The 72089-nt window shown below is 39.3% G+C and overlaps 3 protein-coding genes across 3 annotated transcripts in view; 1 reads left to right on the top strand and 2 right to left on the bottom strand.

Annotated features, from left to right (window-relative positions):
• The window catches only part of LOC309411147 (uncharacterized protein C3orf38 homolog), a gene marked incomplete at both ends in the record, with an annotated part of 7697 nt that extends 1299 nt beyond the window's left edge, over positions 1–6398 (bottom strand). Inside the window, 2 exons of the mRNA XM_082007699.1 lie at positions 3932–4152; positions 6266–6398. Coding sequence (XP_081863825.1) covers positions 3932–4152; positions 6266–6398 — 354 coding nt within the window. The remainder of the gene's footprint in view (positions 1–3931; positions 4153–6265) is intronic.
• Positions 6399–16817: 10419 nt separating this feature from the next.
• On the bottom strand, positions 16818–49261 carry ZNF654 (zinc finger protein 654; the record flags this gene model as incomplete). Its single annotated transcript, XM_082007581.1, has 8 exons — positions 49103–49261; positions 37452–37597; positions 32761–32842; positions 30705–30840; positions 26747–26949; positions 25841–25980; positions 20872–21013; positions 16818–19145 (listed from the first exon to the last, which is right to left on the bottom strand). Exons 1-8 carry the CDS (start codon positions 49232–49234, stop codon positions 16818–16820), a joined length of 3309 nt encoding a protein of 1102 aa, XP_081863707.1. The 5' UTR covers positions 49235–49261.
• Positions 49262–51650: 2389 nt separating this feature from the next.
• Positions 51651–53124, top strand: CGGBP1 (CGG triplet repeat binding protein 1; the record flags this gene model as incomplete). Its single annotated transcript, XM_081997954.1, has 1 exon — positions 51651–53124. Exon 1 carries the CDS (start codon positions 52621–52623, stop codon positions 53122–53124), a length of 504 nt encoding a protein of 167 aa, XP_081854080.1. The 5' UTR covers positions 51651–52620.
• Between the last annotated feature and the right edge of the window lie 18965 nt (positions 53125–72089).

The following is a 72089-nucleotide window of genomic DNA, read 5'->3' as shown; positions in this document are numbered from 1 at the left end:
TTTATGAGTGATGTTTGTAGTCTTCACCATATTTCTAATAGGAAAAGAGCCCAAATCAAAGAAAACCATAACTTATATTACCTTTGCTCCTCCAAAATAGGCAAAAGTCTTGATGAATCCCAGTTACTTTTCTAATTAAGTGATGCAACTGATCACTTAAAAGAGGCTGAGACAAGAAGACATTGGGATAGAATGGCTGCACGGATTTTCACATAGCAGCATCGGCTTACTGCGTGAATAAAGGCAACTCCATTCAGCTTGTCTTAAAATCCTTCCTTCAGACTGTCAAAAAATCCCTTGTTCAACACTGAATCTGCTGAGAAAGTATTTTTAAGTAGTGAAACAAAGTAAACATTGCTAGCAGACAGCCATTTCTTCAAAGAATAACTTGAAAAGGCTTAGTCAAAGATTCTTGTCTTGTCTAGAAGTCTTAGGGAAGAATGGGTCATTGAAAGAAACATGAAACGATTCAAAACACATCTTCCACTAGTTCCCCGTAGCTTATGGACAAGCCACCTGTGCTCTTTTTCCCTTGTTTTACAGAAAGTGACACACAGACAGTGCTAAAATACATCTAAGATGCAGGGGGATAAGAAATATTTCCAAATAATATTTACGTTTAATGATGGGTTGCTGAAACTGACAACAGAGTGCTGGGTATAAAGTTTTAAGGCCAAATTCACAGTACACAGCAAAAGCAAGTACTGGTGAGGAACCAACAGTCATATTATTAAAACCGTATCAGAAGAAGGTGACAAACCACTCCCAGTGTTGTATCACTAAACATGTACTGCAACAAAGTAAGCAGTAAGATTTTTTTTTTTAGACACTATCATGGATCAAGCTAAGAAAAAAAAAAAAAACTATTCCCTGAATATTGAATTCTTGGTATGCCTACAACTATGGGTAAAAGAATAGCAAAATTTAAGCACAAACATTTAGGAAACAAGTTGCTTGGCAATTAAGATATTTAAGGACAGGTTTTTAAGCCGATTACAAAAACCCATTTGGTTTAGAGGACACTTCTTTCTAAAGGAAGCATCACTGTAAAAGGCAACAATTGGATGCTCAAGTCACAGTCCTGTGATCGTATTTATTTAGTACATACGCAGTTTGGTTAGACTCTGCTTTCTCTTAGACTAGGCAAGGTATTTTTACTTAAGAAAAATCATCCAAACTTTCCAGCGTAAAGATACATGACCCCCAACTGTAAGGTGATGTGTTTTTTGAACAAGAACTAAATGTACAGTTATTTTGTAGGTCTTCTCAGTATTTGCAACTTGACAGCAAGACTTTTAAAAGTAAATCAAATGTCAAGTTTGCTAACATAGGAGTCTAGTAAGTATTAAATTAAGTATATTTTAAGTAAGTATTAAGTAATTAAGTATGAAAAGCTTGGAGACTTCTATATAGAGATGCTGTACTTGTTTCACAATAAGCTGTAATTAATTCCTAGTTCTGTTACATAGGTTCATGTTACCTATTTCTTCAAGGTTGTGAGGTCCACAAGAATTAATAGAAAACAAAGGCAAAGAAGGATGTACGCGATAAATAACCAGCTGAACGTCTCATTCTTTGTGAATGTGTTTTAAGTACTTTGGAGAATTTAATTTACTTACCTTCAATGATAAAACTTCACTATGGGGTAATATTTGGGGAGTGTTCTTGCAAGAGCAGCATTTTTTTTTTCCCCAAAGTAGGCACACAAAAAAATTTTTTTTTAAAACAATTCTCAGCTAAAACATAATTCTCATCAATTAATCCCTGAGAGAAAGCTCAATGCAATAGGTTATCAACAGCTACAGAGCTCTAACAGTCCAGCTGGTGGGGCTGTTGCCCATTAGGTCTCAGAAGTACAACACTTGAAAGAGCAAGGTGGCTATTTAGAACTACATGGTAAGGATCCAAGACTAATAAAACACGAAAGTTCATTACACCACAAGGATTTGCTACATGTCAAAATTTTGAACTTCAAAATAACCTGTAATTGCCAAAACACATTTAGTTACACTGTATTGAGTGTTACTAATATCAAGGGAAAAAGAAATAACACAGACCTGGCACTGCTACAAACTTTACATTTCAACAACATAAAAATTCGCTCAAATCCATTCTGCACTCTAACTGAAAGAGGTAAAAAGGAAAACACCTTACAGACAGTGCTACTCTGATTGCACTGTCTCTAGAAGTAGATCAAGGCCACTTACAAAAAGCCAGTTTTCTCTCCTTTCTCTCCCTCCCCCCGCAACATTGTCTAAAGACCACACTCCAAGAGACACTTTCGCTCTGCCATCGATCTACTACCAACAGCATCTCTTTGCTCTGTGCTGGGATTTGCCCTACTGTGGAATAATTGCTGAGGGACAATTCAGCAATTTACACTCTTAAGAAGAGCATTGAGACAGGGTGAAAGGTAGCTAATGTACGACGAGTCTGTACGATGACAATTCCCTAAGCAAACCTAGATGTTGGCAACATCAGGGGAACTTGGTGAACTTCGAACTGCATGGAGGGTTGAGCGGAGTGGAGATGTTGTGGTCACGCTCTGTGAACAAGGGAATTTAAAGGTACACAGTGTGTACATTAATAAGCTGCACATTCGATGCCCTGGGTCAGCGACCTGTCAGTCAGTCAACTTTTGATGAAATGCTGTACTCTGAGTGAACTTTGCTTATTATAGTATCATTATATAGTTATATATCATTATATATATAGTATTATAGTATCATTATAACACCAAAACGTACAACCCTCTCAAAAGTTACCCACCTCCCAAGGTGCAACCACCCCTCAACGAGCGTGCGCACTGAATTTTTCAATGCTCAAGCTCCACCTGCAAAGTAAAACACTATAAAATAATTTGAAAAGAGCTGGATGTCAGGGAAGATACCATCACTCCTGACCTTTAGAATCTGCCGAAAGGCTGGCCCTCTCTTCCGCCGCATTGGGACGCCTTTGGGTAAGATGTAAACGCTCGGCTACCCAGAGTGAACCCCCGGGAACTTTAGGAATCTCTATAGAGTTGCTTTATTACCCTATGCGTGTGTAACCCAGCCATATTTAACTTATTGCACGTGCTTTACAGACAGTGAATTTATCACCGGCAATCCAAAGAACTTGTGCATCTGTTGCTTCAATAAATCGCACTATTGATTGGCTCAGCTGAGTGTGTTGTCCCTGAATGTGACCGTACCTGAGTGCGGCCGTGTGAGTTCAGGAGGTGTCCAGCTGAGCAGGTAGTGTGATGTTAGTAGTGCATCCGGACCCGTGATAGTCCAACGAAGGCGCTGGGTGCGACCCGACTGCTAACGCTGACTTTGGGCATCACTTAGAACCTAAGCCCAGCCGCCCCCAGTCCCTCTGATATCTGAGGAACGCAAGGGGGTTTAGTTTCTGCCAAATTGCTCTGCCTCTTAACGCAACACCTACCAATGGTATCGTTAGTGCCTGGTGTGGCTGAAGGATGACTGGAAATCCCAGATCTATACCAAAAGTTTAAGAAGATCCACCACATTAAAAAATGACAAGAGGCTATGCAGGATTTCTGTACCATTAACACTGTTTTCAGTTGTCCCTGAATCCACAGAATTATTTGTGAATACCCTCTGGTTTAGCTTACAGTACAACTTAAAAATTAAAAACACAGAGAAGACCCCACATATTACAGTACAAATGCACTAATATACTTTGCAAGACAGAGCAGAAGACTGCTCTGCAAGGGATATGTTGGCACAGACACCTTTAAATGACATAATTAAAAAAAAAACAAACAAAAAACCAAGCCCAAACAAACCAAGAGTTAAAGAGTTTCAGCAGCTTCCTAAACACAGGTGAAGAGCCACATTTTGGATGTACATTAGAACATTTACACTGGTTATCCTGCCAAAAGCAATGCTAAGGATCGTCAGGTCTTTCAGAAAACAGCACTCACCTCTATGTGTGGTTTTCTCTCCCCTGACTCTGAGGCATGTGTTCTGAGCTGCCCACTCCAGTACTGCTTTACACGATCAATGAGTAGCTGTTTCTCAGAGGAAGGAGGCACTGGAATTTTTTGTGCTGCCAAATACTTAAAAATTATTTCTCGACAGACTTTTCTGCGTTTCAGAAGTTCTTCTACACTTTGGCTGTAAACCAAAATGGCATGAATGGCTTCTGCAAGTAAAGAAATTTAAGTTAGCAGCTAATTCTCTCATGATTAAAACCCAAACCTATGCCATTTCTTAAAACTCCTGACCAGCACCTCCAAACACAGTACAGAACAAGCCTAAATGAAATGCAAAGACTTAAAAGTTTGTTTGCAAACTTAAATCTGACCTAATACCATATTAGACACAGAAGATATCCAAAGACTCACAAACATGTTTAAAAAACAGTGCTGTTTTTACTGAAGACCTTGCTACATTGTAATCCCTAATTCCAGTATGGATGACTGCTTGGAACTTATTATGTATTGTTTGAGCTTGATAAAAAGGATGCAACCTTTTCTTCCAAATGAATTACTAATATTCTTCAAGTATTTTCAAGCTATTTAGAAACTCCAAGTGCTTCAAGAAATATAAAGATTCTTGCACACAATGCATTTCACCTATACTTCCTGAGATGCAGCTAGCCTTAACTTCAAATTAAGTTCATTCAGGGCTTCCTCCTTCGTGTCACTGTACAGCACCTTCAGTTCACAAAAGCTGAGCTTAGTTTCACTCTCTGTTTGAAAAGCTCTGGGGTATTTCAAAATAAGCCATCCACCTGTCTTCTTGGAAGCAAGATTACACAGAGAAAGAAAAATCAGACAAATCTTGTACGGTTCTTCTGAATATGGAACGTCAATTTTAATTTCTACATCAAATGGGTAGTGCACATGATTCGGTCAGAGAAGACATTGTTATGTTGAAGAATACGCAAGTTTTCAAACATTTCCCCCACAAACAGAAAATTGGCAGAAATGCAGACAGGGAGATAACTAAGGTAATGTCCAATACTTCATGTGCTGAACAAGAATTCTAGTACCAGAAGTTTGCAGTTTTTCAGACAACAAAGAGTAGTTTGTGAAAGTCAGGTTCAATCTGGGTTCCTGAAGACTCACAGAAATGGAATTAAATCAGTTTTATTTCCATGCTAACAAAATTACTACTTCTAGGTTCATAAGAAAACACCATGCATCGTAGCACAATGACGGTGCATTGAAATGTAACACTAAAAAAAAAAAAAAAAAAATCAGCTACAGGGCTCTGTCGCAAAGTTAGGAAACACGACAAACTGAAATTCAGTTTTAAAGTAGCTGTGGTAGCCAGTTCTCAGCTGAACTAAGACTGGGTACTTAACATGTTACCTATCAAAACTGTAGCTTTAAACAAGATACTAGTAGCCGAAGTGAGAAAAAATTAACATCTTTTAATTTAACCTACAACCACTGTAAAAAAGTAGATTAAAAAAGCAAGAAGAAAAGCTACAGGTATAAGACCTTTTTAAGCAGTGTTTTTGGCAAATCTTACAGGTCTGAGTTTTATCACATGAAACATATTCAAGGTTTTTGGATGAGTATATTTCAGGGCAACATGCTGAGTGGCCTCAGGTAACTCAAGGACAATATTAAGTTTTATGAGACAAATCTCAACATCTACAAAGTGATGGAGGATGGTCTGTGCTCTGGTCTACAATGAAGTAAGTTCAATATTTGATTTGTGGTTTACCTTTTCAAAACCTGAAAGCAAATGTCATTAACACAAACAGCAAGAGACACACGGGTTTTAAATACGTTTTTAAACACTAACGTGGCACAGCAGTGCAGGAAGCTCACCGGTGGGTGTCTAAAAGAGGAAAATAAGTGCTCGAGATCTGAAAGTCTATTACAAGCCACTAGCACCCACAAGTTCCTTGGCCCAAGCAAGCCGCAAATTCCCGGTAGCCGGACCCCGGCGCTGTTCGGGTGCGGGCAGGCCCACCGCAGGAAAAGGCTCCCAACAGCTACACCCGAACCACACGCACCCGCACATTTCGCGCACAGCCCTGCGCCGGGGCAGGGCGCTGCGAAAGCCCCCGAGCAGCTCCAACACACCGGCCTACCTCGCCTCCCCGCCAACCCGCCGCCGGGAGCCGGCCCGGACCGAAGCCGGCTGCGGCGCAGGGATGCGGCCGCAACCCCCGGCCCCGCCTCCACGTCCGGCTCCTGCGCTGCCTCCAGGAGCACAGGGGCAGGTTCCAGCGCCCCGGCCCCGGGGCCGGGAAGGCCGCCGCAGGAGTCAGCGCTCCCGCCGCGGGCCCCGCGCACCTTGGCGGCTCTCCGGGTGCACCAGGCGGTTGGTGACGGTGTCCGTCAGCGCCATCAGCTCCCCAGTCTCAAGAAACTCCAGGAGCTCCCGGCACCCGGCTTGTTCCCGCTCGCTCAGCCCCAGCGACGCCATCGCCTGGCGCTGCCGCTTCCCTAACCGGAGCCCTAGCAATGGCAGCTTCCTGTGCGGCGCGCTCAACAACCGCCGCGCAGCGGCCCGCAGGCGTCGGGTGGAAAGAGCGGCTGGCGGTGAGGTTCCGCCCGGGAGCCGTCGCCGCCGGCCTCCTCTCGGCGGCCGCAAGACACTTCCCCCGGTTTGCAGGCCCAGGCCCGGGCCCCGACCCGCAGCTACGGCCTGGCTACAGCCTGGCCCCCGGGTAGAGGAAAGCCACAAGAAAATGTACTTAAATGTATACATTATACAAATATATGAAGATTTTATAATTAAGTACCAACCTTCCAGCAGACCGTGAAGTTGTCATGCCAACTGTCTTCCCCCAGCCCTTAAGCCAGCACACTATTTGCTACAAAGCTCTCCCACCCCATCTGCCTCTCCACCCCCAGGCACACACAACTTGCTCCTCCTGGTCACTCGCCCACCCAGCGCAGGAGAACAGACAGCAAACCTCCGCAACTCTTTAATTTTAACGATGTTTTTTCATCATTGACGCAGAGCGAACGCATCCAGTCTCACTATTTCCAAGCAGCTACTCTCCAGGGCCACATCCTGCCCGGAGATGGAGGCCTCAGGCAAACAAGGCTGCCAGCAGCATCCAGCTGTGCACAACAGCCACCATCGGATCCTCCGGAACACCTCCGTGCTCCTGCTGAGGTCAGGCAGACACGCTGGGCCTGAGCAGCCTTTGGAAGTCTATTGATAGGCCTTAGGCTGTGGTAACATCTACAGCGGTCCCTTCAGCTGAACTGACTGACTTTGGATACCTGAGATGCAGCCATGGTGGTATTAAGTACGTCTTCCGCTGGTAACTGAGGGAGCTGTTGGGCACCTTGGGCACTATCAGCAACTTACATGTGTCTGCAAGAGAGGGGAGGCTGACAGCACAAGCAGCTGCCTAAGGAAATAAAGCTCTATAAGCCAAAGCTGCTTTTCTGCTACGTGTGAGGCTTCAACCATGTGCTGCTCCTCCACTGGGCAGAGTTTTCTCTGTCAGGGGCAGAATAACCAGTGATGGCCACTTTATTAGTTAGGGAGAGAAAAGAAAAAGGAGGAAAGAGGAACAAAAAAGGAAAAAGATGACAGCAGAAACTTCAGTTGAGCTAAGGACCATAAGCTACATGAGAGCTGGTACTGACAAAAATACAGGTTCAAGGAGTCCGTGACCTCACTGTGGCAGAAAAAGTAGGTGCGCTCATCAAACACATGCTCTAATATGAGTAGCATAAGGAGGCCACCCTTTGGTGCTAAAGTTGCCTGTGGCTTCAAAACCAGGAAGACCTACATTCTGTAAGGATAGACAGACTGTTGCTTGAAGACTGGAGTTAAAATTACTGGTGGTGCTTTTGTGCTAAGAGGTGACAAAACAACCGAACGCATCTCTATGGTAGGCTCTGTTCAGATGTGTAGTAACAAATGCCTGCCCTTACAACCTCATAAACCTAAGACAGAACATCTACATGGACACAGAACGCATTCCAACCCTCCATGTCACAAATACATTTGTTTTAGATGATTGTTTCCTCTTTGAGGTCTAAAACACTGTCCATGCAGATAGAATCATAGAATCATTAGGGTTGGAAAAGACCTTTAAGATCATGAAGTCCAACCATCAACTCAACACCACCATGCCCACTAAACCACGTCCTGAAGTGCCACACCTACACTTTTTGGAACACTTCCAGTGATGGTGACTCCACCACCTCCATGGGCAGCCTGTTCCAATGCTTGACCACTCTTCAGTAAAGAAATTTTTCCTAACATCTAGTCTAAACCTCTCCTAGAGTGACTTGAGGTCATTTCCTCTCGCTAGTTACCTGGCAGAAGAGACCAACACCCACCCCACTACAACCCCCTTTCAGGTTGTAGAGAGCGATAAGGTCTCCCCTCAGCCTCAATCAGACCAGATCTCCCAGGTTCATCAAAAAGAAAACCAACACACATTCAGCTAGAGAAACAGCTATTCTTTTGAACTATAGCAATGAATGCAAAATAAACAGGAGAAAGCTAAACCAATTTTGCTCAGGAATTTTGAGTCTAACTTTCAGATAAAAATTCAGTCCTATAGCATCTGGAATGATTCAACATAATAATGCTTACTGTCTGCTGTGCCAAATTTCCCCTCACATGTACATTGATTTAATACTCTACGCAGTTAGAGCAGCATGTAACAGCTTCTACTGACAAGACCAGCCTCACGGATAATATACGTGGCCTTGCCATACAGCTGTAACACATTCTTTAAGATCAGTTACTTGCACGCTCTTCATGTAAAAGGGCCTGCGACCACAATATGCAGTGCAGAATTCTGCATAACCATATTAGAGTTCACAAAGCAATACTGGTTCATCAAAAATAGGACAACCTACATGCCACCAAGGTAATTTTGCTGCTGAAATCTTCAATTTCTTAAAATTAATCCTGCACGCTTAAAATTACAAAATGCATCCGAGAAATATAAATAACCTTTCCTTCATTTTGCTTATGTTTCAATAAACCTATTTAGATTTGCAGGCTTCAGTGGAATAATATTTAACTGAATATTCTAGAATTCAGGAAAATAAAACCAAGATGCCATTTAAAAATTAAATTATTTTGAGATGTTTTCTGTGTTTTCAGTGAGTATTTTTTTTTTTAGGTTGCCTTCGAATGATCAGGAGTTTCTCGTCCTTCAGCTGAAACCTGGAAGTGTTTGCCTGCAGATCTCTCACACTCCCATTAATCCTGAGAGAAGTGCACTGTCATTACAAAGATTGGAGAGTTGCTTTAATGCTCAGAACTGATTCCCCCCCACCCCCTTTCTTATTTTAAACAAAGACCAGCACTTTTAGTAGGATTATACCTATACCTTGTAAGTGCTTCCCCTTTGGAGGTGGTGGTGGGGAAAGAGGAAAATCTCATATTCTGCCCAGGGAGGTGATTCTGCCCAGGGAGGTGGGGGAGTCACCATCTTTGGAAGTGTTCAAAACACATGCAGATGTGTCACTTCAGGACATGGTTTAGTGGGCATGGTGGTGTTGGGTTGACAGTTGGACTTGATGATCTTAAAGGTCCTTTCCAGCCTTAATGATTCTGTGATCTGTGAACTCAGAATTCCCTAGAGAGTTTCTACTCAAACTTTCAAATTTGAGTTTGATCACTGACCAGGAATGTAAACTGGCATTCCTAAAGTGGAAGAAACAGGAAAATTATTAGCCTACATAAACAAAAGGTGAATAGAACTCTTGTAACATTAAACTACAGTCATAATTCAAGCAGACCCTACAGTGATCCTCTCCCCCTGTCCTGCCACCCTATACAGAATTTTATTTACTGCAAATTATATCCCTAAAAAGTCAACCACTCTCTGATTTCTACGAGCACAGTGCAGAAGTCGGGCACTGAGACGGAAAATACCGGACTTAGTGATACTGATACATAAGAATATACCTTCAGGCAGTGCTAGATGCTGCTCCAAGTCACATAGGCACTGCTCTGACACCAGCAAGACAGGACAAAATACATCCGAGGTTATCTGGATTGGCAGGAACTGAACTTAACTGAAATACCAGTTACAGACTTTACTTTCCCTTCCACTCAAAGCTAAGCAAAATAAATGAGAAATTACCATCTACAACACAAGTAAACATAGATGTAAATTTTACAGTCATCTGTAGAAGTATCTGTTTTATAGGTGGGTACAGTCATAAACTGTAACAACTTAAGGATATTTACATACATACTTAAATGATGCTGGCCATTGCATGAACTCATTTTACCACTAAGTTTTCCAACAAGTTAGCTTATATAATGTCGATTGTGCTGATAGATGAAGATGACGTGTACAGCCTGAAAGAATATATTAAGATGGACAACAGTAGCTAGTTACCATATAAAGCATACTCAGTTTAACTGTATCTCCCATTCAATTTTATTTCATAACTTTGAATTGATATTTTATACCTCCTACCTGCCGTAATTGGCATTAATTTTTTTCTTACATGTTAAAAATCAGAAAAAAAATCGCTCCCAATATGACCTTTTCAACTTTCAACATACAAAACGCAAGTACTTCATCTGTGCACCAAACCACCTCAAAGCTGGCATTTGTCTTAAACTTACGTAGACTATTTCAAGCACTCTTGAGCACCTCCTTTGGGCTGCTCCAGCCGCTTCTAATTATTAGGTGCTTTATTTGTCCAGGCACCCCAACCTCCCCATGGGGTCAAAGCTTCATATTTACTCCTCACAGTCCAGCTGTTTAACACTGGAGACCAAACTTTTCCTGCCCTGTTTACCAGCCACACTAACCTGTTGTGAAGTGGGCCACCGATGAGAAAACTTACAATGCTGCATCAGGCTACCAACTTAGGGTACAGTTCCACTGAGAAATTGTTACTTCTGCCTAAAATGTTAGCACGTGAAAGGAATTAAAACAGTATCCAAGACATAGAAGTTTACATTTGGTATGTCAATATATTTTGCAATTAATTTATCAAATGGCTTCTGTACACATTGCAGTTTTGATATTTTGCCCGCAATGCGCATATGCCACAGAGATTTGAGAACCCTTACCCTTATGCCCAGACTTAGTAACTTTCTTAGGCAAAGACCTCGTCAAAATTATACAAAGTAGAAAATAAAGGTAAGTTTGAAGTCAGAAGTTGCACCAAAAAAAAAAAAAAAAAATCACCATTCAAAATTTCGTGGAAAACAATCAGAATCTGCAAAGAACATTAAGAATTTACAGGACTGCAAATAAATCTAAATAATCCATTATTTTCAGATGATGGTATTGAACTTTTTGATGCAAAACAAAAAAGCAGTTTACACTGTCTTTCCCTCTGGACTACAGCATTAAATCAAGGGGACTAACAAAGCAATGCAAACAAGTGTATCACACCAGAGGTTATCATCTCCATCTCGCATTATCAGAAATAAACATGAGATTGTAAATGGTGAAAACTGAGGCTGAGCTCTATGTATTGGTGCCAATCAATCATCCCAAGAGGTCTAGGCCAGCATCTGGTACTCGTAATGCAGGGCCGCTGGGGAACTTTAACAATTCTATGATGGAGAAAGACAAACACATAGAAGCAGAGGTATCTTCAAACTGCTGCATCCAGACCTGTTTGTGGCCCCAAGTTTGGCCCCAAGTGTGGTTAACCTTGCCTGCAGTTTGAAGCCATTGCCCCCCAGGGGTAAACACCACACAAGCCATTAAAATGAACATAGGCCTCCTGATTTCTTTGACCACCACATACAACTTCTTGCAAGCTTTATCCCTCCCAACCCCTACCACGTCCATCTCTTCCCTGCCAGCCTTATGCTTTCTCCACGTGCATGTTAAAAACCACTGCAGGAGTCCTCCGTTAGCAGGTCAGAAACTTTGCAGGCCTGTCATGCCCCGAGAGCTGGGCTGATTACCGAGCAGATTCCCATCTCCCCATCTGTTCTGATTGATTCCCTTTAATGGGGAGCGTGTCATCTGAACAATGCGCCATGCTAGTGCAGATACCTCTGTAATGTACAAATGACAAAGTCTGGTTCCCAGTGCACCTGGCTGACTATATTTAAATAAATGATCTTAAGAGTTGCCAGTGTTTTGAAGATGGTTAGAGCCAGTCAAACCTGAGGAGTGGATTGCTGGGTGCCTAAGGTTCAAAAGCTCATGGAAGCTTTTTCTGCAGCAGGTGCCTTCTTCACACATCTTAGATTGACGACCAAAAAAGCTATTCCTCTCCCTCACAGAGATGCTTCTCTCTTCAGCAGTTATCTATTTGTAAAAAACCTGTACTACTACTATGACGTTTTGAAGACTTATTTAACCAAGAGGTCCAAAATGTACCAGAGTCAACAGGTAATTAGCCGGAGGAGGGGGGGGGGAAGTGGTGAGAGGAGTTGTGTTTTGATTTTCTTGCTAATCATGGGTATACTTGAATAGATTTAGTCTATTCAAATCCAAATATCCACACACCTGCAATATCAAGAGCTGGCAGCTTTACACAGGAGCTGTGCAACAGGCATATACCAAACATAAACACAGTAACTATAAACATTGCAGCAGTATTTTCAGAGTGATTCCCCAAAAGACAAGATCAATTTCTATCAACAACAAAGACAATGTTTTATTGAACAAATCTATGTACAGTACAAAAAAGTTTTTAAAATGAAACACTACCGTTGATTTATTGCAGTTTGATGGCTCAGTTTCAATTTGTACTCTTATATAAAATGCAAAGTAAAATAATTTAACATTCAACAAGGAAGCACAAATTTCCTTTCTTGCTGAACCTGTAACAGCTTTTACAAATTAACAGAGTCCCAAAATGCATATGCTGCATTTCATCAGAAAGGTGTTATACAGTACCAAATAAATTAAGAAAATAGTAGCGCTCCCAACCCCCTTTGAGTCTTTTGTCCATACCACTAGTTTTAAACAATAAAAGAAATGAGTACAGCTGAACCTTCAATGTGATATTAAAATCACAAAGTTTAATGTTATAAATTATCCAAACTATACAATTTATATAGTTTTAATGAATATGGCTAAATAACCAAAGTACCAGTGACCTTTCCCCACAGATATGACCACTTTCAACCTACTATTTCTTTTTTGTGAAAGGTGCCTACCAAGCAGCAACTCTTTGAAAATTAGAACTTACATGACCTTTACAGTGAACTGTGATCGGGTTAGAGTAGACAATCTTAAAAAGAAAGTCTAAATCCAAGTTATAGCCGCCTGGAGGAACGTTATTAAAATATGATTATCAGCAATGAAATGCACAAACTTCGATCCAACAAGGCTCCCAAGCTCATGTATAACTTCAGGCAGCTTTAAGATATTTGCATGCTTACATTACACATGTACTTCAGTATTTATTGAATCAAAGTGATACATCTTGAAGAATTATTTCCAATTATATCATACAATGCTTAATGCCTGGGAAAAAAAGCTTTAAATTCTAGATTTGGAACCTTTTTCAGCCCTAGAAGTTGCAGGCTTAGGATAGGGTAATACTCAACATACTAAAGAATCCTTAAAAAGCATGTAGAATAATTCCCCATACGTTACAAGAATCTTTTTGCTCCTAAAGTTGCTTAATACTGCAACTATCTGAGAATACCAACAGGTATCAGAGAGTAGTTTAAAGAAAATGCAGTCTTCCGAAGTAAAAAAAAACCCCAAAACCATTACTTACAAATGTTACCACCCACTCGCTACTTTAAGTCAATTTAGCATATTTCTGATAGGTGTTAGGTGATGCTAATGTTCACCTATGTAAGAATTCAGTTTTCCAGTTTTCCAAAGTATATATACTGAACACAGGGTATAAACAAATGGTGGTGTCCAAGAAAAGCATCTTTGAACAAAAATGAGTTTAATGCAGGTACAAAAAATTATGGTCACAGTTTATGCATGTACATAGATGCACTTATCTACACACTTAAACCAAAGAAAATACAAATTTCAATCAGGTTTTTAAAGCATCTTCAAACACATGGAGCTCCAGAAAAAGGCAAAAAAGCACCAAAGATTAAAGGTACATTTAAAAGACTTTACACAAACATTTTTGTCTTATCTATTGACTGAGTTTTCAGATTTTAAAAACTGTAATACTTTTAAAATTCACCTTTTTTCCCCAAATATATTTAAGCAAATTTAACTAGATTAACAATGTTAAGGAAAGAAAGGGGAGCCTGGGAACATTCAAGATAACTGGGTCCTTAAAAATTAGTTGGTAACTTGAAAGCAAAAAATGTGCAAGTGCATTTGGCTGATAAGGTCCCCATTAATTTTATGTTTTAAAACTTTTAATGTATCAATATATGTAAATATATATAGTGTGTGTATATATGTATATAATAATGAATGATGCATTTAAATCGTGGTTTTTTGCAAATGCAAAAAAATTCTTTGGTGCCTCAAATGTCATACAAATCTCTGAAAGTGGGCCAGTCATCAGTATTAATGTAATGCACACATACCTGTGATCATAATTTTATAACCTTTTACATTAATCCAACTCAAAGTTAAGGCAAAAATTTTCTAGAAATCAAAAGAGTATGATTTTGAATTTGCGTTCTTTTTACCTCCCAGGAGGGGAAAAGGAAGCAGAATTAATGCAAATATCTGTTTAATTTCACAGAGGGTTATTAGCAGAGGCATTACTGAACTATTAAGTTTAAGTTCCAGAACTACTTAACAGCCTATTTTACAATGAAACCCTTAGGTTTGCAAGTGTGAGCCATTGCTACAATGAACAGATCTTTTATGTACCTCTTGATTTTTTTACTCAGTTTTTACAGAGCTGTTGATTTAAGCAAGTTGATCATTTTATTATGCCATACACACACTGTGATGAACTATTCAGTAAGCAAACTAGCTGAGCAGGAACAGTTGGTCTTTGCTGTCTTACATTTCTGTGATGACTCCATCTGTACCTTCCATGCCTACCACCATATTAAAATTTTCAACTACTCACATGGAACAGGTTCCCAAATAAAACATTTTTAGGTGGCAAGACAGCATAAGATAAATTAGAGGATAAGTTACCACAGTAATTAGACCTAAACATGCATGTTTGCCACACCTTTGTTTGGAGTGGGAAGACCAAAAACTAAAATAGCATCCTTCTGGTTTCCAAATGTCCTGTATTTCAATGTTACGTATAGAGCTGAATGACTCAAATTTCCTCTCTCCACATTCTGATTGTTTCTATGAATGTTAAATCTTGGACAGATAAAGTGCTTAACATTTAAGTTTAACTCCTTCACAAACTTCTGGGAAAGGCTATCTTTTCAAGAGATGCTCCTAGATAGGGTTGTAATGTATCTTAAGGTTGAGTCGATACCTATTTTCTCCCCTCCTCTAGACAGTAAATAAGTAGTTACAGTACCGAGTTGTGACCTACCACCACTAAGCAACATCACATATGTGAAACAGGCTGTTCCCGATCGTTTTTTTTACAACTGGACACATGCTCTGCTTTTGTCTGCCATTTTTTTTAAAAGACCTTTTTTTAAAACAGGAAGCAATCTCAAGCTCTTTTCAGTCATACCAACAGCTGAAGGACCTCTGTATTTGAATAAAATTAGTTTAACTCTGCCCTGTAACACAAGCTTAACCCCTTTCACATTCTGTATTCGTTTCAATCTGCTTCTGTTAATAGTCACACAATCTGTACATGAACTGCTTGTATTAGTCTTCCTGCACCTACAACAGATGTTTTACAGGACATTTAACATACACGTTTACCTTGCAAAGGGCTTCTCTCGCATGCATCCGATATCCACTGTGCATAACTTTCACACTTAATATCACATCAACTCACTTTTCCTTGCATGCTCTGTACTTCAAGTTTTTGGCTATTTGAGCATTCCATCCATCTTAGATTTCTTTCTACATTCCTCTTTTTGGATTCTGAATACAAGTTTATTAAATGAGCTCCATGCTGTCAAGCAGATAGTGGAATCACATACTCAAACTTTGAAAAAAGAATGCATGGTTCCTCTATGCATTTCTTACCCATATTGTAATAATGCAACACCTTCTTGAATGATTCTTTCCCAGCTGTGCAGATGGATACCCTTTAACCACACTTTTCCCAACTAAAGCAGTTTTCAGAATTGGCTGGTTTTATTTCCATAAGGCCATTAACCCCTCTGCTTTCTCTGCCTGCTCAGCTGTATGCTGTATTTTCCTTAAACCTTCATGCTAGAAAGACTGTGCCGCTAAGCTTCAATCACACATTTGGAATGAATGTGGCTTTTCGGATAACTGGTACTTTGGGGATTTTGTAGCAACCTTTCTGGACTCAAGACCTGCAGAGCTTCTGTTATTCCTCTGTGAGTTTCATCTAGAAAATGTGCTTTATCAAGGTCATGTTTTTCTTTAGTAATTTGAGACTGCTTTATGATTAAGGCCAACTGGGAAACAAACTGATGCTTCTTCATGTAGTGTTTTTTTATACCACTCCACGTTTGATACATTTTCCCACAACATTGAATCAGGCACCTGTAAAAGAGAATGCATTGGGATCAAAATGAAGACTAATCAGTGTAAATCACACTTTAATGTAGAAGATTGCTTGTGTTTTTCAACATGTTTAGTTTCAAACATGCAAGGAAAGACAGACTGAATTACACCCTTCTGTTTTATGAGAAGTTTGTTCCATTGGAGTTGCCCATCAATTCTCACCACCTTTCTTATTCTAAACAGCATGTCCAATTTGAACTTCCAATGGAGCACAGTATTGTGATTTAATTGCCTAAGTTCTAGCATACTACAATTGCTTATAAGTCATGTCTGTCTTACCCATTCCATCAGGTTGCCCGTTTTCAAAGAGCATTTTCTGGTTGGTCTTTACCTCCAAATAAACCAACCCAGAAGGACTGTTAAGACTTACTTTCATCATCTGAATCGAATCCAAAGAGCGTCTGACACTTCTTTTGTGCAAGGTGAGCCTCAAGTGCTTCTGAATTACAGTAGATGGTCAAGCAGTTGCCACATCTAAATCTTTCTGTTGATTTGCTACAAAATTTATCTTGTTCAGAATGAGCATCTACTTCATCAGCCAAAATTTTTCTACGTTTTGGCATGCTAATGTATCGTTCATCAAGGTAACTCGGAGGCAACGGTCTAACATATGGTTTTGTTAAGATGACACCATATGAAGTATTCTCTGTTGTCTGATTTGGTTTAGAAGGTAATTGCGAGGCAGCAGTATTATTTTGTGGTATATCATGACAATTCTGTAAAACTGGTAACACCGACCCATTTTCTGTCCTTGTTTCATCTGCCACTCTGTCCAAAGGTACTTCTGATAACTTTGATGATGTTTTATCTAGGTCACTGTGCCCATTGACTAGTTGGTCGCTAACAACATTACAGTTTTCAGAATTTGGCTGTAACACAGGTGTCTTTTGGTCTACTAAACTTAAAACTGTCGCACTACTCTCAGATGAACTTTCATTTCCATTGTGAATTACATTATTTGCTTTCTTCTCAACACTTTGAATATATGTCTTTGGTTCTGTAGAATCCTTCCTTGACTTCCAAGTTGGAATTGGTAAATCTACAGTTTCTTTTTCATTAATAGATTCATCATCATCTTGGTAACTACAAAGTTCTGAAGGATCATCTGAAGAATCTTTTTCACTTGCATCTTCTGAACATTCTGGTGTTTTGTTCAAATAATGCTGAGCTTCATGTTCATACAGCAAAGGGAGCTCCTCAAATAGCTCACAGCATTCTGCAAAGTTGCACTGAGCTTTAAAACCACTATGACTTTTTGCATGTTCTGCCAGCTCAGTTGACAGTTTAAATCTCTGATTACAATTAAAATGTAAACAAAAGTAAACATTTGGATACACGTGTCTCTTCAGGTGATCTATAAAATGTTGGGAATCAGCAAATTTCCTCTGGCAGAAACGGCATTTTCCTTTATTCCATTTCATTATATGCTGCTGCACCTTCAAATCAGTTGGATGAGCTTTTCTTGCGTGTTTATTGAGGAATCTTATCTTTTTAAACACTCTAGAACAACCATTAGCAGGGCACTTAAAGCTTCCTTCCTCATCCATAGCATCAATGTCTTTTTGAGGGCAAAATGCTCCATTCACTTTATGGAGAACAGGTGACTCTTTACTGGAGCTCTCATCATCTTCCGGCAAGCTTTCTGTACTTAAAGCATCAGGAGCATTATTAAAACAGCTGTCACTACTATTTTCAGTAGCATCATCCTGGTCACTTAGATGGTTTTCCACCACATCAAATACCTGTTCTGCATTTTCCTCCTCCACCTGGACCACTTGGTCAGCACTTGGAGCTATTGCAGTCTCTGGTTCATTATCTTTGGAACCATCAGAATTCCCATTTTCAAGAGACATGGAAACATGAGAACATTCTAGTTCATTAAGAGCAGGAGCCTGCTGACCAGCCTCAAGAACTGCAGCAAGATGCTGCCTTTCTATCTTCCTGACATGATTCTTTAAGTGCTTCAGCATAAGTCCTTTTTGCCTGAACTTTCTGGTGCAAAGTACACAGGAAAAACTGCCCTTTTTTTGGTGAGCTTGTGCATGTTTTACAATGTGACCACCAAGAAATTCCTTGTTGCATATCACACAGCGGTGCCTTGGTACAGTTTGATCTAACATTTCAGATGCCTCAAGAGCTTCATGGTTCTTTTTGGCATTACCTTTGGACTGGGCTTCAGAGAGATCTTCAGGGTCAAGCTCCCCATTGCTTACATCTGTAGAACAGACGTGTTCCTCACTCAGAGCCCTATATTCTGTTATCTTCACTATATTTGCAGTAGAATTTTCCAGTGTACTTTCACTTAAGCCAATGAAGGCTTTATCCCCCAATAACGCTAAACAATTCTGCTTGATCATCAAGAAATTCCAAAACTCAGGATCAAAAAACAAACCTTTTTTCAAAATCGGAAGCAATTCAAAACGCACACGGTTTTGAACAGAGCTAGTGCACTCATTGTATTCTTCATCTGCACATTTATATAAATGTTCAACAGTGTAGTAAGATTCCAAGGTGCGCTCAAGAAAAAAGATTGAAAGAGCACAAATTCTGAGGATTTCTAAGTCATTTGGCAGAAAATGAGCAATTGCTTTATAAATAAGACTTTTCATGTTGGGATCTTCACGGAGGTCCAGCTGTAGGGCACATCCACATATCTCAACACATATCTGAAGACCATCTTCACCAACCTACAGTAAGGAGAATTACAATGTACATTAAATTATAGAGTATGCATAATGGTATTTTCCTTATGGGCTTACAGAAGTCTACAGGTTGAAAGTAAAATAAAAAAATCAGATCCACAGAAAAAAAACCTAGTACAAACAATGCCCAAATGTCAACATCCCATGTATTTATATTCATCTGCTTGCAAAATAGTTCAGAAATCTTCCTGCCAGTAAACTTCACCTAAAGGCATGTACATTTTAAAATAATGCTCAGACAAGACTATAAAATACAGACATAAAAATACTGAAAAGTAACATCTGGTTTGCACTGAAAGCTATACAGCTACTGTCAACAAAACTTCAGATACTTTTGCCACATGCAGTTCTATAGTTAAAGACAATTACTTATTTTGTGATATAAAACAAGACTGCAGCAAATCATATCTGATCTAGCAGTATTTTCTGTTTGCATCTTCATTACCTAGGCTGTTTCACACTGTAATTGGACAGTTACTCTATATTTTGCCCCTATTCTAACTCATTTAACTTACATTGCATAAAAATACAAGCTATTAAATACCACCCTCAATTTTGAACAATGGTCATTAGTGAAACCATTAACAACCCATGGCCAAGCATTCTAAAAGGCTCGATTTTTCAGAATTTACAAACTACCTTTCCAATGAGCAGAATGCCTATTCCACACTTTGGGCTGGGGACCCTGCCATGAATATGTAATTCACAGGCATGATCAAAAACATACTGCCCAACAGATGGCAGATTAAAGTAAAAATAGTTTCAGGAAGTTTAGAAATAATTAATACCTACCTATATTTAAATGTGTGTTAATACATACAATGCTCCATATGTAGTGCGTTATTAAAAAATACAATCATTCATATGCAAATATAAATAAAAGTTATTCATGTTACCACAGGTATTTTAGAATACATATGGAGACTAAATTCTTGAACAGCAGCAAATCATCACATTTAAAACTGTACAGCAGCCATGACAAAATAATTTATAATTCATTTCAGGCATAGAATACGAAGCAGCTGTATTCAGTCAGGTTAATGATAAAAAACAACATTTGTCTGGAGACAGCTCGCACTCCTGTGAACGAAGCATACACCTTTTGCAGATGTTTGTGTGGGACAGTACAAGACTAACATCTGAAGCATGAAACACAGTGCACTCTTCTGAAGCAAAATTACGTCTTCTCCTATCTTAGTCTACCTTTTCCTTTATGTTACATTAAGCACTTCTACCTATTCGATTAGAACTGGTGAAAGGATTTAGAACTTAACAAGGGTGAAAGGCGGACAAAATGGCATTACAAGTCCTACTTTCTTAAGGAGCCAGGCTATGAAAAAAACCAAACAAACCCCACCCCCCCCCCCAACAAGCCCAATGCATCTTTCACATTTACTCCATGTATTTATTATTAATTTCCCCATTTATTTATAGAGGACTACATACCTCAAACTTACTGCAGACAGAATGAAAAACTCAGAATTCAGTAAGAAACAAAAATCTTAAAACCATGCAACAGATCAACAGCAGTCATAATATTGAAGCACACTCTGGAACTTGACGACATTTTTAAGAAAATATTGTGTCCTTCCCTACCCCCTCTTAACTTTCCACAAAACATGGCCCTTACACAATGTAAAAATTACTTTAACTAGTTACAAAAAGAATGGAAAGAATGGTGGGTGGGGTAAAAGAAACAAACAAAACTTACTTCATCCTTAATAACCTTCATAAAAGGGAAAATTACTCTGACATTTGTAGCAATTCTTAAAAGCTGGTAGCACTGGTCAACAAATACTTGTTTTGATGGGTTAGATTTAAGCTGCAGTTTACTCCAAATGAAGATCAGGTCCCTATAAGTACAGAACAAAATATTTCAGTTAGATTGAGTTATAGAACTCTATCACTTAAGCATGATGCATTACTAAGAATGATTTGTATATTCTGTAACTCAAATCATATTTGAGAGCATAATACCAATCTAACACTACAACTGTACACAGTGTGCACAATGGAAAATGCAACTTAATTACTTTGTTAAAGCATTCAGGCTATCTGCTATCACTGAGCCAATTAAATAGTCAACAAAATATTAATGTATTCAGCATAGTATCAGAGAACTGCATAACCAAATCAGATGCTACAGCACCTAGCCGTTAACACCACAGGCAACAAATGTCAGGCTGAACAGCAAGCTCTGTGTGCTCCTGGGATTAAGTGACTTTCAGTGCAAGGATGAGTCCTTCAGCAAAAAGAACTGTCTGAATGTGGAAAATGGGAGCATTGTAGAAAGCTAGCTTCTGATATGGTCCATTAACAGGAAATATTGATGTTCTCCAGTTATGCATATTACAACGCAGCTTTACTTTTTAATGCTGTCATCAGTGGTCCTCCTAGCCAACAGCAGTTACATGAAAGTATCGGGCTCTACAGCTATTCATACATCCCTACGATCTTCAGTCAAATAACATTTTTGACTGATAGAAGGAAACATAAGAATAGATTGCTAGACTCTGCAGCAGAGCTCCTACACAGGTAATGTGTTTACTCTATAAAATATAGGTAATTGAAATTTACAGCCTGTACGTTCTATGTACTTTAATTCAGAAACTTGGAAAAGCAGCCAGACTTAACTTTTAGTTACAGGAAAGTTTGCCAGCACAAAGATTTTACACAGGAGTAGATACAGTTAGGACTAGGCAGAAATCCCACCATAAGATTACAATGAAAATGGGACCAATCAACTTTCATTTTCTGAAGACACTTTTTTATTCAACCAGCCTCCTCCCTCAGAAACACAAACCCAGTTACTGACAAAGTATTTGGCTGATCTTCTGAAGTCTCTAGTCTGTGCCAGATACAAATCAGACAAACCTTTTGAGATTAAGCTTGTCTAGTGAGGTCAGTGCCTGCATGAAGGGAAGTAACAGAACTGCCTATGACAAAACATGAACTTCACTTTTAAATTTAGGACAGCTCTACAATTCCGCTTGACATTTTAAGAGCTAGACAAGAGAGCTTGATTGTTTTCTTTCATTCAGAACTGAAAAAAACCAGAAAGAAAACTGAAGTTGAAAGAAAGATCAAGCTTACATGGGGGAAACTGTGAAAAGGTAGTTGTATAAGCAGCTCTACCCACAAAAAAATTAGTCTTGCAGGTTTTCTAAGCATATAAGCTGTTCACCTCTGCCTTTACCAGGCTGGAAATCTAAATTCTTAAAGTCTTTGCAAATTTCACATACAAGTTTGAAACTACTGTCTTCATGCACCAAACCATTCATAAAAATTCAGTAAAAGTCTGAACCTGAAGTACAAAAGAAAGAACTTTTTCTTTTCTCTGAACATTTTCTCTGTTAAATGTTACCACAGTTAACTATTATAACTTATTCTCTGCTTTGTCTCATACCATTTCAGAGCAAGCAACTTCAACACTAATCCCAGAAAATTTGAGAAAACTCAAATTATTCTTCTAAGACATTAGTGGTGAAAGTGGCTTGCTGTGTGTTCAGACAAGTGTGGCGGCTGGCACAAGGGAAGAGCTGAAAAAGGAATGGCGAAACCTGAAAGTAGAAGGAACAGCTCCATGGGTGAAGAGCAAGCTGCTAAATCAGTTTAACCACCATTAGACTAGACCCTGATGTGACATACTATTTTAGTCTTATTCCTCCATGTAGACATGGTGGCTTCTTCTCAAGCACACTTCTGACTTTGTAACCATTAAGGATTAAAGCATTCCTGAAGAGCTGATTGGACTCTATTTCAACCACTTAAATGCTCTGGATATCAACTTTAATGCTGAAGTCAGCAGCACTTGAGATATTTACGCATCACTGACCACAACACAGACAATAAATTTGATATAAATGTAGGCAGGGGTAGTTTTCTATTTGCTCAATTATTATGGCATAGTAGTATACTACTTAATGACATTTATTTCTTGGATAGTATAACTTAGTTCACATTGAGGCCTGTGCTTAAACCATTATGGACATGTGCTGGGGCAATTTAAATTGTTACTGCGAGATCACAGAACTTGGTACCTCTTTACCAGAGGCAACCAGGTATTCCAGCCTGTTAATCCCCTGCAAAATACCAAAACCATTGCGTGCCTCCATCAGCAACATATGAGAACAATTAAGCCCACCCTGCCTTAGCTAGATCTAAAACCTTTGCTATTGCTGGTAAGTAGAAAGTCTATCTTTCCTTGGGTATAGATAGCATACTTTACCAAAATGTTATCAAATTCACAAAAAATACCTAAAGGCCAAAGAATGATTGAACATGTGGGAAAAATTCCTGACTTACTGAATTTACTGCATAGCAACCACTGGAAGTCAGCCAAAACAGCATTTAAAAATTGCATGGCAGAGAAGGCAAGCCATTCTGCTACACCTGCTCCATCAAAATTTTGGCTGTTTTCCTGAAGAGACATCACTTTTCGACACTAGCAAGTCATTAATCACATTATTATGGACTGACCTCTTACCAACACCTTGTACACAAATACTTCTAGTAAGACCAAGCACAGCTTGCTTTGTGATTAATTTGTAAGCGGGCTTTCACTTCAGAAAAATAATTCTTATCATCTGAATCTAGAATTTATTCTTAACATCAATGAAAACAATATGAGTTTTTGTGACAGAGCTGCTTAAAGTTAATCTTCCTCTGAGATAATACCAGAACTAATGGTTTCAGCTTGAAGATTTCATATGGATTGCTTCACATGAAGCAGTAGCAAATATCTGCTACCTATAGCTTTTAAATTTATTTTGATATCTTATCTTTGCTAGCATTGTTTGCTGCTAGATCTGCAAGGTCCTCAATTCCAGACAAGGCAAGATGATTTATGCTGTGCTGAAGATGTTAAAACCTTCTCTACGGAAAAATACACGATGTGGGTTAACTTAACCTGCCTCCAGCTTCTTCAAAAATTTGAATTACAGTATACTCATGCTTTCACAAGCTTTGTTCCAGTTTACGTTATCTTTTAAGCATTATGCAGAATTCTCTTGTTTGGTATGCAATTGTTAAGGCTCAGCATCTGTAAAGAATGAAACAGCTGTTCTAGCTGCTCTAGAATTGCTCTGAACGCTTTGAAAGATCCTCAAGTTCTATATTCTGAACAGAAGATTAAAATATTAAGAGATGCCAAAATAGTCTCCTTCATAAACAGGTATCAAACAGTACTTTAGTCTCTTCTGTAATTTCATTTTTTGTATGCACTTTGCCAGAACATAAGGACAGACATCTTGTTTTGAATAGCAATTTTAAAAATGGATGATGCAAAACTTAATGATCAACTGGGCAAGAGCAAGGTTAACATGTTACCACAGCGAAAGATATAAAAAGTAGGTTTAATTCCAATATTTAAAATGCTTCTCATAAAAGACTGAATCCCCGAACCAGAAAGCACTAACCTAATGTGTAGGTTACATCTGCAAATTTCCTAGTAAGAAAGAAGTCAGGAGAAGCAGCATTTAGGCAGGAATCAGCAAAGTCAGATTCCATTCCAAAGCTGCTCACTGGGCTCACACAAACCATGTACCTTTTTTGGCTTAACTTCTTCATCTGTCTTATGGGGACAGTCATGTCCACCTTTTTATGGACAGACTGAATGAAAAATGTCACTAGGTATTGCCAATACATTACATTATAAACATATGCCATAATAATTCCAAAGGTTTTGATTCAATGAAATAAATTATTCATCCAATAGTTAAGGAAAAATTTTGTTAACACACCAAACGTCATGTCTGACCTTCATTACTTCCTTGAGGAAAAAAAAAAAGACATATTTTAATTTTCAATTCCCTGAAATCTGGTAACAAAGAAATTGTACACAGATTCTAAACTCCATATTGAAATTAGTTACACAGATTAATGATTTGATCTTTATTGATTGAAAAAAAAAAATCATTGCTGACTAAGCCTTTTTGCTTGTACTACATAATCAAACAAATTAAGCATACTTTATCAAGGAATGCAGATGACACCTCGGGTACAGAAGTTATGCAGGCTAAATAGAAGTTTATCTTCCTTAGCCATCTTTCAGTTCTCAGAATGATGAAATTTGTTTTGACAAGTCTTTAGAAAATGCTTCTTAGCCTTGAAACATCCAACTATCAAGATGATTCAGTGTGGATGAAGACATTCTTACTTCAGTGTTTTCTAGAAGACCATCTAGAGGACCATTTATGTTATGGTTCTGTTTATGAAGTAAGAGTTTATGTAATTAATGTAATTAATAGCACATTTTCAGAACCATATGTTGTCTTTAGACACACTGGTGACAATTACAGTTTGATTATTGTAAGCAGTGTCATTTAACTAGCAGGACAGCAAATTATCTGCATTGCCAGAGAGTCTACAGACTGCATATTGTTACACACTGGTAATAATAAATGCCCTATTTATAAGTATTTACATCCTGAAGTATCTAAAGGCTCACCCTTCTGTTACTTTTAAACAGTTAAGTGTTAGATACTATGTGGGCTACCACTGTACATGACTGTGTGTAAAAGAGGCAGGCAGGCATAACAAATGTACTAGGATTTTTTAAAAATCATGTTAGAATATCTGGTATTTTAAACTTCACCTACATCCCAAAGTTAGATGAGTTTCACTTTGGCAATAACCATTTCTTATCTGCTAAGCTGCTTCACCAGAAATAAAGTATTTACCATATACAATACATGTCCCCATTTTGAAGCTGTGGGACTAGGAACGATTCACATAGCTGTAAGGCTAAGGTAGTCTTCCCTTCTTTTTCAGTGTTGCAGATGATCTCAATTCCACTCTTGCAATCAGTCCTCAACAAGTGCTATACAATTAAAATAAAATCAATTTAGATAAATTTGCTAACATGAAATAAAAACCTATCAGACCTTGCTATATTAAAGCAGCTACTGAAAACTTCAAGAATTGCTATTAACATAGGATTTCTTTGGAATAGCTTTTGTGTAGGTCTGTAAATAAAGATTTTGGAGATGTTTAGAGCTCTTTCATATTTCTTAGAGTAATGACAATCAGAATAATTGTCTGAAATTAAAAGACTACACAAAAGCATTTTTTTGCATGATGGTAGCTTGTTTTTAAAACAAGGTTAAGAAAAGAATTGCTATCTTGTAAGTGCTATCAGTGGTAAAAGTAGTGTCACATTCAGCTAGAGTGTCATTTTATAAACTAGGGCATCATTAAAAAAAACTTTAAAACTAACAAAACTATGTAACATACAGAACACTGGACTGACACCAATTCGGCTCAAGTGCCTTCACTAAAATAACAGTCAATAGCAAAATACTCAATACACTGAAATTACAAAATATTAATGACTCGAGTTATTTAGGGAATATATCTAGGTAAACTTGACCAAAAAAATGCATTTAGGTCAGCAAGATTTGTAGGCACTTAACATTTAACTTTTCAAAGCTTAAGCCAGTACAAAGTTAAGCAACACCGGTGTAGTTGCCTGATCTTATGACATTTGGTTCTACAAAAACAGAGTTCCATATGCTCCTCTTGACAACTGGTATACAGTTAAGTATAATGTACCACTTCATTAAAAAATGTATACTGACAAACAATACCTCCTGGAATAGCTGATCTTCTAATGGTGACATATAAAGACAGGTGAAAAGAGCTTGATGGAAATACAGATCTTTACTGATATCTGGATGATTTATGCAAGATTTGATAAGAGCCATTGCCTCAGGGATGCGTTCACAGGCAATAAGGTATCTGGCACGTAGTTCAAAGAACAGTGGATTTTCAGAGCTTAAATATTTGTTAACTGTACAGAAAAGAAAGATTTAAAGGCAATTAGAATATGAAGTCCAAGCAACAAATATATTCAAATGTAATGTTGTTTTTAATAGTGCAATGTCAACAAATAATATTAAAAAAAGGCTCTGCTAAAGAAGCTACCAAATTTTTAATTAAATACCATCAGGAATCTATCCTTCTGCTTGGAAACAGAAATTGTTTGGTTTTTTTTTTTTTTTACACCAGCAATCTTTTTTCTAACAGTTTAACACAAGGTGCTGCAAAGGATTAGTAAAATATACACTAAATAGAAGCAGTTATTAACATTTTTGAGAAAGAAAATTCCCTCCTTTCTCAGCACTGCAATCTGGGTAGTTACTGGAAGTATAGGATTGACATCACCTCCAAGGTTATATTTATAAATATTTCAAACTCCTCAGGATACTCGTTACCCATTTAAATGGAAGAGCTCAGAGTGGTGAAAAAGTTAACTACACTTCACATGCTGTTGCTTTAAGTAGGTTTGATCACCTTGATTTTGCTTGGAGAAGCAGAAAATATATTTTTTCTTCCTTTAAAAGTGCTACTGGGCACAATTCTTGCATCTAAATCCCTAAATACCTTTAAATTCTAGCCCCTGATTTCTGGAAATCTGTTTTTCAGATCTAAAAGCTAATCTTAAAGCTAACATTTGAATGAAATAATTTTAACTGAGATACTGAAAATACTTAACATTTAAATAACTGGGAAATTCACATTTTAAAAAAGTCAAGAAAAGAGATCGTCAACTTGAAGTCAATGAAGGCTGGAAGTGAGCATAGAAAGTTTGTATCTTAGAAGGAGCCTGTATTAAGAAAGTTAGAAGCACCTTAAAGTGACACTTTAACAGGATTAAAAAATTAGAAGTGGTTACTAAACATCACAACCTGAACAGCCAAGATAAATTATTTCCCCAAAATAAAAAGATTAACAGAATGCCTGTTATACAAGTAATCGTTTCTTTTTTAAGGATGCCTGGTTTGAAAGACCTTCCTTATGCTCAGAAACAGGATTTCTCTACCATCTTTATTTTTACACAAACTAATGGTATTATATGCTAACGAACATTTAAGAAATATCATTCAAGGTGATATAAGATTTTAGATGAGATTTGTTTTAGATGTACCGTAAGGTCCACCATAAGAGAAAATCTCATTCCCACTGTTCATTAGCACTTCTGGGTACAAACTTAGTAAAGATGACTACTGAAAGAAACGCTGGCATCTAATAGTAGTCATTAGCTGCAAGAAAAAGTGATTATACAGAAAAATCCTTGAAGTTAATAAAGGCCTCTCCTTTTTTGAATTAACATACTTAGGATAATAAACCTTATCATCGGTTTAATATGCAAACATTACCCAACAGATTACTGAATATTCACATTGAAAAATTAGGCCAAAAATACTTAACTTTTCTTATGTGCTAATGTAAAGAAAACGCTGCACATGTAACAACTGGCTCTAATATTCTTTTCCTTCAAACGAAGACTGCAGTCTACAATACAGGTTAACTTGTTATATCATTCCTACTTTCTGTGTGAAGAACTCCTAGGTCAATATGCCCCTCTGCTTCATAAATGAGAAGCCCACTTCTGACAGCACAAGCTCCCAGGGATATGGGTCTCCTGCACCCTCCAACACTGTTTTTAAACAGACTGGGAGTTCCAGCTACACCACCAGCAGGATTATGCTCCCTCCCTGTAGTGGAATGCCCTCTTTACCCAAGGCAGCCTTTATAGCTCTTCTAACACCGCCAAGCAGAAGACAACTGCTAACTATAGTAGCATTTAGCCAAGTCTGTGATACGTTACAAATGGCTTGGGGAAAACAACATCTATTCTTGTCGAGGCCGTATGTACTTTGCTTTAGAGCAATAGATGTCAATCATCAGCTTAGAAACTAATTAACTGCTTACATCTGAGTGTACCTCTGTCTACAATATTCTCTTCTAGATGTTCACAGTAGGCTGCCTTATTCTCCTTAATCTATCAGAAGTTTCAACCCTGCTATTTTTCTTTAAACCCAAAGGCTGCTCTCCGTTCCAGCCATCTCAAAATAGACTGAAACATCTCAAAGTATACTACAATTCATGTAAAGACAGACATAGAGAGGTTTGTCTTGGCCTAAGCTTCTATGTGTAATTAATGAATCCAAGACAGCATTATGTAGTTTACACAGTACGTATTTATCTTTTCAAGTAATGGTTGGCGATTCAGCAATAATAGGCAGTTTTCCTCATTTAAAATAGTGATTCCCGAGGGAACTACATGGCCAAGTTTCAAAATATACACAAAATACTGCCAGCCTACAGAGCAGCACAGAACATTTGCTTTGTGTAAGAGTTCACAAGAATCAGATTTTAGAGGAAGTGAGACGAGAAAGAAAGAGCTTCCAAAAGATATTATCTGAAATAAAATGTTTGTCATCACAGATGAGATGTCAAGGGGGTATGTGGGGATATCAGAAGATAAAAGGAGGAAAAATACCTCAGCAGAGGGAAAGGAGATGTGGCCTGCAACAAAAGGAAACAATATGATCATCTAGTGACAACAGGCAGTCTCATTCCTCCTCTGTCAGGTTAAAACTAAGTAAAAATCCTCAAACTGTTACCCATCATATAGAGGCTTCATGACGATCAAGGGAATCAAAGGAAAGGACTAAACTAATTCTTTGCTGGAGAAATGGAGACCAAGACCTAAACTTCAGCTAATGGTCACCAAAACTTTTAGAGTTTGTCATGCAATGCAGAACAAAACAAGGATAATAACTTGTTTTCGTTTTGTTTCTGTAGGTATTTGACTAGAAGTTTATCAGATATGTAATAAAAATCATGGGTAAACTATGTTGCTCAAGCATTTACTTCACAGGAGAGACAAAACAGACTACCCATTTAATCATGTTAAATTTGCTATCGAAATACTTTCTCTGATTGAGGAAACAGCTCACTAAGCTGTTCTGACCTTACAGTCGTCTTCCTCTCTCTACAGAATGAACACATTGTCATAAACACAGTAGTGAATTTGAATCATGCATTACACCATAGCAAATAGAGAAGAACTAGTATTTTCTGTCACTATCAAACAGAAACAACTTTTAAGAGGTCCTCTGAGAACACTTCTAGCAAATATGTTACTTAAGATGTTAGTAAAGAGTTAACTGTAGATCAGCTATTTTTCCCCTTATGAACTGTCATTAACATTCAAGTAATTTTGTTTCCACAAGTCATATCTTTCTCCTACTCCCAACTCTAGGAATTATGTATAAAGAGAAAGCAGCTATCCGGTGTAGTCACAGGTGTCATTCTAAACAGAACCAAGAAAAGCCGCAAGACCAAGTATTTACGATTTAAAAGAAAAATTAACTGAGTCAGAGTACCATGAGACAGAAATACACATCAGATGCTCCCATAATCATGTCATTTCAGTAGCCTAACTGAAGTCAAGTCACTCTCCATGCTCTTTCAGGGGTTGAACACCTAGATTTGGTAAAGTCATATTAAGTAACTGCTCAGTAGCCTCTTGTATCTGAATAATCTGATCTCTACACTATAAAAGTAGACTTAAATTACTATCAAAGAAGTTTAGTTTTCTTTCACATAAAAAAGGGACCAGTACATTTTACTACAGAAAAATAGTCAGATTGTGTGCAATGCCAGCTGACAACACCTGACCCTAATGTAAAATAAAAAAAGCATAATTTAACACATTTTTCAGTACTATAAAAATTAACATGGTAAATGAATTACCTAATTCCTGTGACACAGGCTTTGCTTTAAGAATTGCTTGTAATACTGGATCCTCCCATGGTCCACCATCTCGGATGATTCGAGTCACTAGTTCCAGGTTCATATTTCTGTATCTATTTAGAAGGTTCTGACATTCCTACATGTAAAAAGAAAAACAATTAGAAAGAAGAAAAACAATGCTGTCTAAAAATAGTTAGACCATCCAAAAGATATGAAATACGAAAACGCACACGTGTTTAAGTACTTCCTCAGTCAACAATTCAAGCTACAAAGTCTTTTATTGAGCACGCCTACACAAAGCTCTAAAGCATCAACTTATATTCTCTAAAAACAGAGATTCTGTATTCTCTAAATACATAACTGTGGAAGCCAGAATGCTTGTGTCTTCTATAGGCATGCAGCAAGAGCCTGCCATTTGCTAATGCAAAAATGCCTTTCCTTGAATTAGAGCGATTACTGGCATATGCTATAGGAGAAGTTTTCACCTCACGCTGGTCTGTGCAAATTTAGACATGTTGATGCTGGATTTGTGATCCAGTGCTGGTGTCTGAATTCTACGAGGGAAAAACTGAATTAAACCATGTGAGTCACCAGCCCTCAAGCAACCATTTTTGTCCAAATCTCTACATAACAGAAATTACGCTTGCCTAAGATAATCTGGAATGTTTTAGCCACCCATGATTTTCATGTATGCCAAGTTCCCCCACTCTCCCCATGCCTGGTTATTTGCTGGTAAAAGTGTGAACATTAATGTTAATCAACAGTAGAACTTTAATCATGAGAAAAAGCTATCTAACTTCGAAACAAAAAAATGCAGCTGAAGAATGGCTTCTATGCACATATGATTAACTTCTTAACATATGCTTTTTTGCTGTAAAATCTTCTAGTTTCAACTCAAATTTTTCTTTGATATTCAAATAAGTATGTTTGATGGTGAAGAATGGTGAAGTAACTGAAGCAATGGTTTTCACTACCAGTTTGATTACACAACTGATTCAGAATTTATCTAGAAATTTGTGTAGAGATATATTTTAATATGTTAATTATTAAAAAGTCAAGACAATTGAGAATTGTAATACAAAAGCACAGAGAAGAAAGTATTATGCATCACACTTTTTCCCTAAAGTCTGTTGTGTTCATAAACTGTTTTTGAAAAGCACTTATTGCAGGACTGCCAGAATGTTCCATTACTCTTATGCAAGAGACCCTATCCATTTCCTGAGGCTGCTAAGCCACTCCTTGACCCTATTCTTCCACCAATTCTAATCAAGCATGCAACGGCTGACACATTAATTTGTAGCAGCAGTAACAAACAGGTATCAACATAAAAATAACAAGGGGATAGGTATTCCTCAAAATGCAGTTCCATGATCAGAAGAGACACAACCCTGTTTTGCATCCTTCCTTTCCCTACAAAGTTTCTTTTCACAGTGGCACAAGTGCTTGTGTTCCCATGCAGTGAACTCAACTCTCAAAATTGGTTCAGGTGAAAAAAAAACCACAACAAAACCTTATCTGGCAAAAAAAGGCAATTTTTAAAATCAAGGATCATTTGCCTTATGCAGTTGTACCTGCATACCTGCAAAATCTTGTACCAGTCTAGCCAAGAGTACAACAGTTTTAAACAATGCAAGTTTATGCTGACCTGAAGAGATAGAGCACCTCAGAGGGAAACTTGAGGTTTCATGTCATGAACTGGTATGCAACACTAGATGACATTAAGCTCTAATTAGGTATAAACAAGCAAAGCTTCCCTTTTCTACATGGGAAACGCAAAAACTACATCTTTAACCAGATTGATATTACAGAGAGATGTACATTTCAATTAGTCCAACCAGATTCAAATAGCAATACTGGCAATAAATGTAAAAATAAATGGCTCTCCCTTCAAATATTGCCTCCCCTCCCCCTGCTTTTTTGGGGGGTATAAATGTAAGTAAAGCAGCTTTCACTTTCACTATAATGGCATGTTTCCTCCAGGTTATATATCCACAAAAACTATCTTTACATGTAGTAAAATAATATTAAAGGTTTATATGAAAGTAGGCAACACTACCTGGATTGAACCTAAAATATCTTTCAAAGGATCTTCATAGAACTCATCCTTTCCAAAGAACAGCAGCAATTCAAAAAAACTCCTAAAAAACAGAAGTAGTGACAAGTCAAACTAAAAATGTTAATTCAAAAAATGAAACTACTGTAAGTCTAATACTTTTCACAGCACTAAAAACAAAATTAGGACTTTTTAGTTCTTTTAAGTTCTAGACCCGTGCCCACACCAGAGTCGTTCTAAAAAGTTTGGCTAAAACCCACACTCTCTAAACACAACTCATATTTCAAAAACTTGATGTTGGTCTGATACTTTGTGCTGGATTTCAGAAGTTAGACTTCCCCACACACACCTCAAACACATTTTTCATCAGGCATCAAGTCACAAATATGATACAGCTACAGATAAGCTAACAAGACCAAATCAGCAATAAAAGAGTTTATACTTAAGCACAACTTGAAATCCCTTCTGCCACAGCTTCTTCATAAGTTCAGGACATTTAGACTCACAGTACCTCCCTGATCTTCTCCCTCAAGAACTCTATGTCCTCCATACTGCTGCTCCCCATTCGCAATTACAAAAGTGAACCTCTCCTCAAAAGCCAAAGCATTTGTCATATATGCAGCAATTTTGAAGAAAGAGGACAACTGTAAAATTACTGTAGTATGCACAGTGTATAAGGAGTTACATTCAAGGAATAGTAACTTCACATGAATGCAGATTTCCAACAATTCATATTGTTGATAACCACGATAACCACTTTCTACTAACACATTTTATTCCAGTTCAGCCTGTTTTGCTCTAACGCCCACTGAAGTCTCTCTAAGATGATTCAGGTTTAAAGGTGCTATTAATTTCACATTTCCAAATAAAAGCCTTTTGCTATTAATTTAATACTTAAAAAAAAAAAGCTTTTGAAGATTATTTTCCAAGGGAGAACTTTGGTGCAAATATGCAAATGGAACTACATCCATCTTCTGTGTAGCATTCAAATGAATTGACAAAACCCTCAATTTTAGCACTAACAAGTTTTTAAGCAAATCAGATCTATGTGCAGCAACATGAATTCACAATTGTGAATTATCTGCCACCTCTTTTGAGTGGCAGGATTGATCCTTTCAACAGCAGCCTAGATTCAAACTGACCTGTGGCCTGCCTCCATGTTTTCCATCATCTTAAAATTCTTGTCTAGCATTTTATTATTTTTAATACAGTGACTGAGACAAACAATTCTGATAGCAGAATCATAGAGGTCGGTAAAAAGTAGCTTTCCAGAGCTCAGGTCAATTTAAGTCTTCATTTACAGAAGCATACTTCCAGATAATACTTACAATTCAGTAAACTCAATCAAAAATGAGGTTGTTGGATCTCATGGATCTGCAGACAGCTCCAATGCACCTGCTATTGCTCTGTCTTAAGATTCTGAGAAATTTCATTTCTATTTGGAAAAGGAAACTACCAAGTACTGCACTAACATAATCTGCAATTGCTCACTGAGAAGGTCATGAGCAGCAGGGAATAACTGAGTGACTCTTGGGAGGGAAAGATAATACTGGAAGACTACTGAAAGAAAAACTGTGCATCTAGGGTGTTCTAGAAACAGGACTGAACAGCAAAGGCTTTGGTCTTGTAACAGAAGAAAATAGGGACAATTTAAGATTATGCTTAGAGGGTTTTTTTTCAAATGAACAGAGAGAATAAAGAGGCAGAGAGCGAGAAGGTAGAAAATGACTCCTGAAACAGGATCCAGCACTCTTCCAGCCTAGAGGTTTTTGAGTCAAGACCTCGATGATGGCAGTTTCTTTCCTGATTACAGCATTTAGTCTTTTGTTGCCACAGCTCTTAAAAAAAGGCAGATTTTCATGAACAGCTAGTTGGACAAGGAACTCTTTTGCAGAACAATTAAATTCACTGCCGTTATCTCCAAATTTAACGTCAAACTTCAATGTACTTGAAGTTAACATACAAAGTATTCCTACAAAACAAAATGTTTCATTTTTAATAAAGCTAATTCAAAAGAAGTTAAAGAGCAGACTTAAGGCAATTTTTCCTCTCAACAACATTTTCAGAAATACTGTGCATTAAAAGTTCTTAACATTCACATAAACAAATATAAGTTTTGTATAGGAATAATGCAAAAGCATCATAAAATCAGGTTTTCTTTCAATTATGCTGCAGTATTTTTTTTCCTAACCAGTAATAAGCTATGCCAAAAAGAGACCTAGAAAACTTAAAGGTACACATTCATTATGTTCAATGACAGAATTTTTCTCCAGATTAGGTCCTTGAATCTCAAATCAAATATGGAATGAAAAAACAACCGGTACCCAAATAAGTACTTTGTTCTGAAAAACATAATCTCATTTCATGTTGATAAACAAAAATTTGCAGCATACTTGACTCTCAGGAAAGGTCAGACACGAGTCATGTCATACTGTGGGAAGCAACCAAACTGGAATTTAAACAATAAGACAAAACTAGTTACAGCAAGTGATGCATGCATCCATTTTTATTGGCTTTGATTGATTTAAAGAGAATAGGATCTTAAAAAAAAAAAATCTGTAAATTATAGTGAACAAGCGTAAACTACAGTTTTCTTCCCTATCAATGCACCTGTTCCACACTCTTATCAGACTAATAAAGGAAGCTATCAAAATATTTCTATTTCCTCATCAGTAGCCTCCATTCAGTTAAAATTACTATAGTCAATTCCAGCTTGGCCCAGTTATCTTAAAACAGTCTGAAGCATTGCACATCCACATTTACATCCTTCTGTTTATAATAATGGTGCTTCTAGATTTATCACATCACTACTTTGGTATTACTGGCATCAGAAGATTGCCTAAGAACACTAGTATGCTGGCACCATTATTAAAACTCCCTGACATTGATGGTAGTACAGGTGCTGCTTCACTTGTGATGAATAGCAAGGCTAGTAAGTATAGGAAATGCAACAGTCAATAGTTTATTGTCTAGTTACTAAGGAAATCTTACTCGAGCATGACAATACAGTCAGGAAGATTTTCGCTCTCCAAGAACTAGCACTTAATATACACCAAATCTTCAAGAGATTTGAGCAAGGCTTCCCAGGTAACCACAAGTACTAAGTCCCAGGACCCCTTAATGATACCACATGCAAAACTACACCAGTCAAGCAGAGTCCAAAGAAAAAATAAGCTGTCATTCTAGAATGGATGAACACCTCAGTGAGCAAACCCAGCTCCAAAAACCAAGATAGACACGGGTGACAACGATCAATTCACTTCTAGATTATCAGGAAGTGACCACTCTACATACAAATACCTGAATTTCTACCTTTTTTCCTCACAAACTTTTATATTTAGAAGTATATAAAGTGTGATTTGAACTTGGAAGGTTTTTTTTTTTTTCTATAAACTAGTGAAAAAAAAAAAAAACCAGAGGCCACCATGTTTTGGTGCAACTGCTAGTTATTCTCTGATACCTGAGTATTCCAGTTTTAAAAGTCATGATCTTCTGATTCCATATAGTCCCATGTCAAATAGTTTTGCGCACATACACAAAACCATAAATTTCTTTGGTGAAGTTTCACCACTGCTTAAAGATAGCACATACTCTCTAAGTGTACAGAATAAAGCCTTGACTCCTATGTAATTAGTACTAATAGCTCCAGAACAGTGGAAAGGATAAGCAACCCAGTCCTCCTGACCAAGTAAACTAAGAGAGGAAGGCTAGGACAGCATTCATTTCTGATGTCTAGGTGAGGCAGGAAGGACACATTTCCACACAAAATTCTAAACTGAGATACCAAGCTGTATTTGAAAGCACTGCTCAACAAGAATGCAGTTTAACCAGCTGGACGAATAAATCTGATTTACTCAAACTAAACTCACAATAAAGCTAGCCTTTAGGATTTTGTCTCCATCTGCTGAGAGAAGATCAAATATACTGCATCTCAGCTAAGTATATCTAACTCACTTAAAGTTTATTTTTTTCCCCCCTTCCATTCAACACTGAGGTCTTGAAACATGAAAAGTAGGTTTTGAGAGCAAGAAAAAAATAAGACTTTTACTTATCTACTGATCATTACCTTGACACCTTCAGCCTTCATGTGGGAAAGCCACTAATCCACAAAGAAAACTGAGATTATAGCAAGATTTATGACTTAACATTCTGCAGTTCTTTAAGTTGAATACGATTTTTGGTCAGTTAACTGTATAGCAAGTCATTCCCATAGGCATTTTGATGACTCAAACATAAAAATCCGTTTTAAAATTGATGCTTTGAGTTTCTTCAACTCTATAAATCTTAACAAATACTTTACTTATTACATCAGTAGAGGTGGAACAGTAAAAGCTTTAGATAAATTATTTACAATTATGTACTGTCAAAGGTTTGTCTCCAAATACTCCAAAGTAAGATTTTCTAAAAAGAAGTCTGTATAGCCATCACTTATTTTTTTAGAGTATTTATTTTGCCAGAAAACCCTTTGATACAATATTTTAATACCAGAGTTGAAGATTTAACAAGGACATAAAAAGACTAAACTAAATCCTAGGTTTGTATCCTCAGTTAGCTACCTCGAACCAAGAATTGCTAAGTCACCTGGTAAAACCACTCTTAAAAGCTCTGAAGAGCTCTGAGACCCTATTGCTATTATCAAAGTAACACAGACAGTCTATATTGTAAAAGATGTAACAAAAAAAAAAAGTACTTACAAAGCTAGGCTACTCAATACATATTGTACGTGCTCACATTCAGCTGGGAATGATACACAGGCAGACGTGAAACAACAGAGCGCCGTCTGAAGCACCTGAAGCTGAGGCAAAGGAACCTGCCATCTTCCAGCATAGTCTTCAACAACCTAATGACAAAAACATTAAAATATATGTTACAATGGAAAACACTTCCTTTAGTCAGAAATAAGTATTTAATACTGTACCTGCTTTATCCCCCCCTCCTTGTCCCTCAGAAGTAGGGTTTGTAACTAAAGAAACCTGACCACTTTGTGTCATCAAACAAAACAAAAAAAGATTAGAAACTTTATGCTCTACATTATGAGAGATATACCACAAAGGACCTTCAACTATTCTTTTCATAGGATAAGGCAGGATTTACTTTCTTCTTACATAGTATCACAGTAGGTATTACACTCTGCGTTTAAACACACACTTTTGTTTTGCAAGAGGACACAAATTAGAGTCTATAACAATAACCAGACATTCCATTCTAAAACTGTCTAAGAGGGGAATGACTAGCCTGCACTCTTCTAGCCTTTATGTCAGCAGAGAAAAGCACAAACATACAGTCACCCCTTCTTATCTGATCAAATAAGTAAATTTGGCCTTTTCTATCTATATGATGAAACTAAGGCTAGCTATGCCCTGATCTACAGTTAAGGAACTGCATCGCTATTTATAGAGAAACACGAAGGTGAAAACTAGGTGTTTTAATGGAGAAAAATCCTTGCCTGGCTATCTAGCCAATCTTGTTTGTATTAATAAATGCAAATTTCTGGCACTGCCTATGCCCACACTGGGAAGCTCAATAACCCAGCACCATCTGATATTTCTATATGGGTATGCCTAGACTGAAGTCCTCTGAAAGGCTCAGTCCATTTAGAGCATTCCATGTATAAAACAGCACCAAATTCAGCACGAAGCACAGCAATAAAATAGATGTCTGTAGCGGCACTCACCAATTCTCTGACTGACTAGCCATTATGCTGCACTCCTCCAGCAAGTAGAAGGCCAAGGGCTTTGGGTCTTCTCTCCTCCTTTAATCAACAGCTAAGATGTGACTCATAGGCATCACTCTAAGCAGAGACTGAAAACCGTATTTCTTCCACACACTGGCACATAGCTTATCTCATTGCACTAGAGTCAGGCTCCCTTTGCTCACTTACTTGTGCCTTATTTTTTTCCATCATAACAGCACAGTTTCAATATAAGCAGAAGAAAGTGGACTAGTTGCATTTCAGGGCCTAGGGCACTCTTCTCCAGTTCAGGAAACCTAACTGAGAACTCCTACATCCTGAGAAAGTGAGAAGCAGGTGGGGAAACAAAATGCCATCAGCCATATTGTAAAAAGAAAGCTAAAGCACTCCATAGCATAGGGAAGAGACAAGTAACTGCCTTCAAGACAGCTATGAAGTGCCAACCCCTAGAAAGCTAGTGACCACCCATCTCAAAAGCCAGGCCAGAAAACAAAGGATAGATTAAACAAACAAGAAAATCAAGATTTCTTTTTGACTTAAAAGTCTGTGAATCCCACTTAGATTTGCCTAATTCCCCATGAACTAAATAAAGGACTTAAGTCAGGTTAAGTGGCCTACATTTTTAGTTCTGAAGCTGCATGCGTAACTTTATTTAAGGCTCTGCAACACAAACAGGCCAGTGTCCCATTTCTGACAGTTTGGTTATAGATGGTCCAAAGCAAAGCACATACTGATAATGGGACCAGTAATTTTTTCTCCTCACCAACAAACAACGGCTGAGACAGATTTCTATTTTGTAAGTAAATTTTTACTTTCCACCAAATGTATTTTAATAATTCCTGTTTGACAATCTGTTAGCTTAATGCAGCAAATATCTAGGTCAACTGGAAGAGAATTAGCAGACTTGTAGATAAATACTCCTGCTCTTACACAAGGAAGAATAACCACTTTATAAAATAGTACTGCCTCACCCGTCTATTGAGAGTTCTCTGAAATACTTTTAACAAGGTCCCTTGGATAGGGAAACACAAAAGCCTTAGGAGAAACAATGCAGAGAGAGAGAACGAACATCCTTTAGTGGTTTTAGCCTCCAAATGGTCAAAGGTAGAAATAAAACACCAGTTCCCTCCATGGTGTTTCATAACACTTTGACCTGAGAGGCACAGCACAGATATGTTTATAAATGATTTCAAGCAATGAGACAACATTTTGTGATCATGCTAACAGGAAGAAAAACAAACAAACAAAAAAACAGTATTAAGTGCTAACTGTAAAGAACTGTAGAAAGGATTTATGACAGTGAGTGATGAAATTCAGCATAGGCAGGTGTGCAGGGATATTTGGGGAACAAAACAATCCAAACATGTAATATAATGGCCTTCAAACTGACAATTGCCACCCAAAAGCAAGACTGTATTATTATGGTAAATGTTTTAACAAAAAATCACCTCAATGCTCATCACAATGGCCAAGAAAGCAAGTTAAATACTAAGAGAGTAATAAGATAAAGCAGAATATGAACTGCTCAAAAACACAGCACATCCCCACATCTATAAAATTGCACGCTGGTTTGCTACCTACCCATTCCTATATCAAAAGTGAGTAACAAGAAGGTCTGAAAAAAGCCTTTGAAGGAGCACAAGGCATGCTAAGTAGCAAAAAGGATTTCACATAAGGATCAATGCAGCTAACCAGGCCACTTTAAGTTGTGAAAAATTACAAGTGCAAGGGGGACACCAAACAAGGTTCACAAACAGGATCAAAATAAATTACAGAAGGCAGTTCTTCACACAGTGCGCAATTAAGCTGTGGAGCTCCGTAAAGGGATGCTGTGGATGCTGAATGGCTACATGAGTTGAAAGAGGCTGCATGAGCTGAAAAACATATCCACCAAAAGCTACTAACTACAGTAAGTTAGCTGAACTGAAAAAGGTTAGAGAGGGGAAAGATACTGTATTTGCTCATCTCATTCTTTGGTTAGGCATATATGAACTTTTGATAAGATTCTGGTCCTAATGCCAGTGTATTGCTTCTGCAAACAATCAGCACTCAAAAACGATGTAACAAACACTTGTGCTGAGAGTAATAAATAGACTTTGCAGTCTCGGAAAGGTGCAGTCCTACTGCCCACACTTTATAAAGGCCTATACAGGCCTACTAGTTGCCTTTACTGCACCTACAGTGCCCATATGAACTCAAAGCAAGCTAGTTCAGGAACTGACTGGCAGAAAACAGCCTACTCTCCCAAAAAAAGCCATCAGTCACTGTCTGCATTGGCCCTCTGAACTGGCCTGCCACAGAAGTACAAGAGGCAGCACAGAAAGGAAGACACCACAACAGCAACAGTGCCTTAGGCAGTTAGCCTGCGACTCCAATGTATCCACAAAAGATTCACAGCAACAGGCCCGCCCGCCTGCCAACTGATCAAGAAAAATAGGAATAGCATACTTTTTCTGAGTGTGGATACCAGAAACCATGCATTCGTCAATCCAAGGTGAAAAAAAGTCTAAAATTGGTCAATTCTCAGCAGACTTGCAACAATCACCAGTAAAAGATTGGGGGGGAAGCTAAATGAAGTACAAAATAAATTCCAAACCACACTCCATACACATTCTATATGGAAGGGGGAGGGGGGCATGCAAGGACATATGTTTGCTTTACAATTCTGTGTATACACATCAATGTCTGTTTTCAAGTGATCTTATGGAATAGCTTTTTCTATAATGAAACTAACACCTTTTTTGGTTCAAAACACTCAACATGCCATGCTTTGAAGCAGGGCTGTAAACCAAAATATAGGTAAAGGTTTACACCAAAAGAACCCCCAAAACAAACAATCCCAAAAAACTTTTCCTTGAAAAATGTCAGAAGTGGTAAACAAGTCAAAGGGACACACACGTATGTTCACCCTCATGTTGTGAAGTTGTTACAGCACTTCAGAAAATCAGATAGATTATGCTGCTTGAGTCCTAAATGCTTTAAAGTTTACATTTATCAGCACATTTTTAAGAAGCACACTCATTTCAATATAATGAAGTCAGCCAAAACAAGAAACACATAACACTGTTAAAATGAAATGGCCTGATCCTTGTCCAATACACAGTGCAGAAAACCAGAAGAGAGGTGACATTTTTATGAGACCTTCTTTAGCAATTCCCTTTAACAGTTGTTAGGGTGCAATTTTTATATACTTAAAGACTCTCCATGCATAATTTCCCAGTCTGTCTTTACCTCTTAAATTACTACCATCCATGAAGAGAGTGTGGGACATTTGTCTTCCCTTTCTCATTCAGTACAGATACAGAAAAGGAGGCTGAAGCATCTTTCTGACGCCCCCACCAATTCAACTTCACCTTTCTCCCACACCAATACACTACTACTTTAATATGTTTGAGTAACTCAGAGGAAAATCCATCACTGAGATGTGTCCTGACTGCAAAATCAAGACCAGACTTATCAGCCTCCTATAAGAAGTTTCTAAGCACACAGCTAAAGCAGCTAACCCCAAAAACAACAAGGTAGTAAGAACCTAGACCAAAGTAAAAAAAAAAAAAATTTGTTCTGGAATATTATGTTTTACCTGACTAAATATACACATATATTTTAAATTATTAAATATACATACGTATATATAAAAAGTGATTTGACTATATTCCAAACACTTAAGAGAAATAACATGGCAAATAACTAATTTCCAAATACGTGGGACACAAGAAACAAATGTTTTATGCAGTGCTAGGCTTGAAGTTGCTACAGCTCTTCCTGTCTCTCCCCACAACAAAAAAAGAAACTAAACAGAAACAAATCCTACCAATTTTGAAGTTCAGTCATGACTAGGATTTTAAATGAAGTTACTCCAGTAACTTTTTTGGTGAGATTTAACAATAAAGGAAGTCACCACAGGATTAAAAACATAACAGTTCTGTGAGTGCTTCTGTTTATAGTTTTCAGAAAAAGAAAGCTAGTTGGCAAATATAGTGGTAATAAGCAAATATAGTGGCTGTCGCAGAATAGCATGAATGAAAAAGGATTTAAAACACCAAGCAAAAAAGGGGCATGTTTTTAAAAAAATTAGTTTCCTGCAAATTAAGAACCATAATTAAAAGCAACATCTACCACAGTCATCTGTGCAGCAGAAGTACCAGAGCAGCTTGGATACCAAAGTTCAGTTCTAGCAGAGAACTTGAGTAACACTAAATTTACTCTACCTGGAAACATCAGAAGAAATAATCACACTTTTCTTTAGCGTCTTTTTAACCTATCAAATGGATGATGAGCATTTTGTTCTGTTTCTGCAATACGAACAAGCTGCATCCTTACAAAAAAGGACTCCATTAGCCAAGTACAGATTTTAGGACAACACATACAAGTTTAAAATGGTTTTATATGGTGTAACTGAAAAAAAAAAAGGGGGGGGGGGTGTAAGCAATGTCTTTACTGCAATTCACATGTGAATATTACATAAGGAGTAACCAAACATAATCACACTCCTGGCAAAAGAATAAACATCACCCAGCAACAGCATGACACATCCTATGAGACAAGTTTCTGCCAAAACTCTATCCTTAAAGCCAAATGCCTCCCCCCCACCCATAATCACCAAAATCTCATCCATTTCCTCAGCCTGCTTGAGGCAAGAACACTATCTAAGACTGAGTTCCATATACCCATTACATTTAGCTGCCCAAAGAGCCAGTTTCCATACATACTGACCATCTGTCACAAAAGTGAAAACTATACATTAATAATAAAAAAGCAGTTTTGGCTACTGTAGCATAGTAGTAAATGTGCCTGTGTAAGATCTTATGACTGAAAGATAAACATTTATAGTGAAAAGTAGTAATACTCCTCCTCACCTTTTCATTAGCTCCCACCCGCCAAGTGAAAGTAAATTAAGGAATTGTTTTGATTAGATATGAAAGTGAGAACTGACTATCTTGTGAACACAGATGAATGCGTATGTCCGGATCACCAGTGATGTTAATAAAACACAACTTAAGATGGGTTTCAGGTAAAAAGTATAATTACTTCTTTCCCTCATCTGAACAACTGCTACCCAAATGCACTTAACTTTTTGATTTTTGCATTATCTACTGCAGTAAGCGTGCCTTTTCTAACTTGAAAAAGCCCACGTAGCAAGGCTATCAGACTGACTATGCTACAGAAGCATCATCCAACGGAGATCCTTCTTTTTAAGGATAACAACCTCCAGCTCCTTTGTAAGTTACAATCTTGACATTTTTCCACGCAAAAATCAAAAGTTTATTTTCATACAAAACCTAAACTTTGAGACAAGGCATTAAAAACCGGAGAGGCAGCAATACCAGTAAGTTTGAGTGTGAAACAGAAAAGCTCTGAAGAAGTGGAAGGAGAAAAACGTTACAAAGATCAAGAAAAGTATACAACGTATTTGTACATTTGTGCAATGTTTCCTTTTTCAAAATACTAACTCCTTAATTCCACTTTTAAAACAGGGAGATAATTACCCAGGGAAAAACTAAAAGGACAGCAGGCACAAAAACTGAGGAGAAGCCAGTACGAAGACAGAAGTATGTGAATAAGAAAAGACTTTACAATGTTAATGACAAGACAAGAGCACTGAAGACTGACTCCTCCAGCCTTGATCTGCAAATAAAGAAGTTGCAAATCAACCACTATTGTGAATTCTTCGGAGAAGCTGACTGAAAACAGCCAAGTGCGCTACACATACTACAGCCTAGCCCTGCATGATAATGGCTTATCAGGTTTCCCATCAAGTGCCAAAGGAAAGGGTGCCACCACCTAACCCAGCACACCCTTCTTTGCAGACAGGTAATCATTCCCAACAAAACTGAACGCTCACACTCGGCATTCAGCTTGGATGTAAACAAGACCTGGTGCTTGCCACAGCTATTTTGCAAGGATTTCCTTTTAAATCTGAACCTCACTTGAATCTCAAGTAGCACAATACTAACCGCTAACTAGTAAATTGAATATGCTTGTTTCACGAGCCAAGCACGGAAAAAAGACACAGTATGTAGAGAACACAACGACAGATTAATTTAAAAATGTAAACCGTGTCAAGTAGTTATAGTATTCTTTGATGCACAGGTACATTTAGTTACTGTAATGTATGATTTGCGTTTTACCAGCTCTCACATAACTAGCAACGTCACACATTTAAAAATCTGAAAAATGTCAGTCAAATAAGTCAAATGTGCCTTTCAATGGTGCTCTCAAAATTTAAGCCACTAACAAGTATAAAACACATTTATTCAGGAAGCTACAAAAAATCCCTACACCACCACAAATCACCACAAGAGAAAACAGGGGGTTAAAAATAACAAATCATACCTTCTCAGAGAAACAAGCTTCAATGAAATTGAAGAGAGAACTTTCCCCTACTAGTACTCATGTGAGCAAGATTTCTGTAGCTAAACTTTAAAACGGTGTATGGAGATCCCAAAAGTCCAAAAAGTAGTAAAATAAAAGTCTGGCATAACCTAAAGGTTGTGGGATTTTTTTGGTATGAAATATAAAAGCAATTTAACAACTGTTGACTTGAAGTTCAAAGTAAGAGTCAAAAGAAAGTGTTTTCAAACTTAAGCACATCATAAAAGGTATGAAAACATATTAATCTCCAAATCAGAAGAACAAACATTCAGAAGACATGCGTATTTTTCTACCTCCATCCCCACAAAGCAAGAGAGACAACAGTTGAATCATACACCCCTGTTTTTTTTTTTTCCCCACTAAAATAAATCCAGGAAACACTATCTTCTCTACTGCATTACTAAATTTTACCACTTAGCTTTCGAATTTAAAAACACAAGTATTATTTTTCTTGCAGTGACTCAAGATAACCACCAATTAACGTAAGCAAACAAGGTAATCTTTATTTCAGGAAGTCAGATCATACTGGAAGGCCGTAAGCTGATGCCACAGTAAGAGCCAATTGAGTAGTGTTTAGCCCTCAGGTCAAGCTAGCTGGTAAAACCATACCCACTTCAAGTGCAACAAATAAGTTATATCCATTTTCCAGCTTGCTGTTAAGGTCTGTTTTCAAATCAAGTAAATTTACAAATTCATCCCTGCTAATTATAAAAGTATTCCCTCCACCCTCACACCAAAAAGCAACCATCTATGCTATTTTTTTGCCCTTCATCATTTGTTATTTCATTCACACAGGAACCTCTCAATGGCTCTGGTCCCTGAGAAATCTCATTAAAGAATTTCAAATTCTGCATATAACATAACAAGTTGAAATTCACAAAGCTCTTCCAAATGTTTAGACTGAGGGGGTTTCTGCTAGGTACCACCCTTCAACTTTCTTGAAACCTACAAAGTAGTTACAGATGCCTTGTTCTTTTCCTTGTCAAGGTTGGGAACAGTAGACTTCCTCTTCCCAACGTGTAAGTGGTTTCAATACACAGTGAACTTCACAAACAGGAAGAAATGCCAGGTCAGCAATTTTTTAAAAAGTAACATAGAAACAGCTGGTGAAATGCATAAGCTGGGCACTTAGCTCATCTTCCAATTGTCTCTTTTCATTTCCAACCACAGGAATCTTGATTTTTGTTTTACCCATGTCATCAATCTCAAATAACAATCTGAGAAAACATTTTATCCACTTTGCCTTGGAAGACTCAGGCTGTTAATGACTCTGTATGACCATGCACACTTGTAACACAAAAACAGATCCCAGAAACTTCACATGGTTTTAGAGACTCCACATTCTGATTTCATCTCATATCATTAAATTCTGATTACAGATATATTTAAGGAAAATGCTCTGCTGCAATATGCCAGGCCTCAAGAGTACTGAACTTGGCTGTTTACAGCGATGTTTTACCTTTCTAATGTATTTCAAGGATGAAAGACATGTGCATGCCATTGCTGTTCACGGTCTAAGCCACTCTTACTCTTTAAGTTCAGTCAATAGGTCTTTGCCTTTCTATCTACATAAAATGTGTCTACAGACCAAAACACCTTGCTTCATTTTTCCAGTAGCTCTTACTGAGAGATGTGGATACACGCATACTTCACACAGTAGCATAATTATATGCAATCTAAACAATATTCTTTTCATCTGACACCAAGCTTCATCACTACCATTGAAGCACAGCCATGTATTTTAATAGGTTGTTTTTCTGAAAATAAAAATGTGGGTAGTTCAAACTCATGGTATTACTGCTAAGCAACTATTTCTACAACTGTAGTTCAACTTTGACACAAGAACAGGAACACAGGAGGCAAACTAGGACATTTAGAAGTGCCAAATAACCATTAAGAGAAGCAAAAATTGCATTATCAGTGCAGAGTGGAATGAGCTGGAGAGGCTTGATCTGCACAACAGCCAAACTGTCAGAAGATCTGGATGGAGAAGTGCAAAGCAACAGACTGATAAAACTAGAGCCAAAAGGAAAAACTGCACTAAAAAAGACATATCTGGGGTGGGGGGGGGGAGCTAAATCTAATAAAGTGACACAGTGTTTAAGCGAGTATTTTTGTTTTATGACAAATGTTATGAGAAAGAGGTGACCTAAACTTCATTATACTTTCCGAAGAAGCAATATAAATATGCTTCATCTCTTACTACATATAAGGTGAGGGCCTACTAGCCCTCTGTACGTACAGTTATACACAGACCAGAATAATTAAACCATGTCAATCTCATGAGGACAAATGAGCTAACATGAAACACGCACAACTTCATTTGTTGTCAAACCACAAGTGTCACACAGCTACCAACTTTTCATACCAGTACACTACACCACTTAAGATCTTGTATTTATACAGTTAAATCAGTAGAAGAATCCATCACTAAAAAACATGCTTAAACGAAGCATGGAAGATTATATTTTGAGTAAGCACATGATTGCTGATCACACGGGGCCAAATTTAAACAACAAAACAACCCTGGAAACAAAGTGTTACTATATTAACTCACTTTCATCAGGATTATTTAAACTATGCATTGTTAAAAAGAAAATTTAAGAGAAAAGAAACAGAGCCCTTTATATACTTAGAACATTGGCTGCCCATGTGGAGAGTTCATAAACTCAAAGCAAAACAATGTAGGGGAGAGGGCTTGGCAATCTTTCCTCACAAAAGAAACGGCAGAAGTCAAAGTCAAATGATTTAGATAGTCTACCATTAATAATTGTGATACAACCATTTTACAGGAAAATTTCTCCCCTGGTCTTCTTGTCCTCTTCTGTTCCCTACCAATTCCTAGCTTTGTCTGGGAAACGGGTTGGCATTAGTACATGAAGCTATCAACCCGCCTGCATTTCCTCCTCAGCACAATGAATTGAACACACATACGCGTAGCTAGAAAAAATTACGATAAAACTCTCAGTGTTCAGCAGAGACAAATGTCCTTCCAACCTGCCAACTTAATCAAATATGGTTGGGATTTCTTGCAACTGTAGTTTACACTATACTTCCAAAACCATTCAATTCTCTTTTTACTGGCTTCACAGGTTTTTTTTGCACACATACTAAGTTCAGAGAAATCACTAAACAGAAGAAAATACAAAAGGATCGATAAACCCAAAAAGCAACCTATGGACTTATTGAGCAGTATTCTACCCGTAATTATTTTAAACGCATCGTACTGTAAATAGTGTTTCAAATTGATGTTTTATTGAACGTTAGAACAGGAACAACAAAATAAAAACACAGAAACACATTAATTTGAGGGGAAGAAAACAATCATAATGGTGAGGTAAGCAGGCAAGAAATTGACGAAATTAAGTAATTCCATACAAAAAACCTCTAAACTGTGTTTCTGAAAACAGCAAATAGCGTGGCTGAAATACACCCACCATAACTGATGTTTCATCAACACCTGCTGATGAAAGCCACTAGGAAAAGCAACCTGTTGTTGCTTGTTACTTTGCAAAGCATAGAGAAAGAGGTTCCAGCGAACACCAGAATGCCGGGGCCGCACGAAGAAACGTTGCCTTTCCAGTAAAAAAATTTAAAAAGCCCACCCTGGTCCATTTCAGCCACCGTTACGGGAACCGTTTCCGAGGCTCCCTCCCCTCCCCCTGCTCGCCACCCGCTCCACTCCCCAGCCCAGGCAAAGCCACCCGGAATGGCTTCGCCCGCAGCACCTACGCGCCCGCACGTGTCCCCGCACGCCGGGCCCGGCGGCGGCCGAGAAGGCTCCCAGGGGCAGCGGCCGGGCCCCGCCACGCGCGGCCGCCCCGGCTCTCCCTCGCCGCCCCCCTGCCGGGAGGCGCCTTCCCTCCCCACCCCCACGCCAGCCTCCCCGCCAGCCCCGGCCCAGCCCCACGGCCGCTCCAGCCTCCACCCTCGCCCCGGGCCGGGGGCGCTCAGCGCCAGCACCTCGGCCGCCCCCCGCGACCCTACGAAAGGACACGCGGCACCCCCCTCCCCCTTCTCCACCTCAAGAGCAGGGAACAGAGCGGAGCGGGCCCTCCCTCGCCGCTCACCCCCCCAGCCCTGCCCCGGCACTGACCCCAAGACGCTGGGGAGCGGCCCGACCCCCGCCCCGCGGAGAGCTGAGGGGTAGCGGCCCCGGAGCCGCGGCGACCCCCTGCCCCCCACCCGTGAGGGGCCGGGGGGCCCGATCCCCGCTGCGCCCCACCCCCGCCCGCGGGGGGAGGGGCGAGGAGCGGGCCGGGGAGGCGGGGCGGCACTCACCTGGCAGAAGCGGCGGCAGTAATACTGGCTGTTGAGGAGGGCCGGCAGGCCGGCGGGGAGGGACGGCGTCACCAGCGCCTCCAGCTCCTCACTGAGCCGCTCCGACTCCTGATCGCTCTCGTCTTCCGCCATGCTGCTCCGGCCGCCCTGCGCGTACCGAGCACCCCCCTGCCCCCGCCCCGCCACGCCGGAAGGGGCGATCCCTCCCCGCCGCCTCACGTCCGGCTACGCCCACCCGCCGTGGTCTTATTGGACCAGCCGCCGTGCCGATCAACGACAAACGACGAGAGAACTCGCTGATGACCTCTGACCTCTAGCTCCTCCCTTCCACCCGGCCTCACCGAGGTGTCCTTCGATTGGAGCAAAAGTCTCTTCGTTACTTTGTCCTCCCCTTGCCATTGGCTGCCCATCCCGTCTGTTACACCTCCCTCCGCAGCCTCACGCCGACGACTGGCCAAAGCCCCCGTCCGCTAGACGCCACCGTCGCCCTCGCGCACTCTGAGTGGTCTGAGCACGCCTCCATCACGGCGCTTACACCCGCCCCCCCGACTTTTAATTGGGGAAAGGTGCCGTCCATCTCCGCACTCCCGGGCAAGGGGGAGCCAATCAATGAGGGGTTTCTGCCGCTCGGCCGCTCTGTGGCGGCGGGCAAGAGGCGGGCGGCGGGCGGGCGCGGCGGTTGCCATGCGGGTTGCTAGGTCCCGCCTACCGCGGCCGCCAGGGTGGGTAGGTCCGTCTGGCTGCGGCGCGGCGCTGGCTGCGCGGCGGCCGTCGGTGGAGGGGTGCGTTCGGCCCGCGGCGCGAGGCCTAGCGGCGGCGCGGAAAAGTGAGCGGCGGCGGCAGCGGAGCGCCCGCCGGCGGGGCGTGAGGAGGCCGCGCGGCCGGAGCGGGTAACGGCGCCCGGCAGGGGGCGGGCGGGGGCCGGTGGGGCTTGGCGCGGCGCTGCCTCGGCGGGGCCCGCCCGGGGCCGCTTTCCGCCGCCTGTGGGGTCCTGGGGCCGGTCGGCGGAGGGAAGGGAAGGGGAGGGGGCGGCGCGGCACCGGCGCCTCCCGGTTCTGCCATGGAAACACTCGCCGTGCCGGGTGGGGGAAGGAGAGGGGCGGGGCTCCGGGGCCGGAGGGGCCGCACCTGTCTGCCGCCGCCGCGGCGGCGGGAGCGAGGCCTGGGGCGTGTGCACCGCTGCCGGGGGCCGGGCCGGGCCCTCAGCCTGCCGTGGCGGGGGAGGGAGAGAGGCAGCCGGCGGGGCGCGGACCCCGGCGCTCCTCAGAGCCCTCAGGGGTTAAATGGCGCCGTCAATCCGGTGAGCCAAACCCCAGGGAAGAAACGCGCGGAGTTCTGGCTCCCGGTCCCGGCGAGGCGGGCAGCGAACCCTGCCCGGCGGCTAGAAATCCAGCCTGGTTTCCCTCCTTCCCCGAAATACCCCTCGGATTCGCCAAAAGGCCCACTGCGCGCCTAGTGGTCCTGTTGCTGGTGTCACTAGCCAAGGCGTGCTCACCCTCCTTCCCCTGGGCGCCCGCCGCTTCGGGAAAGCTGGCCTCGTTTGAAAGCTCGACAGAGGGTCTGCTCGGGACGCCTTCCCCTGCACTTGGTAACCCAGAGGTAGCTCAGGCATTAGTAGGCATCAAAGAATCCATGCCAAAACTTCAGACAAAAAATAAAAAAAAAAAAACACCACAGCAAAACACCAAAAATTCAGTGTTTCAGTGGTTGTACTGCTCACAGAATTCCTGTGGGCTTTGACATTGCATAAGTGCAATCACCTGGATTGGTGGGGGATTTGTTTAGACATTTCAGAAGCCTAAGAAACAAGTTTATGTTAGGTTAAGTTTTGTCTTCCGCTTGACTTCAGGAAACAGTTACTTAGGAGACTCATGGGGATAAACTGCATAAAGTAACAAAAAGAATGACAAAAGATTGTTTATGTTAGTCTGTAGTACTGTGTAGTATCAGTCAAGACTTACAGTTCTGGAAAGTAGCAGATAGTGCAAAAAATTAACTAGGAAATGAGCTAATTGCAAGGTCTTTTTCTCCTTGTTTCTGAAAGGTTGTCATCTCTTAGTATAGCAATTGTTTAAGAAAAAAGACCATTTTGAATACTGAATTCTCTGTTCATTTATTTCCAGAGCAAGCAAAAGGCATTCTGGACAGCAGAAACTCCATTCAATCCTTAGAGCTGGATGAGCTCAACCTACAGTTAGTTTAGAAGTTCTTGTCTTTTAAAGCCAGATCTTTTAAAATGTTTCAACAGCAAACTGTATGCATAACAAAATACAGAGAAAATACATCTAGAGGTATTCTGATCTGTCAGTCTGCCTTGCAAGCACAGGCAATACAAAATTCTTTGAAGTCATTCATACCCACAAGTAAATGCCCCGATAACCTATTATATTTCCTCAAAGTATTTTCCAAAATATATTTTTTAATAAATACCTGTTGCCCTTTTTTTTGATAAGGAAGTGGGTAGTTAACGTAATGAATGGTCATTTTGCTCAGAAACCCTCAAACCTGAACAGAACTGTTTCTTGACTTCAACTTTACTTTGAAAAGGACTTAAATTACCTTGGCTGAGATTTACACCAGCTATTCTATTTCTCAACAACAAAAACAGAAATAAGTCCTGTTTAATTTTAGTACACTTGACTAGGTTGTTGCCTGCTTTGGTAACATAACATAATTTGAGTGATGTTAGAAAGAGTCCAGCTCTCTTAGTTATCAGTTACCTTCCACAGAGAAGTTGTCATCTTTGAAAATACAGGTTCTTATTTTGCATTGAAATGTATGCAGTTTTCTGTTCACATTAGGCTATTTCAGCAGTCTCTAGTTGCAATGACAAAATGATTTGCCGATTTGCTTTTGACTCTGAGTTAAGGTTCAATGTAAGAGTTGTGGTTTGAGCTGGGGCAAAAGTGAGAAGTGTTCCCAAATGAGTGCTGACAGAGCTCAGGTTTGGTTTGGTGGGGATTTTTTGGGTTGTGTTGTTTTTTTTTTTTACTGGCTTTTGTAAGATACAGTAATGGCTTTCTTGCCTCCTATTTGGACAACTAAGCTTTTGCTAACAGAACTAATAGGCATTTTCAGGAAATAAACAGAAAAACACTGACTCAGCATAAATAAGAAACTGTCAAATACGTTGAAAATACTAAAAAGAAAGCACCCTTTACCCTGAAGAGTAAAGGATACAAACTCTTTACAAAAAAGAAAAAAGCCTTTTTATTTGACTTTCAGTGACAAACAGATTGAGTTTTGAGCATTCTGCTGAGCTTTGTAGTTGTAGAAATGAAGGTATTTTACTGTGACCCATGAAGAACTTTGGTCTCCTAAGTTCTATGGACTTCCAAGACATTTCAATAATAGTTTCACACATGTATCTTGCATGTAATTAGGTTTTAAATGTCAATAAGTGCTATATTTGATATTGAATAGACTGCATCCAGAACTATTTGGTTGAAATCACTAGCACACTTTAATAGCAAAGTTTTTTTTCCTCATGTTTCAGGTAAAGTTTATTGAAAGCAACAATGGAACGATTTGGAGTGAAGTCCGCTCCATCACGTAACCGCTCGAAAACTGCTTTGTACGTCACTCCTCAGGATCGTGTAACTGAGTTTGGCAGTGAGCTGCATGAAGATGGAGGAAAACTCTTCTGTACTTCCTGCAATGTGGTTCTGAATCACGTTCGCAAGTCTGCGATCAATGACCATCTCAAGTCTAAAACACACACAAAGCGAAAGGCAGAGTTTGAAGAACAGAATGTCAGGAAGAAGCAAAGGACTCTGACTGCGTCCCTTCAGTGCAACAGTACTGCCCAGACAGAGAAAACCAGCGTCATCCAGGACTTTGTGAAAATGTGCCTGGAAGCTAATATTCCACTTGAGAAGGCCGATCATCCATCTGTGCGAGCCTTCCTGTCCCGCTATGTCAAGAATGGCAGTTCGATACCCAAGTCAGACCAGCTAAGGAAAGCATACCTGCCTGATGGGTATGACAATGAGAACCAACTCATCAATACTGAAGACCGTTGAGAAGAAAACTGTTTCATCATTGTTGTGAAGTTTTACATATTGATGGTGTGGTTTATTTTTATATTCATGCATATATACAGTGTTACATATTGGTTTTACAAGCTATTTTGTATTACTGTAGAAATGACAATCTGTGAACTTAATGGTATGCCACAGACTGTTGCTAACCCTGCTGTAGACTTCAGAGCTACATTGATGTAGAACTCATGATGAATGTAGGGAACATACCCGGCATACACCTTATCTGTGTTCAGTCCAGCTGTAGCTGACGCTAAGAAAAAGGCACTTGGATGGAGGACCTCACTTACCTAAACTGTGCATCTAAATATACGAGTAAATATACGAGGAAGACGATGCAATAGGGATTGCTAATCATGTCAGTGGATTACTTTGTCCAGTATCCTGCCCATGAGTGACCAAGAAGAAGCGCTGCACATTTGAAATGCAAGAACCTGTAGAATGGTTAGTTAAAATATAACTGCTTTGTTGGGAGGATTACTGCAAATTCCTATCCAGGTTCAGTTAAAGTTCTAAAATGGGAAACGCTTTTCTTGTAGAATACCCTCTGATCCTATTTGGTGCAACTGTGGATGTATTCATTATCTGGATTAAATAGCCTGCCTCTTGTATTGACCTCTGAACTCCACTATTCTCATAAAGCTAGGAGTTCTGCAGGTTTACTATGCCTGCTTTTTAAAAAAATCGAATCACTGTTTCATTTTCAGTTTCACAGGTCCTGTTCAGTTTCAGTGCCAATCTTTGAAAGCTGAGTAGACAAACCAGTAACTGAGTGTTGTTTGCGGTGCAGCTGCCGGCAAGTGAAACTTATACTGGACCAAGATCTTAGTAGAGAGGATTAATGCCTTTTTCTTACTATCAGGACAAGGGATGCTAAATCTAAACTGGGGGGGGGGGAGGCACTAAACTGTGGTGTTGAGAAGGCTTTTTTACAGTGCACAGGAGAAGAGGCTCCTCCATCTTTCCTTGAAGGTCCTCTACAGCTCTGGCCTTGTCCTTAGCCTTTTAGTCAAAGGAGGCAGAGTGATTAAAATAGTTTTCAAAGTAGTGCAAACTGCAAAGGCTGTTCAATACCTGTAAGCGCAAATAGGAAAGCACTCATACTTTGAAGCTATACTGGAATTACAGGCCTGGGCTGTATTTCTTGCTCTGTGCCAAGGCAACATCGATTGGACTGGCAAAAAGTAAAATGGGAAATTGAAGAATTTCAATAATGTTACCCTCTCTCAAGTCTAGTAAACTATTACTGAGCTGTTCCAAATTATTATGCCAAATTGTCCACTCCATGTAAGTGCTCCATCAAAGTGTTGGAATATGACCAACTCCTGCCTGCTCTAGATTTTCTTGAGGTGCTCTGGTTTCAGGGAGCTGCCAAGCATCTTCTGGCAGCACAGAAATCCTCCACCTGTGGGTACAGTGGTGTAAGCATGCTTTAACTCCCTCAGGTGGAGCCAGTTGCTCAGTTCAGCTTCCTTTCCCCAGCAGAGTTTCACAGTATCTGTTTCTCAGTATTTCTTTTATGCCAGATATTTACAGCAATACCAAGTAATCGCTACAAAGAGACAGAATAACCTGCTTATTTTGTTTCTGTAGCTATTTCCTTAGCTGTTTCTAGAGCAGTCTCTTTTGCTGGATTGAGGGAGACCTACATACTTAGTAACAACTGGGTTTTGTGCAGTTAGCTTCTACAGAAATGCACTTGTGTTACATTATAACCATGTCTGGTAGCCATTTGCTATGAGACCTGTTTGAGGAAATGAACAAAACTAAAAAGCAGAAGGCCGCCTACCCACGCAAACCACTGTGTGGGTACTCTGTACACTGCTGCACCGTTGGTCCCTGTTGAAGCTAGTGGGACTCTATGGAGTCATGGCAATCCTGTCAATGGTATTGGTTGCTGGTGTAGAAATTCAGACAGAAATAACAGTAGTAACTTTTTTCTCTAATCGTAGGTATCAAAATATGCCTTCCAAAATATTGTTTGCTACTGCACAAGTTTAGGTTTAGTTTAAGATCATGAACTGCCTTGAGCTAGAACTGTGTTATAAATCTTCTTAAGCCAAGTGAAAGGTACACTGCCAATAGCCTTTTCTGTCTTGACGATAATTGAAAGTGTTCTTTCACAGCTGCGGTTTCATTACAATGCAACAACATCCTTGCTTTAATTTTTAAATTAATTTTTTTTACCTTATGAATGCTATCTTAGAATTGAAGCAAATAGAAAACAATGGAGTATTGAAAAAACAGGCTTCTATTAAACAAAAGCATCTAGAGGAGATGGTATGGTTAAAAGGTATGAATTTGGGCTAGTTAGCTCAGTTCTTGCTAACATGGAATTTCACAGGGTGCACCCCATAACCATTTTACCTAGGATTCAGTGCTGTATGTTTTTCCCTTGACTGGCAAACTGACAGACATTTTGAAAAGCTTTAATGGTAACATTAAATAGGCTCTTGCACAACTTAAAAAAAAGTTACTTTCACTTATACGGTTTTACATCAAAAAGAGTTAGCAACATCAACACCTTTTGTTAAAAAAAGAGAAACAGTCATTTTCAATAAGTATTAGAGCACTTAGTTTCTCGAAAGCTTACTCTAAAGTACTCCGTGTACAGAGCCTCAGTTTACAGAATACAAGTCTGTAAGTATTTTCAGTAGTTATTCTAGTACCAATTTTTTTTTATGCAGAATTGCTGCGGAAGGTACGAGCCTGGTCAGGAACCTTATCAGTGTAGCCATAGGCTGCCAGCACATAACAGTTTGGAAGCAAAGATTGGTTATCAGGATTTTGAATGGAACTGACTTAATTCCAATGCACAGCAGTTTGTAGGATGCTGGTGTCTTAATAATAGGATATTTTTATTTAAAAAAACCCAACATTTTTCAAGCTTTATGCAAATCAAGATACTGATCTATTGCAACAAACATTCATAATGGAGTAAAACAATGGAAAACAAAGCACTTCAAGGTAATCTATAATGAAGTATGAATAAGTGAGTTTATATTCATGGACATAACCCAGATCATCAAGACGACAGTTACACTTATTTTCTTTGAAAGCAAAAACGGTTCCACTCGGTCTTCGAACAGAGTCCTGCAAAGACTCTCGTTCGGAGCATAATTTTGCCTGTGTGGTTTTAGTTGGATAAAGCATAACGTTGGTTTAATTGCTCTTGATCTTAGGCAAGATTAACAGCAGAATTTTTCTGGTATATCTGAACCTAAGTAATAACTAATTCCTAGAACGCAGGCTGTGGTTAAGTTTAACAGTCTCGACAGGGTTTTCCTTTTTTCTGCAAGAGCACTGCATTATTTTTCCATATATTTCCTGTAAAGAGTACTCTCAGAAGAGAGGGTGGTAGCAATGTCTGCTTTTCATTTTACATACATATGTAGGGGACAAGCTATAAGGGATACTTTTTGCCAGGTAGTTATATTAATATATTTGAAGCTCTACATGTAATATAAAAAAACAAAAAAGAAGAAATATTTTCTTCTCTGACCATGTACTTACATTAGTTTAGCCAACTCACAGCTAAAACTACTCTGAAGTGCTTTTCTTGGAACAACACTTTCAAAGAGTAAAATACAAACAGGAACATTCTCTGTTTTGTGACTACTCAAAAGTTTGCACCATGTTAGTTTCAGCTTGCATGTTTCTGAAAAAACATGAGCAAGTTCTAATCTTTTTAAGCGTTTTGAAGCCTGTAATTTGGCAGGTCCCTAAATAAGGTGAGGCATTCGACATAATGGAAGGGAAAGCTGTTTTTCAATTCAGAGAGAAGCTTGGTTCTGCAAAGTATGGGATATTCTCACGATAGAAGGACTATTTTTAGCCAGAGCCCCTTTTAGCAATTCTGTTGAACTGAACAGTGAAATGCTCCCTGCTAGGTTTTGCAGCATATGAGCTGGCTTTTGGGGCAGGGAGGGGGGAGAGCTGGAAGCTTGGCAAGGATAATCTCTATTTATATTTACATATAAAGAGAGGCAAGACTCACTGTTGTCGTGTTCACGTTGTACTCACCGCTAACTGTGTAATTTGAATGCTTGTTGTCTTTGTACAATTTTAAGGTCGTGTCTAACTTTCAAAATAAATTTTTTTAACAAAGCTTCTCACTGTAATAATGCTATTAGAGTTTAGTCTCTTTTGGGCTAGTGAAGATGCTTTATTTTTGGTTTGGTGGTAGGGATGTTTTGCTGATGGTAAGTGGCCACAGAAATGGTTTTATTTAAACAAGTGATGAACTTTTGATTAGGTACTAGAGTGAGGCGGAAAATATCTGGGTCCTGCAGTGCCACAAGACTTCCTGTTAGAACAGTAAGAGCAGAGTAAGTGATTTAAGTTTTTATATTAAAATATTATTGGAAAATAAATACTTTACTTTGTAAAGTTTTCACTTGGTAATGGAAAAATGGTCCTTTTTTAAAAAATAAAGGAATTCCTTTTTCATAGAATTTATGCATGATCTCTTATTTTACTAAGAAAGCAAGAATACGTGGTAGTTCACATAACAGTAATGTAAGCTAGTAGAAACGGATGGTGACAGGAAAAAATTAAAGAATCTACATACTGTTGTTGTAGCTTAAGATAATATCAAACTATATGCTGAAGCAGTTTGTTGATGTATCTGTACTATCGCACAGGAGTCTGTTTCAGGACTGGTTGTACAGAACCCCTGTTTCCTGTCAAGTATGTGACCTTCATTGTGACAGAAATTCCCTAATTATGCCTTCTGTTGCAAGCGACCACCAAGTGAAATAATTGTTACGCGTTTTGACATAGCAGTAAGCTATTTGTAGGTATGGGATCTTGCAGCTGCCCAACTCTTCAGGTCTTTTCAGGAAGGGCTTCTGCAATGTGGAAGAATCAGGTCTTCCCAAACTATCTGCAAAACGGTCACAGTTTGATCCCTGTCTCCCTTAGGGACTTCCTGAAAATTGACCAAATAACATCAGTCCATCAAAAATACCAAGTGTATGTTTGATTGTTTACGTTTCGACACCTGGCTTGACATCTCATGATGGATCAGTGATGAACTCGTGCAACCTCTTGACTCATGAATTTAATTCTTTCTTTCTACTTTTGAGCTACTTTCTACTTTTCAGTCATTTTCAGGTCACAGCATGTTAAGATCAAGTTGCTTTTTGTTGCCCTGATACCAAATGGAAAAGCAGAGTAGAAATAAAGATACCCTTTTGTAAAGCTTTCTTGTCTGGACAATTCCTCTTTGAAACAGCTTATGTATACTTGCAAAATCAACGTATCGGTACGGATTTGTGCAGAATTGGGTGAAGTATATATTTAAAGTTTTAAAATGGTAATTAGGCCATGCTAAATTCTTAGATGCCTTTTTACTTTCTTAACTGCATCATGCGGTTTAACCCATATCCAAGATGCAGTGGGATCACAGAATCATTAAGGTTGGCAAAGACCTTTAAGATCATCATGTTCAACCATCAACCCAACACCATCGTGCCCACTAAACCATGTCCCGAAGTGCCACGTCTACACATTTTTTGAACACCTCCAGTGATGGTGACTCCACCATCTCCCTGGGCAGCCTGTTCCAATCTTTGACCACTCAGTAAAGAAATCTTTCCTAATATCCAGTCTAAACCTCCCTGGCACAACTTGAGGCCATTTCCTCTCGTTCTGTCGCTAGTTACTTGGGAGAAGAGACCAACACTCACCTCACCACAACCTCCTTTCAGGTAGTTGTAGAGAGTGAAGTATATAGAACTGCTTTTAGTCTGCATTTATACTGGTAATTAGATTTGACATAGGCTGGACAGCAGAGGCTGGAGGATAGACACAATCTGTGGCAGTTCTGCTTAGGTAAGGATTTTTTTTTCCCCCCCATCCCACCCTTTCTACAAAGGGTTTGGAATTTGTGGGTCTTCCGGTGGTAGAGACCACCTCTTTTACATTCAAAAGCAGATAGCACATCTCAAGTAAAAGCGCAAGGTGCAGGCTCCAAAATAGGATACAGAGAGCTACCACAACTGTCACTCAGGTGACTGACGGAGGGCAGCCTCAAGACTGGTGTTGCCCCTGAAGCTAAATATTATGTATTAGGTATACTTAATACAATTCTATTCTATAAAATAGAAAATTAAGTATAAAATCAAAATGATAATTGCTGAATAGCTATTTCAGTCCAAGTTTAGCTTTTGAGTGTCCCAACTCTGTGCTCACTTTAAGTTTCAGGAGCCAGAAACATTTGAAGATTTAGTCTTGCAAAAAAACACCTATTTTGCTGGAAGATTTCTGCTAGATCTGAAGAAGGACATGAGGAAGATTACTGGTTTCAGTTGGTATGCAAATCCCATGTTCAGCTGAACCAAACAACCAGAAGCAGTTTAAATTTATTCATTTTTAGATGTATCTAAGTTCTTAGCTCTCTTTTTGTATCTTCTTCTGCATAGCAATGCAGAGGAAGGGGGAGTAAAAGCAGAGGATTAGGTGCAGTGAAATGACCAGTACTCTTATATGTGCTCCATGAACAAACTAAAATAAGAGCACACATTCATTAGGAAGTTTCTACTGACTTTCAGTGGATACTTCTACTTTTTCCTCCTATCTGATACTTCCGTTCTGTGGCAGCTGAGGAAAATAAGGAAATCTTGGATTTTCTCCTAACAGGGTAGCTCACAGCAGTACAGTGGAAGGAGGGTATCATTCAACAGTTCTGTTCAAGGCTAGAACAAAAACAGTTAGGGGCTTTAGAGGTTCTTGGGGGGGGGGGGGGTGTCATATATTGGTTTGCCTCAAGTGTTTTTTTCAATCAGTCCTTCAGTGTACAGAACAGCTCCCAAATTCAGTATTAGATCTGATTGCAGTAAGTGACGCCTCCTTACCTTAATTCCTTTGTAATTAGCTTTAAATTGCTTCCTCCCTCCCCTTATTTCTGAAGCCTGTCATTACCGTAAGATGAACTCAGTAACTAGAACACCCGTGCTTACAGTTAGTGAAGTGTTTTTTATGCAGCAAAACCCTGCGCAGATTCTTAACCAACTCTCTATTGGATGAGCTGACACCCCTTCTGAGACCATCCAGGCCCATGCTCAGTCTGCAATTTAGAACCTGGTTCAAGAGGTGTGCTTTGATTTAACAAAACTTAGCTCATCTCATTAAACAAATTGCTGGTGAGGCTGCAGGGGCCACCCATAGCTCGCGTGACAGCACATACTACCTCAAGCTGCAAGATCACTAGTTACAGGCAAGGAGCTGGATGGGGGACTAAATTACTGTTGTTCCTTTAAGATGCTAAAGCTTCTTCATGGAGTGTTACAAAGGTAATTTTCAGTAGACTTACTTGAGCCCACAAAGTGCCGTGGCACGCTTTGTTGTTCGAGGCCAATCCCTAACTACCCGCAAAGAGGAAAAAAGCAACCTCAGAACACAACCTCGTCTTTTCACAAGAAAAACTGAGATGGAACAAAAGGAACATTGCACAGATTTTTTTCCCCCCCCCCCACGTGCATTCAGTAAAGAAGGACCAGACATTACAAAGTAGACTGAATCAGGTGAAGAAAGTTCCTATTAATAGTAATCATTGGGTCCAAATTTTACTCTGTATTTTTGGAGCCTCTTCGTGAAAATAGTATCCAACAGACACAGGACTGTGCTAGTTGTTGCATTTGAATTGCACTGAATTCTCCTAGTTTGTTAAATACTTGGCGTCTGTTAGGATTCAGCTGAGTGATTTGCATATAGCAAAGTTACTGAGTTACTGCAGATAGTGGAAATCAGTGCCATCTAGTGACATCTTCTTCTGCCATCTTCAAATGATCTGATCTTGAATCAAATGCATATGCTCCTTCTCCTAGTCATAGAGTTTTAGACAGTAGAACCATCTAAAAACTTTTACTGTCTAAAACTGTATGACTTACTCCTTTTGGTAAATAGTTATTTTCTATTTACTATCCTTTGAAACATGCTTTTAAAGGAAAACTAAAATATTTTAGTGTCTCAAGTTCAGGGACTGATTTTTCTCAAAAAAATTAGCATAGAAAATTACCATTTGGAGATCAAAAAGATCTCATTTATAACTTAATAATATCAAAAAAACATCAAAAAGCTCCCAGGAATGTCTCAAGGAGGTAATAAAGTCTTAAGAAAACATGAAAAATTCAGATTCTTTGTTATCTTCAGGCAGATTCTCAAAAAAACCCAAACCCAACAACCCTACTCCTAAACAGAAAGGAGATAAAGGAAATAATGAAGTGTCAGCAGTGACAGAAGTCACATTTGCCACAGGCTTTTAAAGAAAGGGTCTCTGAAATATAGATGATTGTCCCAGATATTTACTATTAAAAATACGAAGAATCCTCACAAGCCACATAAAATATGCGGTACAGGGAATACGTGCTCCTTCCTGCCACTTTTACCCACCTCCCCTCTTCCAAAAAGCTAATGTACAACAGGACCTGCCTTACCATTCAGAATACTTCCACAAAGTTACCAACAAGGAATTACCCACCCAGAAAGCCAATCTCAAAACACTGCAGAGAATCAGACAAAACCTTGCCTTATTAAAAAGCTTCAGTCAGTAGCAAAGGACTCAGCTCAAAACTGTTCTAATAAGAATACAAAGATTAAGTACCAACTACTAATTTTACATTCCTAACACAAACTTTGGATAACTCAACATCAACACCAGCAGAAGTTACACTGCCAGGTAATGCATCCCTAAATGACGAATTTACTACCCAAGCTAGCTAAGTATTCAGCCACTAGATGTCTTCACTATGCCGAAATGCAGTCTACGGTACTAGTATTTTGTCTCAGGTGGAAGCATGCTGTGTGTGCAGTTAAATTCAAGGAATTTTCCTTCATAAATATCTTCCGTTTAGGCTGGACTGTGACTTTGTAAGGCTATTTCAGTTTCTGACAAACATCACTATGATTCTCCTGATCATCACACGCTTAGCCAGGCACTTCCAAAGATGGTATTTTGGAAAGCTGTTCAATTATTTTCTCCAAAATATTACTTTGAAAAAATCCTGATAATTTAGATTTCTGTTAAAGCATAATATGCATATATTATCTAGAAAGCTTGAAATATTTAGAATAGAATAGTTCAGTTGGAAGGCACCTTTAATGATCATGTAGTCCAACTGCCTTAGCACAAGCTAGAGCATGTTGTTAAGGGCATTGTCCAAAGGCCCCTTACACTGACAGGCGTGGGGCATCAACCACCGCTCTAGGACGCCTGTTCCAGTGTTTGACCACCCTCTTGGGAAAGAGGTGCTTCCTAATTCCCAGTCTAAACCTCCCTATTTTAACATAGGATTTCATAACTGCATGGTTATTCTTCCCTGGTTTCTCTTCGTGGTTATTGTGTCTGCATAATATATGCAGAAGTGATAATTGTTATATACAAAGTTCCTGTTCAACCGTAGTTTGGTTCTAACTTTATGAAGGAACTCTGCATTAACAGAATTTTTTGGGAGGGTGCAGCTAAATTGTTCAGTGTTTTAGAAATATTTAGGGGAAAGAGGTGTTGAGGACATGCTGAAAAAGAACCCACAAAATCCAAACCCAAAGTAAAGCCTTATGTTATGAGGATGCAACAACTAAATAGTAGAAGCAATCATCTCTTATAGTACAGATTATTGTAAATTAATGCATATTCATACTATTCAGACATGTGTCTGGCATCTAACAGCTTGTGAATAATGAATTTGTTCAGTTTCTTAGTTTGTTAATGTTTAGAGTAATAGACAAGGACCAAACAAGTTTAAACTACTGTTGTGCATCCTTCCTCTCTGCTACATCACTGCTTGTAAAATCAAAACCTCAGTTGCAGGAGCATCTTTAAAAAAAAAAATAATAATCTGCATCTGTGTTTGTTACACCGTAAGGGGAGCCAGGGGAGAGTGAAAGAGGTTTTGCCTTGAATTACAGAGGAGTTCTGAGGTGATTTGAAATGATCAAGCAGTTCATGGTTCAACCACACAAAATGAGACAACTGTGTAACCCGTCACATTTTTGCAGATGTTGCTTCCCCGCCCCTTTCTGCGCTCTCTTGACAGAAGAGCTAGAAAAGGGAATCGGCTCAGACATTACACCCCAGGTAAACCTAACTGGATGCAAGCGGCCATCTGAACTGCACTTTTTAAGCTCGCAGGAACCTCTTCTCTCTACCACACCCAGAGAATGGAGGCTCCTCCAGTCATGTTGATAAAAAGGATCTTACTGTACATCCTTCTGGTAATGCTGGCCCAGAGCAGCTATCAAGTTTACGGTAAGATGTTGTCTTATAATTTAACCTGTCTGTAGCTATTAAACATTGTGGGGGGGAGAACAGAAACCAAAGCAGTGCTTAGTGTACCTTGGATATAATCTGGGTCTTATTTTATTACCGTACTGGAGACTTCTAATTCTATTAAAGATGATGATTATGACAATAATTGAGACATATTAGGTCACGGTCTAGACCAGAACTCTAGCACTTGGGGACAAAATACATCTTACTTTGTGGCCAAAGGCTCTGCTTTCCAGGGGTTTGGCAACATCCAAGCCTCTGCTTGAAATCCAGGAATCCTACTAGCTCTGAACTGGATCCAGCAAATTGTCCTTACTGGATAAGTAAGCATACCTTCAGTTATTTAGCTTAACTCCATCTAATTTTCATCCTGCTTTCAATTATGAACCTCTACAATTTTTAAATGGAGAGGTTCTCCTAATTTGAAATGTTTTGAGGACTACACTCTGCCCAGTACACTCCTAATATTATTTTTATTAGAGATTATTTTGTTTCAAGTTCTTCCCTGTTAGCATCATACAGGAGATGTCAGTGTTAATATTGAAAGGCAGGCAGTCATACAGAAAGGATAATAGCTGCTGCAATGGATGTGCTCAGCTATCGTTGACACATTTCAGATATAAAAAGTGTTATTTTGATCAAATTATCTGTTTATAAGGCACTGCTAAAATTACACAAACAAATCGAATGTGCTATGTGAAGCTTAGTTGACACACATGACTAACCGTGCAAATCTATAGCATCTTTCCACACTTTTTTTAAGGAGTAAAACACTTTAATAACACTAATAGGAAAAGTTAAACAAGCATTCAGAGCATCTGCCTAGGAAGGGACACCCAAACATTTAGCTTGAGACATGAATTACCATGTCTGTTAGATGCAGCTCTTTCTTTATCAGGGTGTGATCTGAGCTCGAGGAGGCTACTGAACTGCTTTGCATTTGATTTTCAAATGAATAAACTAACATCCTTCTGAAGGTGGTGTATCTAGAGCTCATAACCTCCTTCACACCCAAATGAAAGTATCTTCTTTTCTTGTAAGAGTTAACTACTGGTTTTGTTCACTTCATTAAGTCTGCCTGTGTTGTTAGTCCCTCACATTGTCCCTCTCTGCATCGTCCTGTACAGTTTATTAATACATGGGTGAACCCTCATTCTCATCTGCTAGGTTCCTAGATATGTTTTTTAAAACATAATGTAATTTCTGTTATGCTGCTTATCACATGAATCTTGTTTATGCAGAATCTGTTTTCCTAGATTTTATTCTTTGAACTACATCAAAATTACTTGGGGTGATCGGAGAAAAATACTATTTCCTTCTAGGTGCCTTTATTACTACAAATACCAGATTCATGTTCATAGGAGCATTACAGGGAGAAAAGTTTTCTAAGTCAGTCTCTAATACATTTTTTCCATGTATTTACATTTTAGCCGTAAGTTTTCCAAGTTTGTTTGTTTTTTTATTTTGATTAGAAGTAAGCTGAAGATTGAAGCCAAGTTATTTAAGCTTTGTATGTTGCAGATCTATCAAAAATTTCCCTTCGTCCTAACAGAAGCAAAGTTGACCACTCAGATTTCATATACCAAGTCAATAACCAGCAAATCTTTTCTAAATTAGGGAAGGAGAAGTAAACTTGTTTCTGATAAGCTAAAAGCAGAAGGACCTTCTCCCCCCTCACCTCAGTAATTTTAGACCAGGTAGGCCATGTCTCCTGGGTATAACAAACACAGGTTGTTCCTATCCAGTCTCACAAACAGTGGTTGTTGCTGGCTGGACAGCATACACAAAGTAAACAGAGTCTTTCATCCCAATGAAAATAAAAACCAGCAAACTTCCGCTCGCTCCAAGAAACCCCAGCCAGTAACTAAGTCCATACACACCAACGGTGGGCATGGTTTCTGGGTCAGATAACACCTTTGCTGTTAGACCTTCTTGTGGGATGGCCTGCACATGCTAACGTTCAGCCAAACAGAAATGCTCCGTCTTCCAGTTTCAGTCATCAAGACACAGAGGCATGTTTTCTGCACTTAAACAGCTTTCATCAAGGAATAGTTAAAAAATTATGCGACTTGCCATCGGCTCCCTCAGCAAGCAGGTCAGCTTTACAAATACTACCATTGCCAGAAGAAAAACCCTAGAAAACCCTTCATTGTACACCAAGTAAATAGAAAGGGTACACTACTGTATCTTTAAGATGACATGGGAAAAATTAAGTGGAAAAGACTAAAATTAAATTTCTATTAGCAAATTCTTTGAAAAATCAAAATTGTGATATAAATATGTAAAATTACTAAAATAAAACCTTACATCATTCCTTGAAAAGCCTTCTCTGAAGCTGGGAGAGGTCTGAAAAAGGCCTATCCAGATGTCACTTAATATGGCTTCTGAAGTTCTTCTCTTTCTAAATACACCTTACCTAAATTCAAGGAGGGAGCATATTTTTCCATGAGTTTTCCACACAGCCCAGTTCCTTTTTAAGTTTTTAAAATTCACAGAGTCATGAAGATCTTGGTGTTAAATGTGAAAACCCAACAATTTAATGCACTTTCTGGTGTAGTTTCTGTGCGTCGACCTAATCAGATACTTCCCAGAACATTAGATCCGAGTTAAAACCATTACTAGTGCTTCGCGGTGTTCACAGACAGACCCAGACGTGGGATTCAAAACTAACTGTAGACATATATTTTTCGTGAATTACTGACATTTTATACCTCAGCCATTATCTGCCTCAGGGAATGGTACATATGACTTGCATTCTATCCCATTCCTTGTTCCTTTTTATTTTAAAAGGAGTAGAAAGGGAAAAACAAAGTAAAGGTAAATCCTTTTGAGAACAAATGCTTCAGAAATTTCAATTAATAAGTCGTAGTTCACTGGAGTTGTTCCGAGTTCTCAGATGACCCAGTGTGAATAACATCATTTATAATTCAAATATTAGAAGGCTCAATTTTTAGCTATTGTTTTTCTACTAATAGGTTGAGTCAGCTAAATGGAAAGCCATCTCCATTAAAACTCTTTTGTTTGCTTAATGAGTCACACCATGACCACGTTTTCTAGAAGAAGAATGAGAAAAATTTAAAACTGTTTTTTATAAAAAAAAGTATTGTCATGGGTATTACTCTACTGTACAAGTTATGGAATACATGTTTTCATTTGAAATCCTTCTCCTGGCAGTGAACTGTACAGAAGATTTTCCTTACCTGCGCAAATTAATTCTTGGTGCGATACAGCCCGGCTCACTGCCGCCTGTTCAGGAACACACTCAAGTGATCTACAAGAAAACGCGCTTTTAGTCAATCTGAATTGAGGAATGTAAGTTTGAAGGCAATATATAAACAAAGTTTCCATGTATTATGGATTCTTTTACTCTCTTGTAAACTGCATATTCAGATGTTCACCATAACCACCCATATGTGCGATATTGAAAACTTAAGACTCAGTATAAGGCCTTGTAACTGGTTTCAGGTCACAACTCATAACAGTGTTAAAGAAAGCACTTGCCTATATAGAATATAATTGGCAGTCAGTGTCTACCATTGACTTATAAGCCACAAGAGGCAGCAGATCGAAAAAAAAAAGTTGAGACACTATCATAGGAGAAGTACACCAAGCCATGTTTGTGCTTATTCAGTAATTGAATTGTCTTTCCCATGACAACCAATGAACAGTAAAGGTTCTCTCTCATTATCAGGTGTGTTGATTTTTTTTCCTCCCCTGTTAAAAAAAAAATATCCCTCATTCTTTAGGATATTATGGTTCATAGTTATTTAATTCCAAATCTTCACTGACATTTATTCCTGTCAAATAGCCTTTACAGGAGATCTGTGAAATATATTTTAGAAGTTTGCCTTGAATATTTTATTGCATATAAAAAAGGTCTCAGATCTTGTTTTTAAAAGGATTTTCTCCACCACTTTTTATCCCCTTGAAGTTTCTTGCCAAGTGAGGTGTGATTTGGGAGAGAGGAAAAGTTTAATTAGAGTTTTTAGGGCACATTCATTATGTATTCCTACACTTAATTACTAGAGAATAAAAGGCTGGATTATAGGAAAAAGTTTTCTCTAGCACAGATTTTTAGTTATTAAAGTTCAAAATAATTAAAACTAAGAATTTCCCAAAGCCTTAGAAAAATGTTTAACTCATATAGTCACTCATCTCTTCTGATGATATTGTTCTAGAAGGTCCTTCAAACTGATGACTAATAACATTTACCAAGGACTAGGTTTCTTCCTAGAAAAACGCTGAAAACCTAAAACCGAAGTCATTCAGCCATCAATCATTAACAAGTCACAAAAACAAACAAAAGCAATTGTGATGATTTTTCGTGCTCTAAGCATTATCTTTTAGGAATTAAAAAAAAAAAAATTAAAGGCAGCCTAAAGTCCTATTGCTTGAAGCCTCTGAAAGGAAAGCTCTTTTGCAAGCTCTAAGGATAGCCTACAAATTCTCATACACACTGAAAGTCAAGCAGGAGCTTGTGTAGCTCCTGATTAGGAAGTTCAAAAGGTTGCTCTATTTAACTAATGGGGGGGGCGGGGGGGGGCCAGAATTAAAAAAAACCCACCATTGAATAAAATACTGATGTTTACCTAGCACCCACAGGCTTCTTCCAATGGATCCACATATGATAATTAAGAAAGTCAAATCAATTTTCAGTAAGCTAAATTTCTTCTACTAACTCTATAGCCGCACTGGAAGAAAGAAAAACAAAGAACAACAGTGCTAGAAACTAAAGGAACTAGAAAAAAACAAGTGAAACTCAAGTAGTCTCAACCCCAACTTATTTTAAAGGTAAAGAGGAAGAGGATTTATATGCTAGGGTTAATTGACAGCAGGCTGCCAGATGCTTTCACTGGCATCAGGAGCCAGAAATGAAGGCTGAGAGCCAACAGGTGTGTGTAGACCGGCATCGTGCAAGCTCCTCTCTGAAAGTGCCTCTGAGGGTCGGTGGGACAGGAGGGCTCTACTGCTCGGCACTCGTGGGCGGGCAGCGATGCCGCCGGGCTGGGTAGCAAGTGCAGCGCAAGTTTTCCCACGGGCAGTTCCCAAAGCTCAGCAGCATGTTCCCTATAGGTAACCTTTCGGAGAAAGCAAGGGTGTTGGAGTCAGCCCTACTCGATGGCAGGGAATTTTGCTCTGGAAACATAATTTAACCAGACCTGACTATGTTGGAATTATACTAGTAAGTGAATGATCACCACCAGAAGACGAAGGAGCAAAACTGTGGCACATGTTGGCATTGGCACTTGGAGGGAAAAAGGAGAAATGTTGTTCAAGCTCACCTGACCGAGAGACATGCTGGCACATATTATTTGAACGTTCTTAAAAATACACTATATAAGCCAAAGTAATACAAGGAATATCAATGCTAGTGGAACTTCTTTTTAAAAAACAAATTGTGGCCAAGTAAATCCTTTGTTAGCAGCGGAACAGCTCCTTGTGACTTCATCGGTAGTAGTTGCAGGAAGTTGTATGGAGCGAAGTTTCTTGTCGTGGTATCAGTGCAAGCATGCAACACTTGAGCTGCTTATACCTGTCACCTACAGAGCAAGGGCTGCTCAAAAACTACTCTGGAAGTATATCCAGACCTCAGTAAGGCTTCTGCACAGGAAATTTTTATATTCCCACTCAGGATGCGGCTGCAGGGTAATTCAAAACTTTCTGTGCACCCAGTATCAATCACCCCTGTTCCCTCCCCCTGGGAGCTGCTGCCAACTGAGTGTTGTTACTTTAGGTTACATGGCTGGTGCAAGAAAATAATTTCTTTAGAGCAATATTTAACACTGAGAAGACATTTTCCTTTCCAATGACCCGCAGAACTAATGTTCATCTGAATTCATGAGGATTAGTAACCCTGTCCTAAGTGAATGCTGTTGGATGTACCAGATTTGCTCAGTGCTGATCAGGTGGTTCTTCCAAAAGTGACAGTGGGCAGTGATGTATACTTTGTTGTAAAAACACCAGATGGTTCAAAATCAAGGAAAACATGACATCCCTGCACTGGAAAAAGATAAGAATGAAAGAAGTACAACAATTCCTGCCCCTCTCCCCGGTTAATAATGGTGTGGAATGAGACAACGTCACTGAAATCTCTTTTAAAACTTAGAGAGAAGTTGGATTTTTTGGACCTTCTGGAAAAGTTTTGGGGATTATTTTGTTTTTTGGTTGGATTGTTTTTTCATTTTTCCCAAAAGAGAATTTTGAGAAAGATAAAACTAAAATTAGATGAAGGACATCAGAAAATGTCTGTTCTGCAAAGACCTGCACAATCTTCTGGACATACCTGTTACAGAGGATTATATCAGAAAGAAGCTGCTATCAGAGCACAATCCGAGCTTTATAGATACTTCCTGAAGCATTATCTTCCATGGCAATCATTGCTCAAATAATTGAAACCTCTACTTTCTAATTTGAGCTTTTAGTTGCCATTTTCAGACTATTGATAACCATGTGCCGCTACTGCGGTATGACCAAAGTAGATATGATCTACTTGCCTGAACCCAAATTATGCTTTCTTTTAACCAGAGATGGAGGAGTCTAAGTGAAAGACAAATGATCCTGCTTCGTAACTAAACCATGTCTTTCAGAATGATCCTATTCAGGGGAGCAGAAAAGGGACTAGATGACTGGGCAGGCCATGCTGACCTGGCACCTAAAGGCTACCTTGTGAGCACGGCCAGGCTCTACATGTTGGAGCAGTTGCTATTGTAATATATTTGCCACATCATATATGCTGCAATAATTTTGTATATTTAATATATTAAATACTACATTTAATAATTTTGTTCACATTAAATATCATACAATATGTTGAAAGTTATGTTAACTATGTTAACTATATTAACTATATTAAATATATTGCAATTGCTACTGCATCCAGATAGATGGCCCCTGGGAGAATACCTCTTCCTGTACACCACATATTTATTTATAATCAGGAGCTACTATTGAGGCAATGCTGTGGCAGAAAGCAGACTGGTAGCGTATCTTGTGTATCAGTGGAGAGCAGGTAAGAAATGCCATACTGCCTAAGATGAGTGCTCTGTCTCTGGCAGCAGCAAGGAGAAAGGCTGTTCAGGGAGAGCACAGGAGCGCGGACACTTTCTGTGGTCCATTCCCCTCCTGTCCCTCCAGAAACAGAACAGTTGCACCAGGGACATCAGCACGTACATCGTTTCCAAGACCTTTCAGTATCCATTTATGGACCTGATATCCATGAACTTGTCTACATGACTACATACACTGGCAGGTTAGAAGATAAATTCAGCTATATTATGCTGACAGATGTCAGTGTAGGCTGACGTCTCAGGGCCACCAGTGATTCAAACTCTACAAGCTTCCACAGAAAAAAGTTCCAGTGTTACTGTTTTCACAGTTAGGAAGTTTTTCAAACTATGTAATCAACCTTCCTTACTTCACTTTTAGCCCATTTTTTCTCCACATACCTAACAGAAACATGAAAAAACAGATTATTTCATTTTTGGTTTATGTTTTTGCATTATTTCATGATGTCCTTTCCTCTCATTGCTTGTCTTTAAGTGAAACAACCCGCAAAATTTCAAGCCTTTCTCTATGGACTTCTTGTCATGTTCATGGTATTTGCTGGCTTCTTTCCAACTTTGGAGAGACTCCAAGCATTGCCCCCCTTCTTTCTTGAAGAGCAGTGCAAAAGGCTAGACAAGACCTAGGTACACTTACCTGCCCTTAGCAGAACACAAAGGTTATCACGTCCCCTGTATATCTTCCTGAACTAAGCGTCGTGGTTTAGCCCCAGCCGGCAACTAAGCCCCACGCAGCCGCTCGCTCACTCCCCCAGGGTGGGACGGGGGAGAGAATCAGAAGGGTAAAAGTGAGGAAATTCATGGTTTGAGATAAAGGCAGTTTAACAGGTAAAGCAAAAGCTGCGCACACAAGCAGAGCGAAACAAGGAATCCATTCACCACTCCCCACGGGCAGGCAGGAGTTCAGCCATCTCCAGGGAAGCCGGGCTCTGTCACGTGTAATGGTGTCTTGAGAAGACAGACGCCATCACTCTGAACGTCCCTCCACCCCCTCCTTCTTCTTTGCCCCAGCTTTATATACTGCACATGACGTCATATAGTATGGAATATCCCTTTGGACAGCCTGGGCCAGCTGTCCCGGCTGTGCCCCCTCCCAGCTCCCCGTGCACCCCCAGCCTGCTCGCTGGCAGCCCAGCACGAGAAGCTGGACTGTCCTTGACTGCTCAGCAATAACTCAAATCATCAACACGTTATCAATATTTTCTCATCCCAAATCCAAAACACAGCCTCACACCAGCTTCTGTGAAGAAAATTAACTTTACCCTGGCTGAAACCAGGACACTGAGCCTGCCTTTTTACAAAAAAATTCTCTATTTTACCTGGTAAATCTAATTTACTGCTGGTAGTCTATTGACAGCTTTCTCTCTCCACTAACTAGTGAACTAATATTTTCTTAGTTTTACAATCAATATACTTACATGTGTTTTCCTAAGTGCACCTCATTTTCTGCCATGAATTTTCCAATGTTGCTCAGTTCTTTTATGCCCCTCCTGAATAACCTGACCTTCCTTATGCTTTTGGAGGCTTCCTTCTTGTTGTCACTTGTCTCAGTGACAAACTTGCCCATGATTTAGCCAACATAGTCTTTTACTGCACTGCTGTAGTGTAGATGCTTG

The sequence above is a fragment of the Phaethon aethereus genome, assembly GCF_964289735.1.
Source record: "Phaethon aethereus genome assembly, chromosome: 1".
Classification (NCBI taxonomy): Eukaryota; Metazoa; Chordata; class Aves; order Phaethontiformes; family Phaethontidae; genus Phaethon; species Phaethon aethereus.
Note: the sequence above shows the minus strand (reverse complement) of the source record. Positions and strands in the feature narration are given on the sequence as shown.